Raw genomic sequence first — 68,859 nt, 5'->3', positions numbered from 1 at the left:
AGATTTTTTGGGGGGGAGGGTGGTTGCCAAAAACCAAAATTTTGGGTTTCCAGCAACTGAGAGCTCAACATTTTGGGGGTTTGGGAGTTCCTGTTTTTCAACAAAAGCCCCTGAAAATGTCAAAGAAAGCAAAAAAAAAAAGTTTGTCTACGTTGTTGCCATTTCCTGAGCAGCTCTACAGATTAACCTTTGCTCTGAATGTCCTGGGTTTCTTAATGGGAGGTTTCCTCTCTACCGTTCCTGGAGGTAACATACCCATTGCTGCAGGCCTGCAATCTAACATCACCTGTAGGTACCCCACTGTCATCAGGTGATGGCCTAGTAACCCCCCTTGGACACCCCACTGTCATCACTCAAGTGCGAATTTGGTGAAGGATACACAAGACCCCAGCTCCCCTCCTATGGGCACCTTGGCTCTGTAACAGGCAGTACAACAGGGTTTTAGACGCCTCGCAGCTGTGCCGCGGATCCACGCAGGGCACTGAGCTGTGCAGCATTGACAGACATGTCTCAGAACAAAACTGTACTCAGATCTAATTTTCCATGGGGGTTTCTCTGCTGCTATGGACTGCACAGACCTACAATGCCCAACAGCCATGAAATCCCTGGGGAGCTGGTCTTCCGGCAAAATAGCAATTTGTATCCATTCTGTGTGTTCTGGGGGGCAGCCCCTTGCTCCGGCAGGGCTGGCATGTTACAGAGAGGAGCAGCGGCAGGGAAACCCCGGGCGTCCACAGCTCTTCCCAGCACTGGTGCTGTGAAAGAAAAGAGAGAGGGATTGCAGGGAACCCCCCAGGGAGCGTTCTCACCCAGCGTTATCTGCTTCCCCAGGGGATTCCATTTGCAGACAAGGCTGACGGGGGCAGGCCTTGTCTGCTACAGCCCTGCACACGTTTTCTCATCCCACCTCTGGCTTCTCTTGGGAGCCTGCTGCTCTTGGCAGGTGCCACGTGAGACTGTGACGCTGGCAGAGCAGGTGCCCGCTCATGCCAAGGTCCCTGTCTCCGCTGAACTCTGCCAAATACAGAGCTGGAAACAGGCTTTCTCCCCTGTGTATTAGTGTTGTTAAAATAGGTATTCGAATTATAAGAATGTGTTTAGCGTTTAGACTGCATTAAATGCATGTGAGTTGCTGCAGCTTTAATCTAATGTAAATATCTGCAGCCTATCTGGCAAAGTAGTATTTGGGCAGTTATATTGTAAGCCTCTGTAATTGTATAAATCACCCAACTGAAGAGAGAGATTAACTAGTGTGACGTACGGATCTGCAACGTCCTGCTTAGCAGGACAGGCCCATCCACACCAGATGGACGATTGTGGAACGTTAAAAAGGACAAAAGACTTCGTTGCTCTGCTCCTCCCCCCCAATGAAGATGCGTCCTGCAACTGGATTCCTCACATCCCTTGAGTTTACAGCTCAGCGCACATGAGAGGAGGGGGATAAAACCCCTAACAAGGAGGCACTGATCATCTTTGTGCTGCTTGGAGTCTGGGAGGGGGGCAAGGTTTGTTAGGCATAAGCAAGAGATCCCCAGTTGCTTAGTCTTAACAGACACATAGAGCTTGTTTATTATAGACTTCTGTTACCTTCTGAAACTTAAGATTGTAACTCATTTGTGTGTGTATGTTCACCTGCTTTAACCGTGTCAATACCGCTCTAGTTTCTTTTTGCTGTTAATAAATCCCTATCGAGTTTATTGTAGGATTGTCTACAAACATTGTCTTTGGTGTGAGACTTAAGGTGCCATTGACCTGGGGTAAGTGACTGGTCCTTTGGGACTGGGAGTAACCTGAATCTTGCTGTGATCCTTGGTGTAAGGGACCATCCACCAGAGGGGTAGCTCCCCTGGGTGGTGAGACAGATCGGAGTACCCACGGGGACTGGCTGTGCCTCCGTGGTTAGGCTCTTTTAGTACCTGAGGAGTTTGCACTGGATGATTGGTTGGTGAAATCTAAGTGTAGAACTCACAGCCAGTGTGGGGCTTGTGCCCTGGGGTTGGTACGCACGCTCCTGGGTCCCGGCAGGCAGCGGGACAGAGATTAGCTGTAGGGGTAACAGTTTGCAGAGGTGCCCAGACAGGGTTTTTTAATCTTAGCAGGCATTCCAGGACCACTAGTCAGCCTGGCTTCACAACCCTGAGCTTTTTTTCTTAAAGTTACCCCAGTCTCCCATCCCCGTAGTGTTTGGGCATCCCCCAGTCAGCACCTCGTGAGGCAGGGCTGTTATCCCCACCGGGCAGCTGGGGAGATGAGGCTGAGAGAGACTAAGGCCCAGAAGCTCAAAGGTGTTCAGACTCAGTGGAAGTTAGGTCACACAGGGAGCCTGCGGCAGCGTGGGGCCTGAAGCCAGTCTCCTGTGTCCCAGGCTAGAGAGCTGACGTTCTGGTGTTTGAACCTCAAGGGGTCACACTTCAAAGAATAACGAAAGCCGGGAGTCCCCTGGGATCACAGGAGTCTGGGAGCTGGGGCTTTAAGCAAAAACACCAAAATCATGAGCTGCCCGTGCTGTGACACTGGGTTTGTAATGAATAGACCCTCTGGTGACGTCTGCATAAGGACCACAAAGGCAGCAGGCCCGGAAAGAATTTGTACCACTGGTGTCAGAGGTCATTGCACCTGGGAGGCAGCCGCGCCAGCAGACGCGCTGTATTTACACGTGCAGTCACTAGAGGGCGCTGGCGCCACTGTATTGGTGCCCTGCACCTGTTGCCCAAGCACCTTAGGCTTAGGCTGAGATTCATTTCTCCACTGCCACAGGCTGGGTCCTGCCATCTGGGCTCTGCGCTGCGTCGGGGCTGTGATGATTGTGACGCTGGAAGCAAACCCCTCCCAAGCAGCCTGGCACGCAGCACGGTCCCTGCACCACCCAGCTACCCACCCTGCCCCTCTGCAGACCAGCGGGTACAGCCAGGACCCGGTTCCTTTCCCACGCTGGCTGGGGGCTGTCTGCTTGGTCCACGTGCCTCTAGGCGAACAATCTTCTGCCCTAAGCCATCGTTCCTGGCAGCCTCCTCCTCCCTCTCCCCCCAATCCAGCCCCTAATTAGCAGCCATAAATCAGTCCCCTTTCTAGCAGACAGCTCCACTGGTGCTCCCGGGGGGGTCTGCGGCACACCGAGGGGATCACCTGAGCAGGCGATGCCGTTCTCACTCCTGCTGGCGTCGCTCACGCTGGGAGAGCTCGTGGGGACATTTCTGTAACACACAACAGCCCATCCGTTAGTCCAGTAGCAACCCACGGGAAGCTAACGCTGCCGGGCCGCTCTTCAGCCCCAAAGATTTGAAAGGGACGTCCCAAAGCCTTGAAAACCGCCACTGGGACTGGGTCGCCTTAACCAACCGCTGGCAAAAGGCCAGTGAGAGGAACCGTGGTCAAGATTTACTACAGTGACAAGTGATTTTGAGGGCCCATCTTCAGACACATGCAAGAGGCCTTATTTTCAGTGCTTATTCTCACCCTCTGAAAATCGGGCCTCTTTAAACTGTGTCGAGTTGGGGCCCAAAAATCGAGGGTCCCAAAATCGCTGGGCACTTTTGAAAGTCTTGGCTGCATGTCTGAGCCAGTCGTGCCCAGGGCTCTGGTCCTTGCACTAATGGTGCCACAGCAGCACGTGGCATCGAGGGAACCTCTGAACCGCGGGGAAGTGCCACATTGTGACTTGCTCTCCCTCTCAGACACCAGTGGCAACATTAACCATCCCGAGCGAGTTCACAGTGTTCTATAGGGATGTGTATTGTCCAGCGTCGGGGCCCATCTCTTTCACCTCCCCCAGTGACACAGTGCAGGGGATAAACGGCAGGACGCCACAGCAGCAGCGGGGGCCAAGCTGGGAGTGCTGGGTAGCCCCAGGGAGGACAGAGCGGAAGGAGAGCTGGAGCCATGGGCAGAGAACTGAGATCCCGCCTGAGACAGTGAGCTCCGGCCAGCAGGGAATGCAGGGCGCGCTCTCAGGAGCTGCCCTGTCTCTCGAGGGACATCTACGCCTTGGCAGCTGTACAGCCGCCTTCTGCCAAAGCAGGTGAGCCGGTGAGTGCCAGGGAGAGCCCGGACGGCAGAGGTGGGAGAGGTGAGCGCTGGTGGGGGAGGGAGGTTGCATTGCAATAAACCACCAGAGAATGACGGGCTCACAGACCTGTAGGTAGCAGAGCCAGGGACCGGGGCAGCGAAGGGTCTTCACTTGCGGGGACGGGAGAGTCTGGCTCTCGGGGTGAGTCCGGTGGGTCCTGGCCTCCTGCCTCTGGCAGACGCACCGGAGCTGCCCCTGGTTCCACACGCAGCCTGGCTGGTTGCTGGTCTCCCCGGGGCGGAGAGCTGGCGGGATGCTGGAATCAGAGGCAGATGGGTGACCGTCACTGCCGTGCAGCCCCCAGCAGAGCCCAGGAAAGGCAGCAGTGCCCGGCACTAGGGCAGGAGAGGCCAGTGGGCAGCTAGTGGCCCTGTGCTGGAGGAGCTGAGCTGAGCCGCAGCGTGGCAAACGCCCGATGGCTGGCCGGTGGCGGCAATGCTGCGGAGAGGCAGCGATGGGGCTCTCAGAGTCTGCTGCTCTGCCAGTCAGTCTCTCCAGGGGAGCAGAGCCGTGGATTGGGGACCTGGGTGGCACTTTCTGGCCAACATGGGGTCACTCATACCCCCCACTTCTCCACAGGGGCAGGCACCTCTGTGCATGGGGTTTGCCCCTCACCCGTGCAGCGCTATCTTCCCTCAAACCCCTGTAAAGGGGCGCTGAAGACAGGCTTCTGTGGCCGTGGGGGCGCAGAGCCCAAGGCAGGTGACCCAGTGTCCCACAGGAGCCCATGACCTGCTGGGACTGTCCCATGGAGGTGCTAACCCCGCCCCGACAGAGCAGGGCAGGAGCTGTTCCTCATGGGTGTGGTGCGGGGCTGTCTCCCCTCGGGGAGCGGGGTGATCCGGCCCAGCGCTGCCCACTCCCCATGGCCACGTTTCTAATGGGACCCCTCAGGCGGGCGGCCGGGCACGTGTGTGCCCAGGTCTGCGCACACGCCACCTCCAGGCTGGCCGACAGCAATCGACAGAACAGCCAATGGGCCCCCTAGAAAGGGACGGCTGAGGTTTTTGGCGGTGTTGCCGGCTGCACTGCTGGGCGTGTTCTTCCGGCTCAGCCAGAGCGTCCACGTGCCGCCCGGCTGCCTTCGCCGCAGCCGGCACCGCCCAGTGCGCGCCTGGGAGCCCTGCGGCCCTCCCACACCATTTCAAAGGGCCCAGGGCCATGGGCGGTGGGTATCAACGGCAGAGGGAGGATGAACCTTCCCAAACAGCCTTGCGTGGCCCTGCCCACACTCAGGCCCCTTCCTGCTTCCTGGGCTGTGCTGCTGGGGGCTCTTCCCCCCAGGCTAATGGGGGCCGGCCTGTGCTCCGGGGAGGGGGGTGGGGCGCGTCTCTCACTCACCCTCCCTCCCGGCGCTCCGGGGCTGGCGGCACTCGGGCGGCCTGGGGGTGTGTACGGGGGGCTGGCTGCCACGCCGGGTGGTGGTTAAGGCGGGGCCTCAGGCAGAAGGGGGGTCTGGGCCGAGGGCAGCCTCCCCAAACCCGGTGTTGGTGTCATTAAGCATAACCCTAGGTAACTCAGGAGGGTGGAAAACCACAGTGTTAATGAAGCCTTTCTGTACCAGGCCTGAATGAATCAGGGTTGATGCTAAGCTTGTCCAAACTGTTTCCATGTTGGACTCTGATTGACCTTGCGAGCCAGAATTAAGAATGGAATGTGTAACTGCTCCTTATCAGTGCAACACTGGCACCAGGAGATAATAAAAGGGGACCTATTTGTATCTTGCTTTAGGAGGAGGGGGGGAGGCAAAGTAATAAATTCAAAAGTAAACCAAGGTAACAGCCTTGAAAAGTTACTAACAAGATAAATTGTTTGCTGTCAAGGATGATTTAACCTGTTTAACGTAATCGCAAGCTATACAATATGTCTACTATATAGGAGGGGAGTAAAGGAGGGAGGAGAATAGTGGACGGTAACAAAAATGTCTAACTAAAATCATGTATAAGAAGGAAAACACAGCTTGCATCTGTGTGCAGGATTTGAGATTGCTATGTCTCCCTTGCACCTTATTTGGGCTCAAATAAACTTTTTCTGCATTCTCCACCTTGGTGTGTTTATTGGAAGCAAAGCACACCGGGCAACGAACCACTGTTGCTGCCTCAAGCATTCTGTGCTGGCAACACCGGGGTTCACCGGCCCCCATCCCAGGGGCCCCCGGGCCCTTGGGCAATTCCCCCTTTACCACCCCCTGTTGGTACCACGCTCCCAGGGGTTACAGAGCCCCCCACGGGGGAGGCGGCTCAGGGCCAGCCCAGGATTTAGCTCTTAGGATCCAGCGTCCAGCCAGGAATCTCGCCGGCCCCGATCCCAAGGCCAGTGACGGACTCCCCTTGACTGCAATGGGCCTTGGGCCAGGCCCTCCCAGCACGGCGCCTTCTCCTCCCCGATGCCCAGCAAGGGAAACGGACACAGTCGTCAGCCCTGAGCTCCCGCCAGACAAACCCAGGGCCCAGCACTTCCTTGCGTTCCAGAGGCGCCTTACCCGCCCCTGCGGGCTCCGCGCAGTCCTCACACTCCCACGGGCCCCTGGTGACCCCCAGCGAGGAGCAGTGGCGGTGGGTCCCCTGGGAGCCACACGAGCTGCACAGCAGCAGCTGCCACGGGCTGGGAAAGCAAAGAGGTCGGTGTCGGCGCCTCCCATCTGGAGGGCCGGGAACGGCCGGAGCGAAGGTGGGATGGTGGCCCAGATCCTCTGAGGTTCCCCAGGCTCCTAACTCCCTTGGGTTTCAGTGGCTGTTAGGAGCCTAAATACATCTGAGGATCTGGGCTGCAGCCCCGGCTCCTCCCTGCAATGAGATGGCAAAGACCAGAACAAAGGCACCCGCCTCCCTTCACGCCAGCGGGCCGGCACACCCCATCCGCCAATAGCCGGCCATTGCCGTGCGACGCCTGCTGGGCTATGGCTGAGCTGCCAATGGCCAGCAAGGGGCGGGACCTAGACTGAATCCAACCCCACCCCCTCCCCGGCGCAGCATGGACCATGCGCCCGGGGCAAAGCCCTGGGAGGTTAAGTGCCTACCTGTCGTCTGCGGATTGCTCTCTGCCCCCCACGTACAGGCAGCAGCCGGCATCACAGCGGCTGTGTCTGTGATACTGGTCGCTGAACGCGCCGTCTTCCTCCCAGGCGGCATCCCTGAGGGAGCAATGGGAGGAATTAGCGTTCCTCTAGCAGGCATCCACAGGGTGCTGGCACTTCAAATGCTGGGTACCAGGCTGCAAGCTCCCTGGGGCAAGGACCATGTCTTTCATCTGTGTTTGTACAGCACCTAGCGTAATGGACTCCCAGTCCAGGACTGGGACTCTGATGCTGGAATCAGGGGCGGCTCTAGAAATTCCGCCACCCCAAGCAGGGCGGCACGCCGCAGGGGCGCGCTACCAGTCGCTGGTCCCGCGGCTCCGGGGGACCTCTTGCAGATGAGCCTGCAGAGGGTCCGCTGGTCCCGTGCCTGCGGGAGGTCCACCCGAGCCGTGGGACCAACGGACCCTCCGCAGTCATGCCTGCGGAAGGTCCGCCGGAGCCGCCTGCCACCCTTCAGGCAAAATGCCGCCCCACACGCGCGCTTGGCGCGCTGGGGTCTGGAGCCGGACCTGGCTGGCAGGCCAGGTGCCAGTTCATGCCAGGTCCCCGTGTCCCAGCTGGGCACTGACAGTTACAGAGCTGGAATCTGTCTGGCTCACTTGTGGGTTAAAATTGATAAAATAGGTATAAGAACGGCCAGACTGGGTCAGACCAAAGGTCCATCTAGCCCAGTATCCTGTCTTCTGATAGAGGCCAATGCCAGGTGCCTCAGAGGGAATGAACAGAACAGGGAATCACCAAGTGATCCATCTCCTGTCGCCCATTCCCAGCTTCTGGCAAACAGAGGCTAGGGACACCATCCCTGCCCAGCCTGGCTAATAGCCATTGATGGACCTGTCCTCCAAGAACTTATCTAGTTTGAACGATAAGAAAGTGGTTAGTGTTCGGAGTCTTTCGGATGCTTGTGCGTTGCTGCCTGCATTAATCTGACTTGTGAGATCTGCGTTCCACACTGCAGTGTAACATTTGAGTGGGTGTCGTGTGAGCCTCTGCGAGTGTCTGAATCGCTAGACACAGGGCCGGCTCCAGACCCCAGCGCGCCAAGCACATGCTTGGGGTGGCGTGCTGTGGGAGGGCGGCAGATGGCTCCGGTGGACCTCCCGCAGGCATGACTGCGGAGGGTCCGCTGGTCCCGCGGCTCTCGTGGAGCATCCGCAGGCATGCCTGCGGGAGGTCCACCAGAGCCGCGGGACCAGCGGACCCTCTGCAGGCATGTCTGCAGGAGGTCCACCGGAGCCGCGGGACCGGTGACCGCCAGAGCGCCCCCTGCAGTGTGCCGCCCTGCTTGGGGCGGCGCAATTCCTAGAGCTGCCCCTGGCTAGACAGGAGAGGGACACTAAGTAGACTGGAGAACTGCTCTTGTACAGAAATTGTTACACGTCTCCCAAAAGAAGAGACCCATCCGTCCCACAACACCCCACTGCATCAGTCTCTCATGTTTCAAACTTGTAACTAATAGCCGGGCAAGGCGTGTTAGTCTTATTTTTGTTTTCTCAACTTGTAAATGTTCCTTTTGGCTGAGAGGATTTGACCTCTGTTTGCTGTAACTGTGAACCTAAGGCTAGAGGGGGTTCCTCTGGGCTATTTGAATCTGCTTACCCTGTGTTGGGATTTTGTGGTTCCCAGTGAGTCTGATGCTGGGTAGAATCAAGGGACTTCGATTCCATGTGATTCAATTCAACAAGGCTTTATTCAATATGTGCACAAGGAGAGCCCCTGGTACAAAGAATCAGGCAGAGTCCCTCCAGCCAGGAGCCCCTCCCCTTGCTAGTGTATAGAACATGGCACTTATAGAACAAGTTATAGAACAACTTACAGAACATGAAGCTCTATCCAATCACAGTTAAACAAACCCATGTTTATCACATGCTCACAGTGCTCCATGCCACATGCTGAGCTCACCCCCTCCCCCTGGCTTTCTCTAGAATGTTCCGAGGCTGGTGAGCCACAGCGTGCTTCCCTAGGCACAAGTACCCTGCAAAACACATTTTATCCAGAATGAACACAAGCATCCCCTTCAGCTCCCCCATTTGGTTTTGGGGTAAGAACAATTCTTAGACCCCACTAACACCACTTCCTTGTATTTACTAGGAGCAATAATTAACTTTATCAATAATTAACTATGATTTTGAGAACAGAATGAAATGATACATAATAATATTTACAATCAAAATAATAAGTCCACATACCATTGTGAGAACTCAACCCAAATCCATTCCCCATGGAATTTTTGTTTCCACAATAGCAAACCCTTCTATCCACTGAATCACTGTAATTGCCCTACCACTTTTTTCATAATATTGTTTAAAAGGCTTAACACAATAGGAAGAACGCAATATTTAAGCAAGGCTTGCCTGCCACAGTTAACCACTCACAGCCACACCAGATAATGGAGTCTTCCTCACTGCTGTATCATCCATTGAATTACATTACATGCACCATTAAGTCAGGTCCCAACATTTGAGATAAGGCTTGTCCTGACTTCAGGTTTTCCGTACACAAAACCCATCCTCCAGGATGGAACATTGGTCCCGTGGGAAAGCCATATAGTTATCTCCGGCCCTTATTCTACACAGGTGTCTGTGACAGGCAAATGGAAGTGGGTGCACTGGCTGAGCCTCCAGTTCAGGAATTAACATCCCTCCAAGGATGCAATGACCATCACTACATACCCCAATTATCGATAGGGACCACTCCCCTGCCACCATCCATGGTGAAGACATTCAGTCTTTGAGAACTGCAGCTCTCACCCAACATGGCACCTGTGGCACGAGTGAGTCTCCTATCAGGGCTGCAACTTTCATGTTGAACACCAGGAAGATACCATGCCAGGAAGATAACACAATTTTTCCACATGCCTAGACCAATGCTTGCTTATACATTTGAGTAGTTGTTAATAGATGGCTGAGTACAACAGTGAGGACCTAACCAACTGTTGCTGAGTTAAGGTAACAGCTAACTTGATGAGACGTGAGCCCCACGCTTACCACAATGAACTGTCATTCCTGCTACAGACAAATTTTAACGCAGTCCCTATGATTAGATTTGAGTAATGGCATTTAAAACTGATCCAGTGGCTCCTCCCCAGGTGATTACATCAGTAAAATACTGAAAGCCACTGCAGCATTATTAAAATGAAACTTTCAAAACCACTCAACACAATTAGTAGACAACAAAAATTCCTACATCAATTTTAAACTGGGAATATCAGATGCAAACACTTAACAATATTACGAGCGGCTTTCCAGGAGTCCATAGAGTAAACAGGGATTGTTGTGCCCCATGTTGGGTCTCACCCTTGAATACTTTTACACGTGACAGGTGCACCCGAACTGGAATTCCAGTGACCCGGGCTGCTGAAGGAGTTACTAAGAGAACCGTGTGAGGCCCAGTCCAGGCTGATTCAAAGGTTCATTTTCTATAGGCTTTCACCATCACCTGGTCACCAGGCTGCACCTCACATATCTCCTCTTTGCCAGCCTTTGAGTCTGGTTCAGTTTGGGGGTCCTGTGAGACACACTGCGATAACAATTTGCAATATTCAACAGGCTGGTCACCCATGACATACAATTCCCCCCCTGCAATGCACAGATTTCCTGGCATCCTCATCGCCCGCCCTGCCAGCATTTCAAAAGGAGATAAGGAATGTGGATTAGTAGGAAGCATGGAAGTCCCCGTCGGGGAATTATTTCAGTCATCAATAGTTTAACTACATCAGAGGCAGTGGTCTTGGCCACTTGCAAAGCTTCTACTCACTTAGTAAAGTGATCCATGATCACCAGAACATATTCTTTCCCTCTGCACCTTGGCAGGGGACCAATTCAATCTATTGGTAACTGCGTGAAGGGCTGTGTTGGTCTTAGCTGATTTTGCATTTTCATTTTCACTGTGGGAGCAGAATTATATTGAGCACACGTTACACGCCTTCTCACATAATCATGCACGTTTGCATTAAGCTTAGGATGCCACCAGGTGTTTGACATACGGTGGATCACCCTCCGTGCTCCATCATGTCCCAACATGTGATACACTTGTATCATAGTTCCCATTAGCACATTTGGTAACACTAATGTGTTCCCTGGACCTCTCCAAGTGTTATCATCACACAGATTGCCCCCATTATCCATCCATAACCACTTCTCTGCCCTTGGGGCAGTGTGCTGAATGTCCTGTAATTCAAAAAAGTTTGGGGGTTTATGAGAGGCTGTGTTGCAGCAATCAATTGGGTCTCTTTACCTTCCACTGCTGCTTGTTTAGCTAGTTCATCTGCCCTTCGGTTCCCCTCGCTATGAGAGTCTGTCCCTTTTGTGTGGGCCTTCACTTTTACCACTGCTACGTCAGTAGGTTTCTGCATGGCTGCATGAAGTTTCTGCACTATCCCCCCATTTTGTATTGGGGATCCTGTACTTGTCAGGAATCCCCGATTTACTCACAAGTTAATGTAATTATCTACAACCCCAAACACACATCTAGAATTAGTATCTATGTTTATAGCATGACCTTCCGCGGCTTCACATGCTGCAACTAACACCTTCAGTTCTGTTACTTGTGCTGATGCCCCACGTAAACTGCCAGGTGTCACCAGCTGCCCATCTTGCGTACAAACGGCCCATCCTGTGTGTCGCTTGCCATCCATGTAGAAGGAAGAATCATCCACGTATAGGCAAGGGGCACCAGGTATTTCAGTTTCTTTTACCAATGGAAGGTCCATGGGCTCTTCCTTAAGGCAACACCGATGCGGGTGTCCCTCATCTGGGCTAAGCGTGAGGGTGGCAGGGTTTAACGATGACGCTCGTTGCAGACGTACTGAAGGCATTAGCAAGCTCGTTTCCCATCGAGTCCATCTTGCTACCTGGACTGCCGAAGATTTCTTTCCTGATAAAATAGCAAGGACAGCGTGAGGCACGACAATAATTACATCCTGCACACCAATTAGTGGTGAGGCTTGATTGAGGGCCATAGAAGCTCCTTCCAGCGCCTGGAGGCACGGTGGCATTGCTTGAGTGACAGCGTCTAGTTTAGAAGAGTAGTGTGCTACTGGGCACTGTTTGTCCGCATGTTTTTGCATTAACACTGCTGTCATATGTCCCTCTCTGACATGCGTGTACAATGTAAAAGGCATTAATGGATTAGGAAGTCCCAACCCTGGGGCAGTACTTAGCCTCTGTTTCAGTGTGGTAAATGCCTGTTCACATTCAAATGTCCATTCAATTTCATCATGTGGTCCACCAGCACCTGTCAGGAGATTATTAAGGGGCTGGACAAGCCTTGAATAATTTGGGATTTGAGTTCGGCAGAAATTAAATAGCCCCAACTCTTTCCTAACTCCCCTGACCGTAATTGGTCATGGGCATGCATTAATAGCCTCAGTGCGGTCAACAGTTAAACACTTGTACCCCTTGGATATTAGATACCCCAGATAGGATACTTCCTCCTTTGCGACCTGAGCCTTTCTAGCATTACATTTACCCCACTGTCTGCCAAGTGTTGCAGGATCACTTCTAAGCCTTTCATGTGCATTTGGCCATCTCGTGAGGAGACAAGAAGATCATCAACATACTGTACAACACAAGAAGTCATGTCTGGCAGCTTTGCCAGCACATCAGCTAACACTCTATGAAACAAAGTAGGTGAGTTATAGAAACCCTGGCTGAGGCGAGTGAAGGTATATTGCTTCCCTTTAACAGTGAATGCAAACCAAAATTGACTGTCAGGGTGCCCAGGAATAGACGAAAAGCCATTGTTAATGTCCAAGGCTGAAAACACTATGTGATCATCAAAAGCACATAAGCCTCCCTCTACCATCCTTTTCCCAGAAGGGTAGGTTTGGGTTATTAAGCTGCAAAAATGACAATTCTTTTAACATGCTCCGCAAGTCAGAGGGACTTATAGGAGTGTACTCTAGGCGACTAACAGTAGCAGGTCCCCCTTCCCCTGGGTTAGGATTAGGGACAGTGGGCACTCTCACCGGAGCCATGAAACTAGACTGATATCTCCATGTTACACATGTAGGGTACAAAGGTGCTGAGGGACAAGATTTCTTTCCCTGCAAGTCTGCTTCTTTATACTTTATTGCTTCTGCTTGCAGTTTTCCCACCTCTGCTTCTAACTCTCCCACCCTTCCAGCTAACTTGATTAGACGTGAGCCCCACTCTCACCACAATGAACTGTCATTCCTGCTACAGACAAATTTTAACCCAGTCCCTATGATTAGATTTCAGTAATGGCACTTACAACTGATCCAGTGGCTCCCCCCCAGGGGTTTCTGCCGGAAACCCTGGTTCTGAGGACACAGCGGAGGAAGGGGTCTCTGCCCCTGCTGGCCCCAGGGACCCAAGCCAGCACCCCTCCGTGGCCACATCCACCACCAACCACTCCTCAACCCGCGGCATGGAACCCCTGGCCTTCAACCGCCTGTGTACGCAGCCCCCATGTGAGCCCCCCGGCGCGGGCGTGAAGAGAAAGCGCTCGGCACGTGGCAGAGAGGCCGAGGGGGAGGCAGAAGAAAAGTCCCTTTACTATATGAAGGCCCAGGCCGTGAACAGCGTCTCGGTGGCCTGGGAGAGCAGGGCCGGCTTTGGAGCCTTTAGGAAGCGGCCACGCATCTTTAAGGCCAAGCACAGCGGAGGAGAAAGCTTTGCCGGCTCGGACCTGAGCAGCTCCCACACCAAGTCCGAGCTGGGGGACGTGGACCCAGAGGCAGAGAGCGGCACCGGGTGGGCGGCAGAGGAGGCGCCGCAGCAGCCGACGGGAGCGCCCCCGGAGTGGCCCCCCACCATCGAGCAGGGCCTGCGGTGCCTGGCCTGCTGCCGAGTCTTTCCCAGCCTGGAGGCCCTGACCCAGCATGTTAAGCAGGGGCTGCGCCAAGGCTTCAGCTGCCGCGTGTACTACCGGGTGCTGGGGCAGAGTAGTGGGGCAGAGTGTCCATCCCGCCAGGGCCAGGGCAGCATGGGCTCCGACAGGACGTTCTCTAGGGCTCTGTCCAACCTAGTTTCCAGTGTGCCCAGCGAGGGGCTCTGGCCCTTCCCTGGGGGCAGCGTGTCGGACCCCTGACCGGGCGCTCCCCTGATAGTCGCACTCCGTGAGTCCCCTTCCCCACCCCCTCCCCCTGCCCGCGGGGGGGCCCTTTGGGCCTGGGACACAGGGCTGGGAGCGGGTGGGGCACTCACCGCAGAGGGCGATGGCCACAGGACCTGGGCTTTCATTCTGCTTTCAGAGTCGCAGAGATCAAGGGACTCGCCCCCTCATCAGGGTGTCTCTGCCGGGATCCCTGGTCCTCAGGACACAGCAGAGGAGGGGGTCTCTGCTGGGAGCCCTGGTCCTCAGGACACAGCAGAGGAGGGGGTCTCTGCTGGGAGCCCTGGTCCTCAAGACACAGCGGAGGAGGGGGTCTCTGCCCTTGCTGGCCCCAGGGACCCAAGCCAGCACCCCTCTGCGGCCACATCCGTCACCAGCCTCTCCTCCACCCGTGGCGTGGTACCTCTGGCCTCCAACTGCCTGTGTACGGAGCCGCCACGTGAGCCCCCCGGCGCAGGCGTGAAGAGAAAGCACTCGGCACATGGCAGAGAGGCTGAGGCAGAGGCAGAAGAAAAGGCCCTTTACTACATGAAGGTCCAGGCTGTGAACGGCATCTCGGTGGGCTGGGAGACCGGGGCCGGTTTCGAAGCCATTAGGAAGCGGCCTCGGATCTTTAAGACCAAGCACAGCGGAGGAGAAAGCTTTGCCGGCTCGGACCTGAGCAGCTCCCACACCAAGTCTGAGCTGGGGGACGTGGACTCAGAGGCAGAGGAGGCGCCGCAGCAGCCGACGGGAGCGCCCCCGGAGTGGCTCCTCACCATCGAGCAGGGCGTGCGGTGCCTGGCCTGCTGCCGAGTCTTTCCCAGCCTGGAGGCCCTGACCCAGCATGTGAAGCAGGGGCTGCGCCAAGGCTTCAGCTGCCGTGTCCACTACCGGGTGCTGGGGCAGCTGAGGGCGAGAGGGAGGTCCCAGAGGCAGGGCTGGCTCTAGCTTTTTTGCCACCCCAAGCAAAAAAAAAAAAAAAAACCTGCGTGGGGGCCGGAGCGGCGAAGGGGCGGGGGAGAACAGCCAGCCTGAACAGCAAGGGGAGGGGCAGGTAGCCAACCTGCTGGCTGGCCGGAGCCGCAAAGGGCGAGGGGGGAAGGAAACCTGCCAGCCAGTCGGAGAGACGATGGGGAGGGGGCCGTGAAACTAACCTGCCGGCCGGAGCAGCAAAGGAGCGGGGGGAGGGCTGTGAAACAAACCTGCCGGCCGGAGCAGCAAAGGAGCGGGGGGAGGGCTGTGAAACAAACCTGCCGGCAGGAGCGGCGAAGGGAAGAAAAAACAAAACAAAAAAAGTACCTATGGGGCGGCGGGAGCGCGGGTGCAGGGGGACTCCCAGCCCTGCAGACCCCGGCAGCGGAGTGCACACCCCAGCTGGCAGGGGAGAGAGAGAGAGAAGGAGGGTGGCCAGGGCTTCCTTAAGCGGGACGCTCACCATGCAGCCCCTCCTGCCACGCCGCCTGCCGGGAGGGCTCCGCGCTGCTCCGGGGGGCAGGCAGGGAGGGACGCGGGCTGCTGTGCCGGGCTTGCTGCAGACCTGGCACTGCTCCGAGCAGCTCCCCTCCTCTGTGCCGCCGCCCCCTACAGGGCAGCAGGAGCAGCAAACCAAAAAGAAAAAAACCTGCAAGGGCGGCGCAAGCGTGGAAGCGCAAAAAAAAAAAAGGGTTCGGCGGGATGCCGCCCCTTGGAATCTGCCGCCCCAAGCACCAGCTTGTTCGGCTGGTGCCTGGAGCCGGCCCTGCCCAGAGGGGAAGAGTCCTGTGCCCTTGGGGTAAGGACCCTAAGCCAGGGGCCTTGGAGATGGGCACAGCCCGGTCGCAGGCTGCCAGGGTGACAGATGTCAGGGCTGAGGCAGCCCAATGGGGCAGAGTGTCCATCCCCCCAGGCCAGGGCAGCATGGGCTCCAACAGGACGTTGTCTAGGGCTCTGTCCAGCCTAGTTTCCAGTGTGCCCAGCGAGGGGGCTCTGGCCCTTCCCTGGGGGCAGCGTGTCAGACCCCTGACCGGGCGCTCCCCTGATAGTCGCACTCCGTGAGTCCCCTTCCCCACCCCCTCCCCCTGCCCGCGGGGGGCCCTTTGGGCCTGGGACACAGGGCTGGGAGCGGGTGGGGGACTCACCGCAGGGGGCGATGGCCGCAGGACCTGGGTTTTCATTCTTCTTTCAGAGTCGCAGTGATCAAGGGAGTCGCCCCCTCATCAGGGTGTCTCTGCCGGGAGCCCTGGTCCTCAGGACACAGCAGAGGAGGGGGTCTCTGATGGGAGCCAGGTTCTTGTGGACACAGCAGCGGACGGGGTCTCTGCTGGGAGTCAGGTTCCTCAGGACACAGCGGAGGAGGGGGTCTCTGCACTTGCTGGCCCCAGGGACCCAAGCCAGCACCCCTCTGCGGCCATATCCATCACTAGCCACTCCTCCACCCGCGGCGTGGAACTTGTGGCCTCCAAGCACTTGTGTGCGCAGACGCCATGTGAGGCCCCCGGCGCAGGTGTGAAGAGAAAGCGCTCGGCACGTTGTTGGTGTCACTAGGCATATCTCTGGGTAGTTCGGGGGGGTGGAAGACCCCTGCTCTAGGCCAAAGTGAACCAAAGCTCCTCCATGCTGAACTTTAACCGACCTAAACTGCCAGCAACTGCAGAACAGAATGTGTAACAGTCAGCTATCAACTGCAACACAGCTCAAACGGGGCTAAAGCAGTAGTGATAAGGGGGAGCCTACGTACCGCTAGCTCAAGGACAAAATAACTTGTAGAAGGAAAATTTACTAACAAGCTACAAATTGCAGCAGCCAAGGTTGCTAGGGGAAGGAAGAGGGGAGGGGAGAAAGGGGGAAACTAAGCTGAAGTAAACAACTTGGGTATAAAAAGGGAAAGCTGCTTGTATCAGCGCGCTTGATCTGAGACATGCTGGTCTCCTAGTGCCTTTTCTGAGATCTCGAATAAACTTTTGTCTCTCACCGGCCTTCGCTTCCCGTTTGCCATGTTCCTGTGCAGAACTAATCCTTGGCTGTGAAGCAGCTGTTGGGTGTCACTGCGTTTATCAACTGCTGGCGGCTTCCCAGGGGGAGTCTATAGATGAGGCCAAAGCTGCTGGACCTGCTGAGGGAAACAATGGTGCTGTGGGCTGGAGATCCAGGGTCAAAGTGCGGTGGAAGGCGAGATTCCCTCGCACAGAAGTGCCTGCGCCGGCTCATTGCTGGGAAGGGAGCCCCCGGAGCAGGGGCGGCTCTAGCACCAGCAAAACAAGCACCTGCTTGGGGCAGCCCATTTGCAGGGGCGGCATGGGAGCTGAGAACCAACAGGGGGCTCTGGGAGCTGTAGTTCCTTGGTTAGCTCCCTGCCTATACAGCCAGCCCTGGAGCAGGGAAACAACTACATTTCCCAGCATTCCCTTGGCCACTACCAACTGGAAAGGAAGGAGGGGGACCTCAGGCGGCAGCATGCTGTGAGTGCTGTGGATGGCAGGGAGACCAGATTTGAACTTTCACAAAACAGGACACTCCAGGGGGAGGGAATCCCCACCCTGCCACAATCCACTCCCTCCGACTGCCCCCCCCCAGAAACCCCAGCCCATCCAACCCCCCCTGCTCCCTGTCCCTTGATTGCCCCTCCCCGGAATCCCCTACCCCTTCTCCAACCCCCCCCAGCCCCCTTACCGTGCCACTCAGTCCAGCGTGTCTGGCTCCGTGCAGCTCCAGACCCGCTGCTGCATACATCCTGCCATGCTCCCCCACGGAGCCCACAGCCCCACCCCCACCCCAGCACCTGCCCTCCAGATTTGAACACCTCAAAATTCAGGAGTGCTCAAGCTCAGTTTGGGCAGCTGTTACTTCAGTTCTCCCAAATCAAATACACTGATCCACTGTAAGTTGCTGTAGAAAAAGTAGGATAAAATTGAGCAAGAAATGCTTCCCAGTGGTTATCAGGACTGGAATTGCTATTTTCAACAGCCATTGCTTTTTGTTTGTTTGTTTGTTTGTTTGTTTGTTTGTTTAAAAGGAAGACAGTGATACTGCATTGGCAAATTCCCCCTAGAAAGAAAGAGTGGAACAAAAGAATAATAAAGGCACCTCAACTTTTCCTCATTTATGGAGGAGAGTCTTATAATATGCATCCAGATATCCTCCAATCACACAAGCTGAAAATTGTTCCACTTTGCTGCAGCTCTGTAACCATATGGGAACCAATCCTGTCAGTGTTTTGTGCACATCCAAAATTCCTGCTGAATGACCCACCCTGGGAGCGAGTTACCAGTGACCCAGGGCTGCGGCGCAAGGAGGGTTCGGGGGGGAGTCTGGGAGCTGGAGCTTTAAGCAAAAACACCAAAATCATGAGCTGCCCATGCTGTGACACTGGGTTTGTAACGAATAGACCCTCTGGTGATGTCTCCAGTTGGATTCTCACCTAAGCTTTGCCCCTGCTACGATCCTGCATCTCAGCGATGTTATTACACTATGTCATTGCACGGCTGCCCTGGGGATCTTCGTTAAAGGGTTAAAAAAAACATTGCCACTTTGAGCTGAACTGCCCCAGTCATTGCCTGGCTGCAGGGCTGTGTGCCGCAAACCCTGCCGCTGCCCGACACGCCGCAGCCTTGTCTGCACTATTGCTACCGTAACCCACATTCACACGGTGTCTCTGTCCCCCTCTAGTGGCCAGGCCTTATACAGCAGTTTACGTCCCCTCCAGCGTTTGGGTTAACAGAGCTGGGTTCTTTGACATGAACAGCGGCCGATCCTGCTTTTAGATCCAGAGGTCTCAAGTCACTACCAATGGTGCCCAGTCCAGAGGGATCTCATTACACTGGCACTGCTCGGGATCTACCTCTCTCAGACAGCAGCTGCAGACACTGTTTTAAATGCCCTCTCCGTGATACCTACGTTGAGCAGGGACAGCTAACACGGTGTCTAATAAAAGCCTGCAGCCCACCTACCCTCAAGCTCCCACGGCCACTATGACCCATGGGGCTGGCCCAGTGCTGGTGCTGGGGGGAAGTGTTTGCAAACTTTCCCTGGCTCAGACAGAGTGAAGGAAGTTCAGAAACCAGGATCCCGACACGAACGTCAATCCCGACCCATTGGGACTTAACCACAGTCCTCGCAAAAACGTATTGGTGACCGGGGGAGCGGAACCCCCCTGACAGCTCGTGTCCTCGCAGCTAATGGCTGCTGCGTAAGGACCACAAAGGCAGCAGGCCCGGAAAGAATTTGTACCACTGGTGTCAGAGGTCATTGCACCTGGGAGGCAGCAGTGCCAGCACACGTGCTGTATTTATATGTGCAGTCACTAGAGGGCGCTGGCGCCGCTGTATTGTTGCCTTGAACCTTGCAAGTGGCTCTCTCATTTCCTTTTCCTATTTACTACATCTCCGTATAGTTTATTATACGATTGCTTGCCAGTCTTGGCTTTGCTGTGAGATCTAAGGTGCAACTGACCTGGGGTAAGTGGCTGGTTCTTTGGGACTCAGAGTAACTGAACATTGCTGTGATCCTTGGTGTGAGGGGCCCTCTATCACACAGTGGGAGGCAAAGCAGACTGGAGTACCCGGGGGACCGTCTGGGACTCTGTTCCTGAGGAGTTGGCACTCGCAACCACTTAGGGGTTTGTGCCCTGGTTGGTTACAGCCTGCCCTGGTGTTGGGACTTGTGCTCTTATGCCACCATTGGAAGTGTCACAGGGACCCCTCTTCACACCTAATGAATCACCAGCATAGTAACAATATACTGAGGCGCAGTGACCCCAGGCTCTTCTGGGGCACATTCCCTCGGGTCGGTGTGAATCTCCCTCTTGCCATGGCAAACCTCACGCTGCAGATTCAGCCAGACAAAATGACTCTGAGAACCGTCCTGGAGTTTCCAAGGTCATCGGATGTGCTACCAAAATAGAGGTGGAAATATAACACTGCCCGTCAGCTCCCCAGCCACAGACTCAGCGTGCTTTACAACAGGTGTGTCATAAACAGATATTTAAGGGTTAATGTCTCTTTTCCCTGTAAAGGGTTAAGAAGCTCAGTAAACCTGGCTGACACCTGACCAGAGGACCAATAAGGGGACAAGATACTTTCAAATCTTCGTGGAGGGAAGTCTTTTGTTTGTGCTCTTTGTTTGGGGGTTGTTCGCTCTTGGAACTAAGAGGGACCAGACATCAATCCAGGCTCTCCAAATCTTTCTGCATCAGTCTCTCATGTTTCAAACTTGTAAGTAATAGCCAGGCAAGGCGTGTTAGTCTTATTTTTGTTTTCTCAACTTGTAAATGTTCCTTTTGGCTGAGAGGATTTGACCTCTGTTTGCTGTAACTGTGAACCTAAGGCTAGAGGGGGTTCTCTGGGCTATATGAATCTGATTTCCCTGTAAAGTATTTTCCATCTTGATTTTACAGAGATGATTTTTACCTTTCTTTCTTTAATTAAAAGCTTTCTTTTTAAGAACCTGATTGATTTTTTTCCTTGTATTAAGATCCAAGGGGATTGGATCTGGACTCACCAGGAATTGGTGGGGGAAGGGAGGGGGGATGGTTAAATTCTGTTTGTGTTAAGATCCAAGGGGTTGGATCGGTGTTCACCAGGAACTTGGTGAAAAAGCCTCTCAAGGCTGCCCGGGGAGAGGAAGGTTTTGGGGGGACAGAAGGTGATCCAGACACTGACATTTCTGCATGGTGGCAGTGTTACCAGATCTAAGCTAGTAATTAAGCTTAGAAGTGTCCATGCAGGTCCCCATGTCTGTACCCTAAAGTTCAGAGTGGGGAGAGGGGTTGATGCTGTGAACTAGCCCCAGAGCTGGCTGATGCAGCTGCACAGACGAGGGCTCCTTGCAAATGCTGGGACTTCCTGTAGCCAAACGTCCCTGGCCTTTCCTGCTGCTCCCTGGGACGTCCCAGCCCAGGCCACCTCTGCCCTGCACTCAGATTTAGCCCTGCCCCATGGGAGTGCCAGCTCTCAGCCCCTGAACGAGCACCAACCCAGCTGCCTTTGCTGGGGCAGAGGGAGACATTTGGGCTGCTTAGAATCCAGGTCCTGGATTTCCTGTGAGGTGGCTCACGAGGACACTGGAGTAGCCTGGCTGTGGCTCTTAGAGCAGTGAAAGGCTCATTTCAGCAGGCACTCTGCTCCCAGAGACGGCCGCCATCAGCCGTGGGGAGATGGGTTCCCTCTCCAGCCATTCCTGCAGCTCTGCCGGGCCTGACCCTGCTCTCACGCCCCAGATGTAAATCAGGAGCCGCCCCATTGCAATCAGGGAAGTGGCTCAGGTGTAAAACCCAGTCCCGGGGCCAGGTCACCAATGGCTCGGCCTCGGCGCGCACAGCTGGGGAAGGGTTTTTGGGTGAGCTCAGCAGACAATGTGCGCCCGATGCGCCGAGCTCTTTGGCCAATCTGGCCCCAGCTTTGGGGGCTGGGTGAGCATTTCAAAGTCACATGGAGCAGGGCCCCAACTTCCATTGACTTGGGCACCTTTGAAACCCTCACCTGCGGAACCCTTCTGAAAATTGGTGCCCCCGTCATTCTAACAGTGGTCAGTCTCAACACAGCCCCTCGCTAACCCAGCTCCTCCTGCTCCTGCAGATTCAAGACTCGAATGGGCAAAGAGATCTGTGCCAACCCTGACAAGCCGTGGGTGAAGAAATACCAGGGGTTCTTCCAGCCGAATTCCCTGTCTGTCCCCAGCTAGACGAGCCGGGAGGGGAGAATCCTGGAGACCAGCCCCCAGCTCTGTAATCCACACACGCAGCTGCAAACGTCTCTTGCTAGCTTGACTTTAAACCTTTAGCAGAAACCTGCTTCTTTTGTCCTACCCTGGTGCAGGATCTGAAACTCCAGGGGAGCCGCTCCTGGCTCTCTGACTCAGCCCATCTCAGGGGAGGGCTGTGGGCACAGAAAGTGGCGTCTGATGTTGCTGGCAGCTCTGCTGGGATGCAGCGTCTCCAGCTGGGTTTAGCAGCCCCCCGAGTGCACCTCCTCCAACAAGGTCCCCATGGGGTGTGTGTCTGTACCACGGTGGGGTCACCTCCTGGGGGGGGGGGCCTTGCAAAACCATCTAGGGGAGCAGATGTTCTGTTCTCATGGGAAACAGGGTGCCCAGATCCCTCAGCAGTTTTAAAATTCCCAGCCCTACCCTGCAGGCCCAGATTGTAGCCTGGTTAGACCAGGCCGTCCTCCTCCCCATGGCCCAGCAGGAGAGTTCCTTCCAGGGACCTGGGACAACCTCCCGGTCTCCTCGGTAGCCACCAGCACAGGAAGGGCCCATCCCCACAGGACAGTGATGCAGGCAGGAGTTCAGGAGCCCACAGACACGTGTCTGTTAAGGCTGGCACAAGGGGCAAACTCCCCTGAGCTCCCCCAGAGCCATGTCCTGGCACGCTTGTCCTTCCCCCCGGGGACAAGCCGCCCCCTTGAGGCTCTTTTCCAGAGCTGTGTCCCACCTGGTCTGCAAAGCCCCATAGGCGACCCTGCCCCAGCCCGGTACAAACCCCTGAGCAGTGACACAGACAACAGGTGACGGCATCCAGCCGAGCAGAGGGAACAGGGAGCAGCTGTGTTGCCTCATGCTATGCAGACTCAGTGAAACACGTCCCCGCCAAGCCAGTGAGGGAGACACCCAGCCAGACGCTGTTAGCTAAACAACGCTTCCTGCGCAGATCCCACGTCCCCCTGACTTTTTGGTATCGTTCTGGGGTAAGAAATGTCAAACACAATGCTGCAAGCTTCATATGTACCTGTGTGTAAGCATATGGGTGCGTACGTGGGCATTTGATTCTGGAAAGGCCTCGCAATACTGTTGTTGGCTTCCTCGTCTATGTATCAAAATATACAAATATATAAACCATGAAATCAATGAAGCGTTTGTGCCAGTTTGGGGGATCTGATGAATCCGGTGGGTTTGTAAAATCGCTGTGTCATTGAATGCACCAGTGGCTATTGAGCCAGCCGTCTGTCACCTCCCTCCCAGACCAGGGACAGTGGAGAGTCATTAGCACTGATAGCTCCCATTTAAATGGAAGCGCGGTAGCATGGCTGAAGCCTGGGGGAACCAGTTGGCCCAAGTTTGTCTGCAGGGATGGGGGTTGGTGAAAGGTCCCCAGAAGGGGAACTAGCATGTAAAATCTCCCAGGAGCCCACGATGGGACCGGGAGAGGAACACAGCGACAGGCTCTTGGAGGGAGAGGGAACTGTTTGACTTTGAGAGGAGGCGAGAGGAAGCTGCCTAGAGAGGTCAGTGAGGTTCGGGAGAGAAGCCTGACCTTGAGACGTGGAGTCCCAGGATGGAGCAGGAACCCCCGAAAGGACATGGATTCAAATCCCGAAGAATGCTCTGAGTGATGAGGAATGGGAGGCAGGGATCCACGCGCTGGTGTTTCGTATTTTGCTTGGATCTGCACTGCTACAGACTAGGGACCGAATGTCTGGGCAGCAGTTCTGCAGAAAAGGACCTAGGGGTTACGGTGGACGAAAAGCTGAATATGAGTCAACAGTGTACCCTTGTTGCCAAGAAACAGTGTACCCTTGTTGCCAAAATGGCATTTTGGGTTGTATAAGTAGGGGCATTTCCAGCAGATCGAGGGATGTGATCATTCCCCTCTACTCAGCACTGGTGAGGCCTCATTTGGAGTACTGTGTCCAGTTTTGGGCCCCACACTACAAGAAGGATGTGGATAAATTGGAGAGAGTCCAGCGGAGGGCAACAAAAATGATTAGGGGGCTGGAGCACATGACTTATGAGGAGAGGCTGAGGGAATTCAGATTGTTTAGTCTGCAGAAGAGAAGAATGAGGGGGGATTTGATAGCTGCTTTCAACTACCTGAAAGGGGGTTCCAAAGAGGATGGATCTAGACTGTTCTCAGTGGTAGAAGATGACAGAACAAGGAGTAATGGTCTCAAGTTGCAGAGGGGGAGGTTTAGGTTGGACATTAGGAAAAACTTTTTCACTAGGAGGGTGGTGAAGCACTGGAATGGGTTCCCTAGGGAGGTGGTGGAATCTCCATCCTTAGAGGTTTTTAAGGTCAGGCTTGACAAAGCCCTGGGTGGGATGATTTAGTTGGGTTTGGTCCTGCTTTGAGCAGGGGGTTGGACTAGATACCTCCTGAGGTCCCTTCCAACCCTGAGATTCTATGATTCTATGATCTCTTATGCTGTCTAAAGTGAAGTGTGATTGTGTTAGAAACCGCACGCAAGGTCTCTGCCTGCTTCAACCGTGGTGCGTCCCTGCAGGGGTTAACTGTTTGCCGGGTGCCTGCAGGATGGAGCTCCGGGAGGGGTGTGCCGAGGCTGCTGGGGGAGCTGGCAAGAGTCTCAGGGCTCAGAAGAGGACGCTAGATGGAGGATCAGCACCCTGGGAATGTGTCTCGAGACACAAAGCCAGAGCAGTGTCTGGCCTGGGCTCAGACTCAACATGCCCAAAGCACCTGGGTCCAGCGTTGGGACGCAAACACAGCAGCCTGGCGAGTGTCCAGAGGGGGCGCTTGACCGGGGCTGGGGCAATGGAGAGCTGAACACCCAGCCAGGCGCTCGGTGCAATGGGGCTCTGCTCCGGGTGGGTCTCTAGGTGTCACTGGGTACAAATTATCCTAACCGCCAATGCTCCCCTCCACTGGCCTCTTCCCCACAGGCTTTGTCTGGCTCTGAGGGCCCAGGATCTTCCACCCTCACTGGGCCGGCCCTTCCGCCAGGCGTATCCGCGGAAACAGGGGCCTGCTCACTATGTAAGGTACTGCCCTGTGTGCGGGTGTAGTGTACACACCCCCAAACACACACACTGTGCTGTACACACACAGCCACCAACACACACACTGTGCTGTACACACACACACACCTGCCCCCAAACACACACACTGTGCTGTACAAATGCCACAAACACACACATTGTGCTGTACACACACAGCCACAAACACACACACCGTGCTGTACACACACACACACCCCCAAACTCACACACTGTGCTGTACAAACACAAACTCACACACTATGCTGTACAAACACAGCCACAAACACACACACTCTGCTGTAAACACCCCCACCTACCCCCAAACACACACACACTGTGCTGTACACACCCCCACCTACTCCCAAACACACACACTGTGCTGTACACACACAGCCACAAACACACACACCGTGCTGTACACACACACACCCACCCCCAAACTCACACACTGTGCTGTACAAACACAAACTCAAACACTATGCTGTACAAACACAGCCACAAACACACACACGGTGCTGTACACACCCCCACCTGCCCCCAAACACACACACACTGTGCTGTACACACACACACACACACACAAACACACACACTGTGCTGTACACACCCCACACACTGTGCTGTACACACTGACACCCAAACACAGAAACTGCTGTACACACCAACTCCCAAACACACACACTGTGCTGTACACACACAGCCACAAACACACACACTGTGCTGTACACCCCCCACCAACTCCCAAACACACACACTGTGCTGAACACACCCAGCTACAAACACACGCACTGTGATGTACACACACACACACCCCTACAAACCCTGCTCTCCTCTTGCCAGGTCTCGAGCCTGCATCCACTGTCTATACTGCTGTGTTCGGCCCTGCAGCGTGACCCCGACTCAGCTGACCTGGGCTCTGAGCCTCACTGCAGTGGGTCTTGCTGCTTGGTGGATGTGCCCTGTGGATGCCAGGGCACCCTGGGAGAAGGCAATCCTTGCTGGCAGATGCTAGCCGGGTTCCCTGCTCTGGGTGCCAGCGGATTGTGTCTGAGGGGGAGGCTGCAGCTGTCCCCGTCTAGCTCCCAGCCCAGCCTCACTGCACTGAGAACCCCTGTCCATGGTGCCAGGAGATCTGAGCCGAGCCCTGCTGCGGTGCTGGAAAGCAGCGGGGCCTAGCGGGGATACAGCCGCACCGGGCACAGGGCTAGGGAGGGGTGAGGCAGGGGCTCAGCTTTTCTCCCTGAGCAGGAGCCTGTTATCTCAGGACAGCGCTCGGTTCCTCTGGCGTCTCCACCAGACTCCGGGCAGGGTTTAGAGCCAATATCGCCCTGCCACAGCGTTTCCCTGGGAGCCAGATTTCCTGACAGGGACTGACCTACCTCACACGGAAAGGCGAACATATGCGGTGTCCCGCAGCTAGGGAGGGACCCACACCAAACAGCCCCGAGCTGCGGGAAGGTGGCCCATAGCACAGGCTGGGCCAGAACCATGGATCTGTCTGATCTAGGCAGAGCTGGAAATGCCACCTATTAAGGTTGCCCAACACTTTTTATTCAAAGTCCGTGTTTTCATTTGCTCAGCATTTCCCCAAACTTTAACCATTTGGGCATAAATTTCTCAGGCCAGGTGTCTGCCTCAGGCTGATTTTTTCTGGAGAGTTTCATTGAAAACAATTTCAGCCAGTTCTGACAACGAGGTTGGGAAAACGCAACCGTCTGTCAGTCACTGTCCCATGGCGAAGCAACGGGGCTCAGAGCAGGGGTGTGGCATTCGGCTGAGGGGGTGCCCTGGGGACAGAGAGAGGCGCCTTTTGTGAAAACCTGCCCTCGGTTAGCTCAGTTACAATCCTCTTGAGAACTCACTGGCAGTTGTTGGAATTTTTTCAGCTGGGCAAAACACTCATTTGCTCCAACCTTGTTACTGGAAACGACGGAACCGTTTTTGCAGAGACTTGCCAATCAAATTCAGCCTGGGGCAGACAACCGGCATGGGGAAAATTCAGCCAACATGGTTAACGGCCTGTCTGGTTTCCAAATGCTTTAAAGCGGTGACCACAGCCTTACGATACACGTGCCACACGCATCTGTCTGATGTATACAAGAGTCTCATTCATTGGAGGCCATTTCGATGCCTACCTGCCGGATCTGTGTGTGCAGCTAGGTATTCAGTGGCTGGATTCTGCTTGCTGACACATGGGTGTAAATCTGGAGTCTTTCCATTGGAGTCCATGGCACTTAACTGCATGTACACCATGAAACGACAGCAGGATTTTGCTCCTGGACATCTAAACAGCTTAAACTGAACCCCAAAAATATTGTGAGGGTATCACCCTCCCAAGGGGGTGGAGTTTTCTCCTCCTCCCGCATCCTGGACACATAACAGGGAAATGAAGCTGCTACTTCTGCCACTGCAGCGTTTCAGGCCCAGAAAGCGAGTGGAAGAGGACCCTGGTTCAATCCCCTCTCTCGGTGGGCTATAACAGGGTGTGCTGGCCTAGGACTGTGCTGGGGTCAGTTTCAGGCTCTGCCACAGAGTCCCTATGTAATCTTGGGTAAGTCATTTAATCTACCCCGGCCCTTGGCGTACCATGGGGCTGAGACTTCCCTGCCTCCCAGGGGGCTGAGGATGAAATTGGTTCGTGACTGTGAGGCACTCAGGTTCTATGGCCCTGGGAGTGCATCTGCAGACAGCTCCCCTGCAATGTACCTTCGCACACAAAATGGGCTGGATTATGCATCATTTCTAAGGCACGCTGGCCGGTGTCACTGGCTGTGTTTGAAACAGGCCTGCCCAGGCCTTCAGCAAACACACGGGCAGAGAATCGAACCTCATCCTGTGTGGTTTGCAAGTGACTAAATTTAAACCTAAAACCCTCTGCCTGCCCCTCTCTGTCCTCCCCCGGGAGCATGTGCAGGGCTGGCTCCTTATCTGCAAATCAGCAAGAGACTTTCCAGTGACACTGCTCTTCTGTCTCCCCGGCCACAGGAGCGTGGGGACATAGGTATTAATAGATGATAATGAACGAATGGAATAAGTATTCATCCAACATGGACATTCCAGCACCATCATGGGAATCCCTGCTGAGGGCTATAAAATACCATGGCCGGCGAGGGGGAAGCCAGACCATTCTCGGCCACCCCAACCTGCCAGAATCTGCCTGCTGCTGGCGCCAGAGCCGAGACACCCCGCCTGGAAATGAAGGTCGCCTCCTTAGCCCTTGTAACACTGCTCCTTGCGGCTCTCTGGATGGAAGCCCACTCGTTCAGCTGTAAGTAGCGGGTCAGCCCCTTTCTTTCTCCTCGAGACCCCAGCTTAGACAAGGCGATCGGGAAGGAAAGCTACGCACAGTGCAGAGGAAGGCTGCTCCCAGAGATGAGGGAGTGGGCTGGGCGCTGGGAGATCTGGGTCCGGTCCCACCTCTGCCACGGACTCTGTGCGCCATAGCTGAGTCACTTAGGCCTTCCCATTAAAGGGTGGAAAATCCCCAGGGCAGTTTTGAAAGCCTCAGCCTTCGTCTCGCCGTGGCTCCGTTCCCCATCTGGAAATGGAGCTCACGATTCTCCTTTTGTCTTGTCTGTTTAGATCATGAGAGCGGAGCCCATGGCTCTGTGCAGCACCCAGCACAATGGGTCCCCCCCCCCATCTCTTTTGGGGCCTTTAGGCACAACTGAATCTGAATCCTTCCTGCCTCACCAGACATAGCTCAGGGCAAGAACAAGGCTCCAGGATCCCTGCCTATCCCGGCCTGCTCTGTGCATATCCTCTATTGTTAAGGCCCATAAGTTTTCCCTCACTGAGCTGTGTCTGATGGATGGACTCTTTCAGTGAGGCCCTTTGTGGATTCCTCTGGTTCATTCGTCACCCACACCCCAGATATTGCCATCTTCTTTTCTGGAGCAGTTTGGAGCTTAAAGGGGTGTCAGATTCTCTGAGGAAACTCAGCACACTTTCAACTTTGCGGTAAATTCATGCCATTTAATGTGTAGTGTTTTCCTGAGGCATTTGCTTTCGACGGCATTGAGAGGCCTGTCTGCACCTTCTGATAGATTTTCAGCTTTCACATCAGGCTGTTCAGGGGGAAATAACACCTCCGTGGATGGTTTGGAGATTGCTCTGCAAGTTGTAGATTTTCAATGGCCAAATCCTGTTGAAGCTGGGGAATGCGGCGCCATTTTGTCAAATCGTTACATTAGTTCCTTCCGGTTCTGCCCCTGGCCTCTCTACAGCAGCAGTGCACATCTATGGACAGGAGATTCGGGCTTTGTGCTACCTGGGGGGTGGTGCTCAGCCCTGGGGCTGGCAGCAGAGCCCGTTCCTAGGCGGTTACTTTCAGAAGGGCCTTGCCATGCGTGGAGCTGGAAGAGAATTGCCCATCAAAACCACTGCCTGGCAAATGGTTTTCCTCACAATGGAATTTTTCACAGAGCAAATTCTGTTCTCATCAATATTTTTCAGGTTTTCATTAAAAAAAAAACAGAAAAGGGAACATTTTCATTTTGGCATTTTTCAAAGATGTCTTGATTTTTTTTTTAAACAAAAAATTTTGGGGGTTGTTTTTGGGGGTTGTTCTTAGGGTTGCCAACTTTCTAATAGCACAAAACCGAAACACCCCTGCCCCAGCCCTTCCTGAGGCCCTGCCCATGCCCTGCCCCTTCTCCAAGGCCCCACCCACCGCTCATTCCATCCCCCTCCCTCCCTCGCTTGCTCTTCCCCACCCTCACTCACGTTCAGCGGGCTAGGGGTGGGGATGCAGGGGGTGGGCTCTGGGGTGAGTCTGGAGATGAGAGGTTTGAGGTGCGGGAGGGTGCTCCGGGCTGGGATCAAGGGGTTTGGAGGTAGGATGGGGATCAGTGCAGGGGGTGAGGGTGTCAGGGGTGTAGGCTCCAGATGGCACTTACCTCAAGCAGCTCACGGAAGCAGCAGCATGTTCCCCCTCCAGCTCCTAAGCAGAGGTGCGGCCAGGTGGCTCTGCGCACTGCCCCGTTCACAGGCACCACCTCCGCAGCTCCCATTTGCTGCGGTTCCCAGCCAATTGGAGCTGCAGGGGTGGCACTTGGGGTGGGACAGCATGCGGAGCTCCCTGGCTGCCGCTACACGTAGGAGCCGGAGGGAGGACATGCCGCTGATTCCGGGAGCTGCATGGCGCGGAGGCTAGCAGGGAGCCTGCCAGCCCCACTATGCAGCGCTGCCAACCAGACAGTCAATGGCCCAGTCAGCAGAGCTGACCGGAGCCGCCAGGATCCCTTTTCAACCGGGTGTTCCAGTGGAAAACTGGACACCTGGTCACCCTAGACAAAATAGATCCTTTCTAGGCACAAGACTGGAACCACATGGGACACCCGTACAGTCAGGGAGACCAGAGATCTCCCAGGCTGCCCATAGTTCAGTTCCACTCAGCTACTTCTTTCCCTGCACACCCTGGTTGCTCAAGGCTGCCTGGCCCTGATCTAGTGCCTGCCCAGGGAATGGGCCCAGCAGAGCGTGTGGAGCTCCCAGTCCAGGTGTCCCACTGGAGACGTGTGGACTCACCCCTGCGGCGCCTCCTGCTGGTGACTTCCGGGAATTAGCTCTCCAGCCCCCGGAGCGCCCTCTGCAGGCCGGTGTTCCGCTACCACTTGGCCCCCGCATCCCTCCCAGACCCAGTGCCCGTTATCTGGGGCACAGCCCCCTGGCAGTAACTCCTCAGTCTTAGGGTTTCCCCTCCCTGGGGAACCCCCACCCACTATCCCCACCTTGCCTCAGTATCAGGCTACTGCCAGTCATCGTCTAGCCCCGCGCCCTGGGGCAGACTGCAGTATCAGCCACTCAGCACTGGCAAGGAGGGTTTGGACCTGCTGCCTTGGCCTACCCCTGGGCTGCCCTTTGTAAGCCCCAGTAGCTGTTAGCCCAATGCTAGGCCGCAGCCTGGGGCTTTCAAGGAAGGAGTTCTCCAGCTCCTCAGCCTTTCCCCAGCCCTGCTCCACTCCGGTATCCTGTATCTAGCTCCCTCAGCCAGGCCCTTCTCCCTCTACAGCCAGAGGGAGACTGACTGGGCTCCTGGCTCACTGCCTCTTACAGGGGCCAGCTGGGCCTGATTGGGGCATGGCCCCAGCTGCAGCCACTTCCCCCAATCAGCCCAGCCTAAAAGCTTCTTTCTCCAGTCACACCCCCCTCCCAGGGCTGTTTTTAACCCCTCTGGACCTGAGCGGGGTGACCACCCCGCTACACCCACGCTTTGGGATCCGAACTAACCCAAACGCCAGTGCTGAGAAATCGATCACGTTTCATCCGAGGGCCTGAAAGGCTGTGCTGATGTTTCATGTCCCGCGTGCTGGGTAACATGAGAGGACTCCTTGTTTCTGAAACTAAGCTGGTTCTCTATTAAGAGATCTCTATCACTGAGATCCTGCAACTGCAAGGAGCATTCAAGCCATGTGCACACAGACTGCAGCCTCCTGCAAACTGAGCTCCTCCCTCCAAGCTCCATGCAGGTTGCTCCAATCAACATAAATTAATTAACCCCTGCAAACCACCACCCCCGCCCCCGGCAAGGGTGTTAACATCCTTGTCCCCATGCTACCAGTGGGGAAAGAGAGAAACAGAGAGGCAAACAGCTAAACAATGAGATCGACAGTGATTCAGTGGCAAAGCTGGGAATATTATAATTGCAATATTTCAGTGGCAGTGACAGGCAGAAACCCTCCAGTGCAAAACATCAATGAATCCAATCTCAGGGGTATCAATGGGAGCATCAGATAATTCCCTCCTGACCCCCAGAGACAGGTTTGGCCGCTCCCCAGCACTGCTGAAGTCACTATTACACATGATTAATCCTGTCTCCTCAGTTCTTCGTTATTATCCAGTGTATGAGAACTCACACAACTTCCTTTCTTCTTTCCAGTTGATAGGAAACGCAACACATGCTGTTATGCAAGCAATTTTGTCCGAAAACCGATCTCCCCGCAACTGATCCGGAGTGACAGACCCACAGATCGGAGATGCTCCCGCCAGGCCGTGATGTAAGTTTCACAGGGTGGCAGACACACGGGGCTTGATGCTTTTCTTTTCTCTTGTGTCTGTAACTCCATCTGATCCAGTAAACACGACAGAAAAGTCCTTTCCGGGAGCTGCTCATGTTGTACCTAATCCGCCACCTGATGATTCGCACGCAGAGCGAGCTCTCGAATATACCCCTTTGCAGCAAGGAGTTAATAGTGGTTTCTATGCTGGGATTTCATTACTAAGGCTGGTCTACATGGAAAGTTCCACCCATTTAATTAAAGGTCTGATTAAAAAACCAATTCCGTTAAACAGATGCCAGTGGCCTTGCTTATTTTAGTTACCATCAAAACTTGTTCTTAATCAACCCACAACACGACACTTTCATGAGAGCATCCACAGGTATTTGCACTGGTTTCCCTAAATCATGTCAATTGCTGCAACTTTCTATGTAGCCCAGCCCTAAATACATTGGGGTAAATCATCTGTTACTGCCCAAAGAGTTACTGGAGATCAAAACCGAATGACACATGTAACCATAAAGAAGCACAGTGCACCAGGGCATGTGCTCCCCTTGCTATTTGTATTGTGTGTGTGAACTGCCAGTGTTGTTGCACATTAGCAGATAGCCGTGGGGTCTCACAGTCAGTGTGAACTGATGAGATTCCTCTAGAAAAGGACATTGGAAAGGAGCAATAGAAAAGTGAGAGGAGGGGTAGGTGTCACTGTCAGTGAATGTCTCTGCCTGGCTCAATCAGTTCCGATGCCGTAGTGAGAGACGATCCCAAAGAGCTCTGTGTTTGACCCAGCTCTGGACGCCTGCACATCAGGATCAAGGTGTCTTGGCAGAGAGGTCAGCGGCACTGATCTTAGGACCTGAGTGCACTGAGTCGTGCGCGAGCCCAGAATTGGACTGGCAGGGGATACCCCAGCCTAGGACCGCAGTGCATTGACAAAGCTGGTGGGGGCTGTGCTGGAGTAGCTGGGAGTGCTGCAGGCCAAGATCATGGTGTATTGACCGGTCGGTGTGTGGTGGGGGGGCACAGATTGCAATAGGACAAGATGTGGCAGGTCCGGATTGAGGTGTGTTGTCAAAGCTGAAGGAGGCAAGTGCCACAGCAGCAGCCCCACAGCACCGTGCCTGGGGCCAGGCAGCTCTGTCAGCCTCCTGCACTCAAGAGAACCGATTTCACTGCAGAACCCGACTGTTTCAGGGACAAACGCCTTCGTTCCCAGCGCTCTCACAGTCACTGCCCTGGCCTCATAGCCACGTGAGCCGTGATCAGAGTCCTGGTGCATCTCTGGCCCGTGCCTAAGGGAACCTGCCTCATGGACCTTTCTCTCTCTATTCACAGCGTGGTGCTGCAGAGGGGGAAGGAAGTCTGTGTCGATCCCAGTGCGGAATGGTTCAAGACGTACAAAGAAAACCAGAAAAACTCCTTAAAGAAACTTGGCCTCTGGGTCTGAGACAGCAGCAGCTGGACACGATCTCAGTTTCACATGCTACATTATTTATATGCACTGACGTACCAGTGTACGGTTTTGCTAATTTATTTTTCTAGCCCTGTTAATTTATGTGAAAAAACCCCTTCCATTCCCTTCATCCCTTCTGTGTCCTTCCCCCCCTCCACTGAACATGTGATGGGGCAGCTGGCCAAAACCACTGTCACTCTCTGCAGACACAATAAAATCCGGTGTTTTCTAACATGTCCCAGTGCTGCCGCTGATGTGAGTAGGAAATGTCCCCCCATTTCTGAACAAGGATGGGCCTTGTCGCCGTGGTGTCACTATGGAGATCCAAGGATGGTGCAGGGCAATGTGGTGTCACTATGGAAACACAAGGGTGGTGAAGGACAACCTGGTGTTACTATGGAAAACCAAGGATGCTGTGGGGTTGCAATGGAGGAGGGAATCAGGGAGTGGACTGACCCTTGCTCACAGGAGGGGCGTGGGGAAGAGGGGACAGGGCCACTCTGAGCTTGTGGGCTCGTTCTTCTCCATCCTTCTCCCTCCCCACCTGTGCGAATGGTACAGAATGCTCCCCACCCCACCCCACCCCAAAACCCCTTTGGCTCTTGACAGGCGAGGGGGGCAGGGCAGAGCTCTGGCTGCTTCCTGCAGCAGCCCTGATTGGCTGCTCTTCCCAGGAGGCAGGGCAGTGGCACAAGCAGCCAATCAGAGGGAGCTTTCCCCAGGCAGGGCTGGAGTGCCTGGTCCCATGGCCAGACTGGCTGCAACTCACTGGTGCCAGAAGTGGGATGGCAGTGACCACAGGGCTGACTCTGATCTTGCTCTCACCAGGCACTGGGCAGCTGCCTTCCCCTGGGTGCCAGAGTGAGGGAGACCAGAGTCAGGCTGGTGTCCGAGCTCAGGGGTTCCTTTACTGATTTACCTGCTGTCCCCTCCCCATGGTACCTGGCAGAGGAGAAGTCATGCCAGGGAGTTACATGCAGTAGCCTGAGGCTCTCAGCCTGGGGGGCACCATAACAGAACAAACGCCAGGGCACTGCCCCAGCCTACCCTCCCCGTATTGCTGTGGGGAGCAGGATCTCCGCTAGATGGGAAGGGGCTGCGGTGTGAAGAAGGTGGGGAACCCATTGCACTAACCTTTCCCTTCTGAGAACCAAGGCCCAGATCCCCGCTGGGGTTCAGGAAAGAAGCTGGGCCGCCCCCCAGCTCTGCTTGATCAGTTTGCGCTGAATCCGCCCTGTTCGTCACTCTCCGTTCCAAGCTGTGGATCTCATGGACGTGAAGCTGCTGGGCCCTCCGGCCTGGAGCACCTGGGTTTCCCTGTTTTTGAAGGACTTAGGAGAAGGAAAGTTCTTGGACACTAATTACCCGGGAGCTTGTCCCTGTCCCAGGCTGACAAGACACTGTCGGTAACAGACACATGGCGGGGTGGGAGGCTGTCTAGAATTTTGGGTGCCAGTAGAAACTGCAAATGCGATTGCAGCTACTGGGGTCTTATTGTTTAAGCGCCTGGTCCACCTCCCATTGACGCTGAAGACTCTTTCTGTGGACTCTAGTGAGAACTGGACCTGCCCTCTATGGCTAAGAGTCCATAACTTTTGAAACAGCCTTTGGTTTCCTCATGTAGGAGGCCGGGGGCTTGAGGAGCAGGTACCCCCCCTCCCCCAATGGCAATCACCTCAAAGAGACCCCTTAAACTTCCCACAGGCCTAGGAGAAGCCCATCCTCCATTGATATTTGCTCCCAACCTGCTTTCATTCCGTCTCCAAAACCCTCCTCCACCCCTAGGATCAGCCCCTCGCCATCCCCCCACGGGCCCAATGCGCCCATGTGCTCCCTCTTCTCCTGCCCCACTTTCTGCTCCCCGTCCCCATCCCCGTGACAACACTGACAATGCTGGGGGGCTGGGACATCACAGACCCCTTCCCTTTCCATGGCACCATTAATGCACAAACTGCCCCAGGGAACAAGCGGTTTGGTTTTGGTTCTTCCTAACAATGTTTGGGGCATTTCTGCCTTTTCCCTTTGGCCTCCCCTGGTGCCAGGCAGCAGCTGAGGTACAAACCTGCATCTCCCTGTTATTCCTACATGGTTCCCTAGGGGTCTGACCTAGAGACCCTCACAGAACAGGGAGTAGGCTCAGGGAGCTGCCTCGACCTCCAGGCAGAGAGAGGGGGTGTAAGCAGGATACGTGCAGCTTGAATCCTGACTGCAAGCTTTTATCTCTGCATTGTGCTCTTGCGCCTTGTGCATCTGCACCACGTCTCCTCTGCCTCCTGTGCCAGTAGAGAACAGGCGCTTTTTCTCATGACACAAACCTTCCCATATGGTGGGAGACCCCTTCCACCGACACTTATGGCAGAACCCCCCTGTAAAACGAACTCACGGAACTCCCCTGGTTTGGTGTCGGCCACAACTTTACCCAGGGTTCACCTGGTGGCAATGGGGATTAAGATCAAACTAACATACAGGATTTGTTCATCTTTGTTTATGTTCTTGTTACTAAGGAAAATGAAATTAAACATGAAGTTAATTATTAATTAAAGAATAAGAGACTAATTATGTGATAACCTGAAGGATATTGTAATACTGAATGTCACCTTGTTTTTTTTTCTGTTAGCAATACGGGGAATGATGGCTACTCTGGGACAAGTTTATTTGATGTAATTTACCCCCTTTAGACTAAAGAATTCTGCAGTAACACCTCGCTCCAAAGGTTGGGGTGAGGGACTAGGTGAGACTGAGACTGCAGACCTGCTGTAGACGTCAGTTAATTCTATTGCAGATGGGATTTATTCTGACAACCTTTAAAGTCAATTTTCTGTTAAGAGAGAAACGACTTGAAGAAACACGTTGTGTAATCTTTTACCCGACTAGCCTGTAACAGCCACTGACTGCTAGGGTGCTCCCATTCAACAGGAACCTACGGGCATCAGAGCCTCCGCCACTAAAGGGGTCGCCTGACAGCACCAAACACTGCGCCAGAAGGAGGCCCAGAGTCTGGCTGGGTCCCGGGGGGGCGAGGGAGGAGACCCCCATGGACGCCGGAGAGGAGTGGTAAATCCCAAACCCTGATGGAACTGAACTGACACCCCACAGCCGCCTGCCGCTCCGGGGGCGTTTCCCAGGGTCCTTGTCACTGGCTGACAGACACTCGGGGCAGAAACGGAAGGGGCTGGGGGCAAACGTGAGTCTGTGCCACCTTGATGCCCCCTGACCCTGGGCCCAGTGGGCTCCCCGAGGGTGAGAGAGCAGCCACACGGCTGCTGTAACCTGGGGCCCAGCCATGGCCCCCCAGGATGGATGTGGCAGCTGGCACTGGTGGGGCATGGCTGACCCGTGCTCCCTGGATCCCTCCCCTTTGCAGCCCCTGGCCAGAGACTGCGGGGTGGCCTGGGCCTAGCTATGAACAGCTCTGACGAGTCCCTCTGGCCTGGGGGGTCCCCAGCTGGCCACACCGCCTGGAATCTACTTTGTGCCACCTGAGCAGCACAGAGAAGGGGTGGAGGGGCCATTCCTCTGCCCCCGGCGCTGTCAGGGCTTCTGCTCCGGCCCCAGGCCCCGGCCCTGCTCCGGGCAGGACTGGAGAGTGAACCGGGCACGGGCCAATCCCTGCGCTGAGTTACACGGTGTAAAGCAGGAGTCGCTCCATGGAGCCGCGCTGGCTTTACACGGGTGTCGCTGCAGCGGGATCCGGCCCGTTGGCCGCTGCCTCCCCCTCGGGGAGCAGATCCAGAGAACAGGCTCCTCTGGGGGGGGGCCAGGAGCTCTCAGCTGGGGGTAGGGCCGGCTTCAGACCCCAGCCCGCCAAGCAGGCGCATGGGGCGGCATTGTCCCGGCAGGGCGGCATTTGGCTCCGGTGGACCTTCCGCAGTCATGCCTGCGGGAGGTCCACCAGAGCCCCGGGAGGAGCGGACCTGCCGCAGGCATGACTGCGGAGGGTCCCCTCTTCCCGCGGCTCCGCTTGAGCTCCCGCAGGCATGACTGCGGCGGGTGTGCTGGTCCCGCGGCTCGGACGGAGCTCCCGCAGGCATGCCTGCGGATGCTCCACCGGAGCCGGGACCAGTGCACCCGCCGCAGACACTTCTGCCCCGGCCGCAGGACCGGGGAAGGGCGGCGCAGCACACCACCCTGCTTGGGGCGGTGTAATTTCTAGAGCCGCCCCTGGCTGGGGGGCAGGGTTGGCAACAGCAACCAAACAGACCCCTGCTAACTCAGAAAAGGAGGAAAGGTCACTGACGCCGCCTGCCAATGGGAGCAGGGATCCAGGGGCCGACCCTTATGGCCCAGACTCTGCCGGAGCTGTGCCGGTGAGCTCCATCAAGCCACCCCTTTCCCAGCCTGCTCTCTTGGCAGGTTTGCAAAGAGGGAACCAGTTTAGTCACACGCCTGCTGTGTGGGGAAAGGTGGCTTTGGGGGTGAGAGACTGGCCTAAGACTAGGCCTCAGGAGACCTGTCTTCAGCTACTGCCTCTCTGACACTGACTCTCTGGATGCCCTTAGGCACGTTCTTTAACCTCCCTGTCCCTCAGCCATAAAACTGGGAGAAGAACCCTTCCTTTCTTCTCCCCCTGACCTTTGTCTGCCTTCTCTCTCTCCAGTGTAAACTCCCTGGGGCAGAGTCTGTGACTTAGGGCTTGTCTGTACGGGAAAGTTAGATCAGTTAGACCAGTGTCCTTAAACCACTGGGGTTATCCCAGTACAACGCCTTCCCCCCGCCCCCCCAGGTGGATATTCTTATTCCAATATAGGAGCAGCTTTTGGGGTTTATCTTAACCCCCTTCCAAAGCAACATACAATACACTGGAAAAAGGCCACGTGGACCAGAATAAGTGTCCACACGGGCAGGTTACTCCAGGTTAACTATAGCTGTTTAAATTCCTATACTCCTGTAGCAGTTCAACTCTCCTCTGCAGACAAGTCCTAACTCTGTGTCCATGCAGCATCTGGCGGTCACCAGCTGCACCCCGTCTTCCTTCTCCAGGGGGCCATCAAGGGGGGCCACTGTCCCCTGCACTCTGATGAGGTGCCGCTACCCTCGGGGAAAGGACCTTCTCTACCTGCTTGGCCAGCACCGCCAGCTCCCACCCGTCACCAGCTGAGCTCTGGCTCCAGCCTTCTGATGGCAGAGTGGGGAAAGCCCCATCCCCAGCTGGTGGGGATTCCCTCTTGGGGAAGATATAAATGGGGGTGGGGGAGGGGGAAATCCCTGACACTGAGAAAAGGCCTGAGTGAGGGTTCCCTATGGGAGAGTGTCAGGGCAGTAGCAGGGCACAGCAGTGACTTTTTCACACACACTGGTTAGAAATGCCACACCTCGAACTGCACACACTGCTCGGGCAAGAACCAGGCAGTGGGATCTGAAGGCACCTGGTCCAGAACTGCATAAAGGCTGGAGTTCTGGGCATTACCGTGAGAGATCCTACAGCCAGGGCCAAAATCATATGTGCACCAAGTACCCAAGCGTGATTAAATTTCACATTGGTACCTTCTTTGCGTTTTGTCAAATCTGCAGTGAAAGTGTTCTTAAAACAAACATGCTGGGTCATCATCTGAGACGGCTCTAACATGAACTATATGGCAGAATGCAGGCAAAACACAGAGCAGGAGACGTACAGTTCTCCCTCAAGGAATTTAGTCACAAATTTAATTAACACATTTTTTTTTAACGATTATCATCAGCATGGAAGCATGTCCTCTGGAATGGTGGCCAAAGCATGAAGGGGCATACGAATGTTTAGCATAACTGGCACGTAAATACCTTGCAATGCTGGCTACAAAAGTGGCATGCGAACATCTGTTCTTACTTTCAGGTGACATTGTAAACAAGAAGCGGGCAGCATCATCTCCCGTAAATGTAAATAACTTGTTTGTCTGAGCGACTGGCTGAACAAGAAGTAGGACTGAGTGGACTTTCTAGGCTCTAAAGTTTTACATTGTTTTATGTTTGTGTCCAGTTACGTAGCAAAAAAAAATCGACATTTGTAAGTTGCACTTTCACAGTAAAGAGATTGCACTAGTGTACTTGAATGAGGTGAATTGAAAAATATTATTTCTTTTATCATTTTTACAGTGCCAAGATTTGTAATAAAAATAAGATCAAGTGAGGACTTTACACTTTGTATCCTGTGTTGTAATTGAAATCAATATATTGAAAATGTAGAAAAACATCCAAAATATTGAATACATTTCAATTGGTTTCTATTGTTTAACAATCTGATTAAAACTGATTAAGCATGATTAATTTTTTTAATCACAATTAATTTTTTTTAGTTAATCGTGTGAGTTCACTGCAATTTACTTGACAGCCCCAGTGATTAGTTTTCAAATGATACCTCCTGAGGCGTGTTTTGTATGAAGATGATCACAGTAGCGGGGCAGGTCTGAATACAAGGGTGCATTCGGGCACAAAGAGCCTCCCATGGGAAGTCCCATATCCAATGCAGAGGGCAAAATGTAACCGCTGCCAATCGCGCCAGCAGCAACTAGGGCCGGGTCCTTATTTTAGGGGACTCTCTACAATTTCTTCCTTTTTTGGCTCAAGACCCCACCCCATAATGCGAGAACCTATAAGCCGGGTGCCTTTGCTAGGCAAATCTGTCCCCTCTTGGAAGCACAGAGGTTTAAACAAACAAACTTTATGGAGGGAGAGCGGAGAAAAGGGACAGGCCAGGCTGACCTGAGACAAACAGTTACACTTTAACGCCTCGCACCCCCGGTTACCTCACGGTGCACAAGTCACAGAACCAAACAATTGGACCCTGAGTGGCTGGTGCCGTTTTTGGCCTCCCCCTCTCAGTTCAGGGCCCCCCGATTTCCTCACTCACAGTCTGGGCTCCCAAGAGTCCAGGACAACCAGGGGCCGGTTTGGTAGCCAGCTGGGGCTCCACCCCCTGCCCTGCTATAATGATGTCGGCGACTAGGCCAGGGAGGCCTCACCAGAGTCACTAGGCTGATGTAGCCGGTCGCTGTGAATTCCTCTGCTCCCGCTGGCGGCACCCACCTGCCTCACTCTGATGCACCATCTGCTGGAGGCGGTGGGCCTGTGGCTGAATCCAGCTGCGCTTTGTGCTGCCTTCTGGGGGCTGTGGCTGGGCCTAGGGCTGCCTGGCTCTGCCTGCTGCTCAGGGGAGCAGAACTGCCAGACACCTGGCCCCTCTGGTGAGCTCTGCCCGCATGCAGCAGGGACAGCTCATGGCTCAGATCTCTCCGATAACGGGATCAGTGGCCTGGGGAACCCATCAGGGTCCCTGTCCCCCCAGAGAGGTGTTCCCAGCAACAAGCCTCTCTCCCCCTCCCTATACTTCTCACCCTGTTATTTTATCCCTTCCTTTCCCTTTCCCTCTTCTCCCATCTCTTCCACTCCACTCTCCTTGTCTGAGCCTCTGTGAGCGACAGTTATGGGTGCTCCCGAGATCCCTCAGATCCCCTCCCTTCAGCCAGGGCGGAGGCCCTGTGGCCAAGGTGCTCAGCTGGACGCGAGGAATCTATTTAGCTCCCCGAAGCATGGGTGGCAAGTTTGTAAAAATTTTGGTGGGGCCCAGAACCCGCCCCCAACTCCGCCCCCCCAACTCCGCCCCCACCTGCCTAAGGCTCTGGGAGGGGGCTCGGCGGGGGAGGTCTGGGGTGCAGATCCTGGGCTGGGGATTAGGGTGCAGGAAGGGTGCTGGGTGCAGGCTCTGGGCTGGGGCAGGGGGTGGGTGTGCAGGAGGAGGTGAAGGGTGCAGGCTTTGGGATGGAGTTTGGGGTTGGGAAGGGGTGTGTGGGAAGGGGGAGGGAGTTTGGGGATAGCAGGGAGTGCAGGGTGAGGACTGTGGGGCTGAGGATGAGGGGTACATGATGCAGGAGGGGGCTCAGGGCTAGGGAAGAGGGTTGGGCTGTGGGGTGAGGGCTGTGGATGAGGGGTTCATGATGCGAGGGGGCTCAGGGCTAGGGAAGAGGGTTGGGCTGTGGGTGAGGGCTGTGGATGAGGGCTTCATGATGCAGGAGGGGGCTCAGGGCTAGGGCAGAGGTTTGGAGTGTGGGGTGAGGGCTGTGGATGAGGGGTTCATGATGTGGGGGCGCTCAGGGCTGGGGCAGAGGATTAGGGTGCGGGGGGATGAGGAGTTCATGATGTGGGGGCGCTCAGGGCTGGGGCAGAGGATTAGGGTGCGGGGGGATGAGGGCTCTGGCTGAGGCTGAGGATTAGGGTGCAGGGGGATGAGGGCTCTGGCTGGGGCTGAGGATTAGGGTGCAGGGGGATGAGGGGATCATGATGTGGGGGTGCTCAGGGCTGGGGCTGAGGATTAGGGTGCGGGGGGAATGAGGGCTCTGGCTGGGGCTGAGGATTAGGGTGCAGGGGGATGAGGGCTCTGGCTGGGGCTGAGGATTAGGGTGCAGGGGGATGAGGGGTTCATGATGTGGGGGTGCTCAGGGCTGGGGCTGAGGATTAGGGTGCGGGGGGAATGAGGGCTCTGGCTGGGGCTGAGGGTTTGGGGTTGGAGAGGCTCAGGGTAAGGGCAGCCTGCCTTGCCAGTACTGGCGGTGGGCAGGCACTAGGACCCTGCGGCAGCAGACAGCAAATCTGCTGGGAGCCCTCCGGGCAGCAGGCAGGGGAGAGGCGCGCTGCGTTCTGTCAGGCAGGGACGCAACACAACGCGGCGGAGGGGGGGGAACACGCGGAGGGGGGGTGGCAGGCGGGGGCTGGGACCTGCTCCAGGCAGGGTGGCAGCGTCGGGGGGAGACCTGCGGGGGCCGGGGCCGATCCAGATAGGGCCCGGGGGGAGAGACCCAGCTCCAACTATTGCTGGAGCAGGGCGCCCAGCCCTGAATATTGCTGGGGCCCGGGCCCCACACAAATATATAACCTGCCGCCCATGCCCCGAAGAGAGGGGTTAAGTGGCCACTTGATCTCGGTCTATAAGTACCTACACAGGGAGGAGGTACCTGACTCTACGGGGAGGCTTTTTAGTCTAGCAGACCAAGGCAGAATGAGATCTGATGGCTGAAGGAAGCTAACGTGAGGCAATATTTTAAAAGAGTTAACAGGCTGACCCGGGTAATTATAGGCCTGTCAGTCTGACATCGATCCCAGGCAAGATAACGGAGCTTTTTCACCATGATGCTTGTGGCTGATCTGCACTGGCCAGGCAGACTAAACTGCAACACCTTGCCAGCAGGAACTGCCCTGAAAGCCAGCTCAGTTCACGTGTTTAATTTCTGGTGCGATGGGCCCCGGCATGCCTGGCCTGCTGGGCCTGGGGCCGGCAGAGAGAAGAAGCACAAAGATCTCAGTGGTTCTGCATGGCACAGAAATGAGGTGGGAGAAGGGGGAGCCGGGGGGTGGGGAAGAGCCCCCAGATCAAGACATGACAGCCCTGGGCTCCTGTGTGCATCTCCGGGGGGCTTGGGGCAGGAGGGCGACACAGGCAGGATGTGGTATGTTTCTGATCGCTCAAAGGAACCGCAAGAGAGGAGCCGAGAGCAGAATCGCTCCTCTGATCTTGGAAACCCACAAACAGAAAAGACACCAGAGTGAGACTCCCCCGCCCCCAACCCCTCAGGGTGCGAGAAGGGGGCAGGAGGGAAGGTGCTGGTTGATTCACTCGTTCAGGTGACCTTCGGCAAGTCACACAGGATATGACGACTCTGCACACAAACACTCTCAGCTGGCCCCTGCCAGCTGACTTGGGCTCGTGGGGCTTGGGTGGAATTGTGGGCTCCTAGACCCCCATGTCTACAGTGTAGTTAAACAGCCCCTTAGCCCGAGCCCAAGTCAGCTGTCAGGGGGTGGCCGCAGGTGTCTAACTGCAGAGTAGAGATACCCTCAGCTGCTCCATGCCTCAGTTTCCATCTGTAAGTGGAGATAATGGCACAGCCATGCTTCAGGAAGGGAGAAATTCATTAATGACAGAGAATCGCTACGGTGATGGGGCCCACAGATGGAGCTAGGAGGTTGCACAACTAGTCTATAAGGATATAGGAATGGGGGCTGCTGCTCCCTCCGGAGCTCAGTATCCCAGCACATACAGCCGGTCCCTGCTCCTGCTCAGCGACCCTGCAGTACGGCCAGCTAAGGACGGGGAGTATTGTTACATGTGTGTACGCAGTGCTGTAAATGCGCACAGCCCTCTGCCAGACACAGCCCCTGCCCCAGAGAGCTCAGATTATAAAGCCCCAGGCCAGTTCCCAGGGACGTCAGTGGGCGTCTTGCCATTGACTTGACTGGGGTTATGGGCTCTTCCAGACTATCCAGCCTTGCAGTGTTGGGTTCCCTAATTCCTAGGAAGGCAGGTTTGCCGGATCAGCACAGATCTGCTCTGCGGCTGGTCTGGCATCCCAGCTCCTGCTGTACACAACACTCCACTGGCCATCACCGCCTTCTCTGACAGCACCGCAGGCTCCTGGTCTCACCAGCCCACTATCATCCCTCCTCAGAGCCCAGGGACAGCTGCAGGCCCCAGGAGAGATCAGGGCCCCGTGTGCCTGGTGCTGCACGTACACGAGGAGAGGCAGCCCCTGCTCTGAAGAGCTTCACTCTAAGCGATCAGGCAAGGAGTGAGGGAAAAGGACGTGTTATTAATGCCATTTCACAGCGGGGACCTGAGGCCAGAGAGACTAAGGGACTGGCCCAAGGTCATGGAGGGAGTCGCTGGCAGAGCAGGGAATTCACCCACAGCGCAGGACTCCCCCTCCAGAACTTCCATCTCCAGCTCCTGCTGTACCCAGATAGGCCCATATCCCCCTGCTACCGACCCAGCTGATACTAGCCCAGATGCAGAAGAGATTGATCCTGCTCGTCCGGCATCCACTGATCCAGAAGCGCACAGGGGCCGACAGCCCCAGGAGTGTTCCTTGGGCTGGTGTGTCTGCGATGCTGTTCTCAGCTCGACATGCAGGGGGCTGGGAGAAGAGATGCAGCACAGAGCTCACAGCCCAGGGGACGGGGAGGAGGGGGCTTTACGCCACCTTTGCGCCCTCCCCAGCCTCAGCTGCTCCACAGGCTGGGGCAGCCCTTGCTTTACCAGCCAGCCCTGGGAGCCTGGCTAAGTTACAGCAGCCTCCTGGGGTGCCCTAAGGGTCACAGAACTGCTGAATCTGCCCCATGACACGCCCGTCCCACCCCAACCTTCCCCCAGCACACCCCCTACAAGCATGCAGCGAGCGTCGGCTGCCCCCATGGCTGTGTAGGAGGAATTGGCTCCGGCTGGATGTGGGGCTTCACACCGCTCCAGCCCTCTCGTGCAACGGGAAGGGGCCCCGGGGGGTGGGCAGGGGAGAATCTCCCCCTTGATCCTTTTTTGAGACCTCTCAGGCCCTTTGCCTCAATAATTGCTAGTGGCAGTGAGTTCCACGGTTTGTTCTGTGTTGTGTACCAAGGTGCTTCCTCTTGCCTGCTTTAAATAAGTTGCCTTGTAATGTCCTTGGGACTCCTCTTGTTCTCAAACTGTGGGAAAGGGGAAATTGGCCACCACTGCACCTACCCTTCAGAAATTGTACCCAGCCCTCACCTGACACTTCTCCTTTCCAGACGAAACAGTCCCAGATCTTAACTCTCTTCTCTCAGGGGAGTTCCCCACCCTGACTGTCTGGGGCAATGATTCATTTCCCTCCCTCTTCTCTGACCCACTGACATCCTGGCAGCAGATGCACTTCTCTCCCTTCCAGCCGCTGCCGTGACTCAGAACTCCTTCGCTTGTGGCGGTGGTCAGAGCGGGCGGCGAGATCAGGACGGCCAGCCCCCAGCGGTCCAAACTCAGGAGCCGGCCCCAACATCATGAGATTGCCCTGTAAACACGGAGATCTTTTTAATGTATAAACGTTGATGTGAGGGGGTGTAGAGACGCCACTCTGAGCAGGAAGGGTTTAATGGAAGCCTGTGCCCCTATCAGCCCCCCCCCATTACACCTGTATAAGGTGTCAAGTCTGTAGGGAAGGTTTAAAAGAGGGTAAACCCCGTTCTACTTCCTACAGAGCCTCTGGGCAGTGTCCCCTTACGAGCCCACCTACGATGGAGGCCTGAGAACCCCAGATCCAAGGACTGGAAGCAGGGGCGGCTCTAGCACCAGCAAAGCAAGCACCTGCTTGGGGCAGCCCATTTGCAGGGGCGGCAGGGGAGCTGAGACCCAACAGGGGGCCCTGGGAGCTGTAGTTCCCTGGTTAGCTCCCTGCCTATAGAGCCAGCCCTGGAGCAGGGAAAGAACTACACTTCCCAGCATTCCCTTGGCCACTACCAACTGGAAAGGAAGGAGGGGACCTCATGCGGCAGCGTGCTGCGAGTGCTGTGGATGGCAGGGAGACCAGATTTGAACATTCACAGAACAGGACACTCCAGGGGGAGGGACGCCCCACCCTGCACCATCCACTCCCTCCGACTGGGTGGGGTTGGGTGCGGGTGGCAGTGACACGGCACTGGCTGGGGTGTGTCCCTTTGAACAGACAGCAGCGAACCTTGGCATGAGTTAAGCCTTGAGAGGCCTTGGTTGATTTGGGGTCTCCTTGGGGGGCAGCTAGATCCTGGTGGGGGTCTGAGAGGCCTCCAGGGGGAGGAAGAAAAGCAGCCAGGAGCCACCATTGGACACTCCTGAGCAGGGGACACGTGCCCCCCATCTCCCCCTCCCCACCTGGAGCCTGCAGCGCTAGTTGTGGGGTCAGGGTGGGGTGAACGGCAGCACAGCGAGCAGGCCTGCCTGGGGCCCGTGGGCAGAGGGGAGTGGTGGTTTGGGGAATTCAAACGGGGGCTGGGGGAGGCATCTCAAGGAGCTCTGTGCTGGGGCCGCTGCCGACAGTGTGCTGGGTTCGGACTCGCTGTCTGTCTGTTTCTGTTTGTCCATTTAGACTGGCAGCTCATCGGGAGAGGGACCGTCTCTCACTCTGGCGTGGGCAGCGCCCGGCAATGGCCCTGGTCCTGACTGGGCCTCTTGGCCCCACTGTAACCCAAATCAACACTAATATGAATGGTCCTGCTCTTCGGTCTGTGCCAGCACAAAGCCAGAGGCTGATATGGCTCCACCCTCCCTGATCGGAGCCCGGATGGGCCCTCCTGGGGCTTGTGCAGCATAGACCCAGCTGAGTGGTTTGGCTGGGACGTCATGAACTCGGCCCTCCCTGGATGGGACTCGAGGAGGCTCTGCCGGACCCAAGAGCAGGTGGCCCGGAACTCGGCGTTGTCATCCCAGCTGGCAATGACCTCACCCAGCTCAGAACTTCTGAGCCATTCGGACCCAAACAGCCGGATGCCGTTTGGAGCAGAACATTCCAGGGCTATTTAGACCACAACATTCTGGTGCCCCTTGGATCAAACCGTTGGCTCAGGTCAGTTGTGCTCCTGTCTCTGCTGCCTGCACTGTGAGAGTTGGAGATTTAGCTGGAGAATTGGACCAGAACCGCCATCCCTTCCCCAGCAGAGACCCAGACTTTCTGGCTAGTGCTGGGACAGAGACCCCAGCAGGTTCCGAGGACTGTGACAAGCACCAGCCTTAGCCCGAATCCCCAGAGCCAGGACCATGGTGCACAATCAAGGGCTTCCTGCCGAGGCCCCAGAGACGAATCTTGGAGCTGCCCAGGACGGGTCAGGTGAGCAGGACATTCCCTGGGCCCACAGGACACTCGGGGTCCCTGGTCAAGGAGGAACTCGAACTCTCTCTGCCTGCCCCAGGGAGGTAAGGGGGTGGGAGAACAGAGACCCCCCCACCAGGGCACAGTGGGGGAAACAGACTCCCCAAGTGAGGAGAGACAGAGCCCTCGAAATGGTTCAATGGAAAAGAGGAAGAGGGACACACACACACACACACACACGATCATATCTGGGGGCACGAAATGGCTCTTCCATGTAGAAACGCCAGTGCAAAGAGTCCTGTGCCCTTGGGGTAAGGAGCCTAAGCCAGGGGCCTTGGAGATGGGCACAGCCCGGTCCCAGGCTGCCGGGGTGACAGATGTCAGGGCTGAGGCAGCCCAGTGGGGCAGAGTGTCCATCCCCCCAGGCCAGGGCAGCATGGGCACCGACAGGACGTTGTCTAGGGCTCTGTCCAACCTAGTTTCCACTGTGCCCAGCGAGGGGGCTCTGGCCCTTCCCTGGGGGCAGCGTGTCGGACCCCTGACCGGGCGCTCCCCTGATAGTCGCACTCAGTGAGTCCCCTTCCCCACCCCCTCCCCCTGCCCGTGGGGGGGCCCTTTGGGCCTGGGACACAGGGCTGGGAGCGGGTGGGGCACTCACCGCAGAGGGCGATGGCCACAGGACCTGGGCTTTCATTCTGCTTTCAGAGTCGCAGAGATCAAGGGAGTCGCCCCCTCATCAGGGCGTCTCTGCTGGGAGCCCTGGTGCTGAGAAAACAGCGGAGCAGGGGGTCTCTGCCGCAAGCCCAGTTCATGAGGAAACAGCAGTGGAGGGGGTCTCTGCCGGAAAGCCTGGTCCTGAGAAAACAGCAGAGGAGGGGGGCTCTGCTCCTGCTGGCCCCAGGGACCAAAGCCAGCATCCCTCTGCGGCCACATCTGTCACCAGCCACTCCTCCATCCGCGGCGTGGAACCCGTGGCCTCCAACCTCCCGTGTGCGCAGCCGCCATGTGAGTCTCCCAGCTCAGGCGAGAAGAGAAAGCGCTCGGCACGTGGCAGAGAGGCCGAGGAGGAGGCAGAAGAAAAGGCCCTTTATTATATGAAGGTCCAGGCCGTGAACGGCGTCTCGGTGGCCTGGGAGACCGGGGCCGGCTTCGAAGCCATTAGGAAACGGCCTCGGATCTTTAAGACCAAGTACATCGGAGGAGAAAGCTTTGCCGGCTCGGACCTGAGCAGCTCCCACACCAAGTCCGAGCTGGGGGACGTGGACTCGGAGGCAGAGTGCGGCGTTGAGGGGCCGGCAGAGGAGGTGCCGCAGCAGCCGACGGGAGCGCCCCCGGAGTGGCTCCTCACCATCGAGCAGGGCGTGCGGTGCCTGGCCTGCTGCCGAGTCTTTCCCAGCCTGGAGGCCCTGACCCAGCATGTTAAGCAGGGGCTGCGCGAAGGCTTCAGCTGCCGCGTGTACTACCGGGTGCTGGGGCAGCTGAGGGCGAGAGACAGGTCCCTGCGGAGACGGCAACGCGGGGGCCGGGGACGCCAGCCACGCGTCCGGGAGTGCAGCAAGTGTGGGGGACAGATACGGCGCCCACGCAAGGCTGCCAAATAGGCCTGGCTAGGCCGTGCCGGGGGGTGCCCAGCTGCTGGCTGAGACCGGAAACGACTCTGCCAGAGGACCCCTGAAGCCACAGGGTGGCGAGTGCTGCCAGCAGCAGGTCCGGGGCACACACGCCAGTCGCTGCCCCCGGCTAGGAAGCCCTGCCCGCTCCCGGCTTGCCAGCCAGACCCGATCTCCACCTGAGGCCAGGACAACGAGCTCTGGGACTCGCCGTGATACGCCCGGGTCCCTGCTTGGGAGAGACCAGCGCTATGAGCATCAGGGCTGAGAACTGGCAGCTCCAGCAGCGCCAGGCCAACTGCATCCCAGCCCAGCACTCCAGACCCGCCCCGGGCTCCCCTGTCCCGGGGCCAACAGGCCGAACCGGAGCTGCCGGGCTCCCTCCCCTCCCCCAGCCCGGCCGGAAGAGCAACCCGCAGCTCCCGCAGCAAGGCCCTGCGGATGCCAGCAGAGCCCCAGACAGCAACGCCGGGCCCCACCCCTCCATAGGGCTCTGGCCGACCCGGACCAGCCACCAACGACGGGGAAAGAACTGACGGCATCAGCCAGCCCTCTCCCTGCCAGGCCCCAGCCTAAAGCCTGGGCCGCCGGCCGCCCAGAGGGATGGAGGGTCGGTAGCAGATCCGCGTCCTTAGAGACGCACACGGACTCCAGCCCATCGACGGGAGGATGGTGATGGGAAGACGTCTCTCTGCAGCATCCCCAGAGATGGACGCACAGGGCGGATACAACACACAGCCCCTGAAGGCTGAGCCCTGGCCTCTGCCCCACAGAACAGCGAGCTGGGAGGCGCCCCGCCGGCACAGACATCAGCTAAGTGACTTACTTTGGGGGTTCCCGTCTGGGGGGGGGATGCCCTGGGGTCACGGAGCATCTCAGGGGCTTGTGAGCTAGGGCAGGGAGCTAAATGGTCTGGGCAAGGGGCTGGAGGTCAGGAAGGCGAATGTGGGCCAGGGCTGGGTGAGAGAAAGGGGGGTGTGGGCAGAGGGCTGGAAGGGGGTGTGGGTGGGGTTCAGGGGGCTGGATGGGAGGAAGGGGGGTGTGGGTGGGGGTCAGGGGGCTGGATGGGAGGAAGGGGGGTGTGGGTGGGGGTCAGGGGGCTGGAGGGGAGGAAGGGGGTGTGGGTGGGGTTCAGGGGGCTGGATGGGAGGAAGGGGGGTGTGGGTGGGGGTCAGAGGGTGGATGGGTGGAAGTGGGGATGGGTATGGTTCAGGGGGCTGGATGGGAGGAAGGGGGGATGGGTGGGGTTCAGGGGGCTGGATGAGAGTAAGGGGGGATGGGTGGGGTTCAGGGGGTGGATGGGTGGAAGGGGGTGTGGGTGGGGTTCAGGGGGCTCGATGGGAGGAAGGGGGGTGTGGGTGGGGTTCAGGGGGCTGGATGAGAGGAAGGGGGGATGGGTGGGGTTCAGGGGGCTGGATGAGAGGAAGGGGGGATGGGTGGGGTTCAGGGGGCTGGATGGGAGGAAGGGGGGATGGGTGGGGTTCAGGGGGCTGGATGGGAGGAAGGGGGTGTGGGCAGGGGTCAGGTGGCTGGATGAGAGGAAGTGGGGATGGGTGGGTTTCAGGGGACTGGATGGGAGGAAGGGGGGTGTGGGTGGGGTTCAGGGGGCTGGATGGGAGGAAGGGGGATGGGTGGGGTTCAGGGGGCTGGATGGGAGGAAGGGGGGATGGGTGGGGTTCAGGGGGCTGGATGGGAGGAAGGGGGTGTGGGTGGGGTTCAGGGGGCTGGATGGGAGGAAGGGGGGATGGGTGGGGGACAGGGGGATGGATGGGAGGAAGGGGGGTGGGGGTGGGGCTCAGGAGGCTGGATTGGAGGAAGGGGGTGTGGGTGGGGTTCAGGGGGCTGGATGGGAGGAAGGCGGGTGTGGGTGGGGTTCAGGGGGCTGGATGGGAGGAAGGGGGATGTGGGTGGGGTTCAGGGGGCTGGATGGGAGGAACGGGGGTGGGGGTGGTGTTCGGGGCTGGATGGGAGGAAGGGGCGTGTGGGTGGGGTTCAGGGGGCTGGATGAGAGGAAGGGGGTGTGGGTGGGGTTCAGGGGGCTGGATGGGAGGAAGGGGGGATGGGTGGGGTTCAGGGGACTGGAAGGGAGGAAGGGGGGATGGGTGGGGTTCAGGGGGCTGGATGGGAGGAAGGGGGTGGGGGTGGGGTTCAGGGAGCTGGATGGGAGGAAGGGGGGTTTGGGTGGGGTTCAGGGGGCTGGATGGGAGGAAGGGGGTGTGGGTGGGGGTCAGGGGGCTGGATGAGAGGAAGGGGGGATGGGTGGGTTTCAGGGGACTGGATGGGAGGAAGGGGGAATGGGTGGGGGACAGGGTGCTGGATGGGAGGAAGGGGGGATGGGTGGGGTTCAGGGGGCTGGATGGGAGGAAGGGGGGATGGGTGGGGTTCAGGGGGCTGGATGGGAGGAAGGGGGTGTGGGTGGGGTTCAGGGGGCTGGATGGGAGGAAGGGGGGATGGGTGGGGGACAGGGGGAGGGATGGGAGGAAGGGGGGTGTGGGTGGGGCTCAGGGGGCTGGATTGGAGGAAGGGGGTGTGGGTGGGGTTCAGGGGGCTGGATGGGAGGAAGGCGGGTGTGGGTGGGGTTCAGGGGGCTGGATGGGAGGAAGGGGGATGTGGGTGGGGTTCAGGGGGCTGGATAGGAGGAACGGGGGTGGGGGTGGTGTTCGGGGCTGGATGGGAGGAAGGGCGGGTGGGTGGGGTTCAGGGGGCTGGATGAGAGGAAGGGGGTGTGGGTGGGGTTCAGGGGGCTGGATGGGAGGAAGGGGGGATGGGTGGGGTTCAGGGGACTGGAAGGGAGGAAGGGGGGATGGGTGGGGTTCAGGGGGCTGGATGGGAGGAAGGGGGGATGGGTGGGGTAAAGGGGGCTGGATGGGAGGAAGGGGTGTGGGTGGGGTTCAGGGGGCTGGATGGGAGGAAGGGGGGATGGGTGGGGTTCAGGGGACTGGATGGGAGGAAGGGGGGATGGGTGGAGTTCAGGGGGCTGGATGGGAGGAAGGGGGTGGGGGTGGGGTTCAGGGAGCTGGATGGGAGGAAGGGGGGTTTGGGTGGGGTTCAGGGGGCTGGATGGGAGGAAGGGGGTGTGGGTGGGGGTCAGGGGGCTGGATGAGAGGAAGGGGGGATGGGTGGGTTTCAGGGGACTGGATGGGAGGAAGGGGGAATGGGTGGGGGACAGGGGGCTGGATGGGAGGAAGGGGGGATGGGTGGGGTTCAGGGGCTGGATGGGAGGAAGGGGGGATGGGTGGGGTTCAGGGGGCTGGATGGGAGGAAGGGGGGTGTGGGTGGGGTTCAGGGGGCTGGATGGGAGGAAGGGGGATGGGTGGGGTTCAGGGGGATGGATGGGAGGAAGGGGGGTGGGGGTGGGGCTCAGGGGGCTGGAGTGGAGGAAGGGGGTGTGGGTGGGGTTCAGGGGGCTGGATGGGAGGAAGGCGGGTGTGGGTGGGGTTCAGGGGGCTGGATGGGAGGAAGGGGGATGTGGGTGGGGTTCAGGGGGCTGGATGGGAGCAACGGGGGTGGGGGTGGTGTTCGGGGCTGGATGGGAGGAAGGGCGGGTGGGTGGGGTTCAGGGGGCTGGATGAGAGGAAGGGGGTGTGGGTGGGGTTCAGGGGGCTGGATGGGAGGAAGGGGGGATGGGTTGGGTTACAGGGCGATGAAGGGAGGAAGGGGGGATGGGTGGGGTTCAGGGGGCTGGATGGGAGGAAGGGGGTGGGGGTGGGGTTCAGGGAGCTGGATGGGAGGAAGGGGGGTTTGGGTGGGGTTCAGGGGGCTGGATGGGAGGAAGGGGGAGTGGGTGGTGGACAGGGGGCTGGATGAGAGGAAGGGGGGATGGGTGGGTTTCAGGGGACTGGATGGGAGGAAGGGGGAATGGGTGGGGGACAGGGTGCTGGATGGGAGGAAGGGGGGATGGGTGGGGTTCAGGGGGCTGGATGGGAGGAAGGGGGAATGGGTGGGGGACAGGGGGCTGGATGGGAGGAAGGGGGGTGTGGGTGGGGCTCAGGGGGCTGGATGGGAGGAAGGGGGGTGTCGGTGGGTTTCAGGGGGCTGGATGGGAGGAAGGGGGTGGGGGTGGGGTTCAGGAGGCTGGATGGGAGGAAGGGGGGATGGGTGGGGTTCAGGGGGCTGGATGGGAGGAAGGGGGGTGTGGGTGGGGTTCAGGGGGCTGGAGGGAGGAAGGGGGGATGGGTGGGGGACAGGGGGCTGGATGGCTGGAAGGGCGTGTGGGTGGGGTTCAGGGGGCTGGCTGGGAGGAAGGGGGGATGGGTGGGGGTCAGGGGGCTGGATGGGAGGAAGGGGGATGAGTGGGGTTCAGGGGGTGGATGGGTGGGGTTCAGGGGGCTGGATGGGAGGAAGGGGGGATGGGTGGGGGACAGGGGGCTGGATGGGAGGAAGGGGGGTGTGGGTGGGGCTCAGGGGGCTGGATGGGAGGAAAGGGGTGTGGGTGGGGTTCAGGGGGCTGGATGGGAGGAAGGAGGTTGTGGGTGGGTTTCAGGGGGCTGGATGGGAGGAACGGGGGAATGGGTGGGGTTCAGGGGGCTGGATGGGAGGAAGGGGGTGTGGGTGGGGTTCAGGGGGCTGGATGGGAGGAAGGAGGGTGTGGGTGGGGTTCAGGGGGCTGGATGGGAGGAAGGGGTGTGTGGGTGGGGTTCAGGGGGCTGGATGGGAGGAAGGGGTGTGTGGGTGGGGTTCAGGGGGCTGGATGGGAGGAAGGGGGGATGGGTGGGGGACAGGGGGCTGGATGGGAGGAAGGGGGGTATGGGTGGGGCTCAGGGGGCTGGATGGGAGGAAGTGGGTGTGGGTGGGGTTCAGGGGGCTGGATGAGAGGAAGGGGGGATGGGTGGGGGTCAGGGGGCTGGATGGGAGGACGGGGGATGTGGGGGGTTAAGGGGGTGGATGGGTGGAAGTGGGGAGGGGTGGGGTTCAGGGGGCTGGATGGGAGGAAGGGGGTGTGGGTGGGGGTCAGGGGGCTGGATGAGAGGAAGGGGGGATGGGTGGGTTTCAGGGGACTGGATGGGAGGAAGGGGGGTGTGGGTGGGGTTCAGGGGGCTGGATGGGAGGAAGGGGGATGGGTCGGGGACAGGGTGCTGGATGGGAGGAAGGGGGATGGGTGGGGTTCAGGGGGCTGGATGGGAGGAAGGGGGGATGGGTGGGGGACAGGGGGCTGGATGGGAGGAAGGGGGGTGTGGGTGGGGCTCAGGGGGCTGGATGGGAGGAAGGGGGTGTGGGTGGGGTTCAGGGGGCTGGATGGGAGGAAGGGGGGTGTGGGTGGGTTTCAGGGGGCTGGATGGAGGAAGGGGGGGTGTGGGTGGGTTTCAGGGGGCTGGATGGGAGGAACGGGGGGGGGTGGGGTTCAGGGGGCTGGATGAGAGGAAGGGGGATGGGGGGGGGACAGGGGGCTGGATGGGAGGAAGGGGGATGAGTGGGGTTCAGGGGGTGGATGGGTGGAAGGGGGGATGGGTGGGGTTCAGGGGGCTGGATGGGAGGAAGTGGGTGTGGGTGGGGGTCAGGGGGCTGGATGAGAGGAAGGGGGGATGGGTGGGTTTCAGGGGACTGGATGGGAGGAAGGGGGGTGTGGGTGGGGTTCAGGGGGCTGGATGGGAGGAAGGGGGATGGGTCGGGGACAGGGTGCTGGATGGGAGGAAGGGGGATGGGTGGGGTTCAGGGGGCTGGATGGGAGGAAGGGGGGATGGGTGGGGGACAGGGGGCTGGATGGGAGGAAGGGGGGTGTGGGTGGGGCTCAGGGGGCTGGATGGGAGGAAGGGGGTGTGGGTGGGGTTCAGGGGGCTGGATGGGAGGAAGGGGGGTGTGGGTGGGTTTCAGGGGGCTGGATGGGAGGAAGGGGGGTGTGGGTGGGTTTCAGGGGGCTGGATGGGAGGAACGGGGGTGGGGGTGGGGTTCAGGGGGCTGGATGAGAGGAAGGGGGGATGGGTGGGGGTCAGGGGGCTGGATGGGAGGAAGGGGGATGAGTGGGGTTCAGGGGGTGGATGGGTGGAAGGGGGGATGGGTGGGGTTCAGGGGGCTGGATGGGAGGAAGGGGGTGTGGGTGGGGGTCAGGGGGCTGGATGAGAGGAAGGGGGGATGGGTGGGTTTCAGGGGACTGGATGGGAGGAAGGGGGGTGTGGGTGGGGTTCAGGGGGCTGGATGGGAGGAAGGGGGATGGGTCGGGGACAGGGTGCTGGATGGGAGGAAGGGGGATGGGTGGGGTTCAGGGGGCTGGATGGGAGGAAGGGGGGATGGGTGGGGGACAGGGGGCTGGATGGGAGGAAGGGGGGTGTGGGTGGGGCTCAGGGGGCTGGATGGGAGGAAGGGGGTGTGGGTGGGGTTCAGGGGGCTGGATGGGAGGAAGGGGGGTGTGGGTGGGTTTCAGGGGGCTGGATGGGAGGAACGGGGGTGGGGGTGGGGTTCAGGGGGCTGGATGGGAGGAAGGGGGGTGGGGGTGGGGTTCAGGGGGCTGGATGGGTGGAAGGGGGGTGTGGTTGGCGACTGGATCGACCCAGCCCATCCCCCCCACCCCACAAAATTCCCCTCAGTCCCTCCCCTGCCATAACCCCTCCCTCCCTTCTCCCCACCACACAATCAACGTCCTCAGCCTCCCCCCACAGCCAAACCCCTCGCTCCTCTAGGACCCCATCTGGCTCTCACTACCTGCCCCTCCCCCCAGCCCATCCAGCCCACCTCCTCCCCAGTCCCCAAATCCCCCTCTCCCCGTCACTGTGCCACAGAGTCCAGCTCCTGTCCTGCTCTCACCCCCAAATGCCCTTCCTCCCTCCCCACAACTCCGCTCCTCTTCCCCCACCCGTTTCCTCTGCACCCCACCCGTGTGTTGGATTCACCTGTCCCAGGTCCGGCCTTGGCTTCTGGCCACACCACAACTCCACCAGCCACAATGGAGCTAAAGCTCTGACCTGCATCTTCACTAGGAGCAGGTTTAGCTGAGCCACATTAGATCCACCTGACCTGAACCCCAGCCCGTGTCTTAGTCCAGGCAAAGAGCCCATGTCCTCCTCAGCGCCTGGCCCAGCTCGGTCAGGTGCTCAATTGAGCGAGAGGGACATAAAAATCTGCTAGGCAGCTTTGACATGCTCAGATCCCAGCTGTAGAGCAGGGAAAACATTCCCCACCGTGCACCACATGCCACAGCCGCCCGCCCGCCCTTCAGCTGAGGGGACGAAAGGCTTTCACCAACATTCATTAATGCAGCTTCACGCCCCTTGGCAGGAGAAGTAGCAGGTAGTAATTAACTCGCTAGTATTCATCACCATGCAATTTTGACAGGTTTCCACGCCCCTTTTAGGGCTCATGTCCCGCCTTCCCACCCCGTTTCCGTTGGCGCCAGAGTGTGGCGCCATCAGCCATTTTGAAAAAAATGTGTATGTGTGTGTTTGACTAGGGGAAGTGTTGTGTATGTTTGCTTGGGTACATGGAGAGAAAAAGGTTGAAAGAAGAGTGTGAGAGAGTGTAAAGAGGAAAAAAGAAAGTGAGTGAGGTTTAGAGGAAAAAAGGAAATTTGAAAGAAGAGAGGTAAGTTATTGAAGAAAAGAGGCTGGTTATGAAAGAATAGAAGGATTTTTGTTTTTAAAGGGTTAGTTAGTTTGAAAGAAGAGAGATTTTTAGTGAGTTTGAGTAAGGAGAGATGATGGTAAAGGCTGAGTTTGGAGAATAGAAAATTTGGAGATAAATGTAAAAGGTGTATTAAATGTCAGGGTGGGTTAAGAAAAACAATAAATAATGTTGAAAACTAGGTTTAAAAAGGGAAAGGCAGAGCCTGTTTGGTAAGCACAGGGTAAAAAAGTGAATAAAAAAAGCATTTAAACTATTCAATACCAGTGTAGATTAAGAAAAAAAGAGAGAGGTTAAAAGAAAGAACAGGAGAAGAAAAGAGAGCCCTCTGTGCAAAGAGCAAAGATAGAGCACATGGTGAAATCAGAATGAGAGAGAGAGAAGCAGGCAGAGCCCGTTTGGTGAGCACAGGGTAAGAAAGTAACTAGAAAAGCATTCAGTATCAGGGTAGGTTAAGAAAAAAAGAGAGAGGTTACAAGAGGGCAAGAAAGAGAGCTCCCTCTGCAAAGGGCAAAGCTAGAGAGCATGTGGTGGAATCAGAAAGAGAGCGAGAATTCCCACCTTTTCAGTCTTTCTGTAGAATGAGGCAACTCTTCTGGTTCAGACCCTCTCAGACTCGTTATCACCACCTTTGGATCGGCCCAGTCAGAGGTGGTTTTACAGCAGCGTCATAGAATTCATTTTCCTGAACCAATCCTAGAGTCCCAAGATTTTAAACAAGAGCCAACTCCCTCCTTTCCCCCCTCCCCTTTAACTGTTTTATTCTTATCTAAAGAAACAGACCCCCCCCTCCAGCATTTTCCCACCATGTAGCTCTTTTACAGAGGAGTTTTTATAAAAGTTAAAACCATAAGCTTTTAGAAACACACCGTTTTAAACAGTTATTTTCCTAGGTTTTAGACTAACAGGTGTTATTTTTTAGTAAGCACAATGTGAAGCTGCAGCAAAGCTCCTCTTAGCAAAGCAGCCTCTGTGAGTCAGTGGATCAGAGGTAAGAAGGCTGCTTCTTTCCCAACATTTTTAACAAACACAGGTTAAAGTTACCTTAAGTTTTGCAAAGGGAGAATGACTTGAAAAGACAAACCTAAGACACATCCCTTTTGTAGGTGTTGTAATAAAAAAAGAACAGTAAGAAGCACCCCTGGCTTAAAACCCCAGGTTTTTAGTAAGAGACAGTTTATATTTCCCTTATTTTGTAAACCACTGGATTAGAGAGAAGAAGATTGCTTCTTCCCCCACTTTTTAACAAAGAGAGGTAAAAGTCTTGGAAAGAAATAAACACTTGAAAAGACAAGCCTAAATGAAGACACAGTCCTTTGGAATAGGTGTTTTAATAAAAAAAAGATCAGCCAGGAACAGTCTAGGGTTATAAATGTAATGTATAGTGACAACCCCCCCCCCCCCACCCACCCAGGTTTTAGACTAGCTCTGGTTATTTTTTAGTAAAAACTGTGAAGGTACAGCAAAGCCCTGCTCTGCTCTTATCTAAACAACCAGGACCCTGTAACAACCCCCCCTCTTTTTAACGTATTAAATAAACACATGAAATAACAAAGCTACCTGAAGACAAGTTCCTTTATTTGTAGGGGTGTTTCAATAAAAAAAAAGAGCATGCAGAAGCACCCCAGAGCTAAACCCACAACACCCTTACTAAGAATACGTTTCCCCCCAAGGTTTTTAGTGAGAACCACTTGAAACAGCCCTTTGAAGGTCGAGGATTAGAAAAGAAGACGACCCCTTTGAAAAACAGGCTCCCTGAAGACACTTGTTTTTTATTTAGCCCCCTTGGCATGAGTGTTTCATTGAAATGTAACAGAGCAGCTCAGGTTTGTAGGAACAGACGGTTTATATTCCCCTTCTTTTGTTAACCATTGGATTCGAGAGAAGTTTGTTTCTTTTCCCACTTTTTAACAGAGAGAGGTGAAAGGCTTGGAAAGGAATAAACACTTGAAAAGACCAGCCTACCTGAAGACCCATAACCTTCATTTAGCCCCTTAGGCATAGGTGTTTCAATAACATGAAAGTCCGCAGACACAACCCAGGCTTAAAAACACAGAAAGCCTGTTTATAAACGTTTTTCCCTAGGTTTAGGCTCGCACTGTGGCTTTGGCTATACTTAGCACTTCAAAGCGCTGCAAACTGTAACCCTGAAATCAGAGGGACTATGATTAAGTCCCAGTGCAGAGGGCCTTGGGGTGGAAGATGAAAAGGTACAGCCGAAGCGGAAGATGGTACGATTTAAGAGGGGTTCTGGGGCTGCTTTGCAATGGTGCAGACTACAGGGAGCCTATAACCCTCATGCACAAACACCAGTTAGAGCGTGTTTTGGGAATAAAACAGGCCGTGCTGTAAAATAAAATGTCAGTTGAAAATAACTGTGTAAAGTGTGTTTTTATGGAGTTCCAGGGATGTGGGGTTTGTCAAAAGGGCGGTAGGTTGCCCCCGTAGTATACGCGCAGTTAGCTTACAGTTTGTCAACAACAACAAGAAAAGGTGTCCGAACGGCCTGTTCCTCTAACAAAGGCCCAACCACCTCACCCAGCCCTGGTGTTTGTGCATGAGGGTTATAGACTCCCTATGCACCATTGGAAAGCAGCACCAGAACCCCTCTTAAACCATACCATCTTCCGCTTCGGCTGTACCTTTTCATCTTCCACCCCAAGGCCCTCTGCATTAGGATTTAATCATAGCCCCTCTGATTTCAACAATGTCTCAGGCCTCTCATCCACTGTTTCATATTATTTAATACTGTACATCACCTAGGGTTACAGTTTGCATAAAAGTGTTTTATAAAAACAAAATAAAATACATTCTCCAGGCGCTTAGACAAGGTAATAATCAGCAATATTGTAACTATTCCTTTGCAGTCCTTGCTACAATGTATCTTTTAGCTTGTTTTTGTTAATTTTTCTGATAGGTCATAAGATGGGGGGAGAGAATACCTCATAAAATGGAAAAGTGTTTTCAAATAATAAATGCTTGCCCATGCTAAAGCTTAACAACTTATATGCCAGGCTACCTACAAAACCGTTTCACTAAAAGAGTTAGCAACATGCCCCCTAAAACTCGGGACAGCTTTCTTACCCCCATGGCCTGATCTCTGTGGCTCTGGCTTTTTTTAAAAAAAGTTTGTCCTTGGTTTAGATTTTAAAAAAACATTTTAAAAAAAGAAGAAAAAAAAGAGGGAAGGAAGGGGAGAAAAGCCTTTCACCTCTCGCTGTTAAAAAGTGGGAAAAGAAACAAACTTCTTCTCTCGAATCCAATGGTTAACAAAAGAAGGGGAATATAAACCGTCTGTTCCTACAAACCTGGGGTGCTTCTGCCTGCTCTGTTACATTTCAATGAAACACTCATGCCAAGGGGCCTAAATAAAAAATAAGTGTCTTCAGGGAGCCTGTTTTTCAAAGGGGTCGTCTTCTTTTCTAATCCACGACCTTCAAATGGCTGTTTCAAGTGGTTCTCACTAAAAACCTTGGGGGGGAAACTTATTCTCAGTAAGGGTTTTGTGGGGTTAGCTCTGGGGTGCTTCTGCATGCTCTTTTTTTTTATTGAAACACCCCTACAAATAAAGGAACGTGTCTTCAGGTAGCTTTGTTATTTCATGTGTTTATTTAATACATTAAAAAGAAGCGGGGGGGTTGTTACAGGGTCCTGGTTGTTTAGATAAGAGCAGAGCAGGGCTTTGCTGCACCTTCACAGTGTTTACTCTAAAATAGCCAGAGCTAGTCTAAAACCTGGGTGGGGGGGGGGGGTTGTCACTATTCATTACTTTTATAACCCTAGACTGTTCCTGCCTGCTCTTTTTTTTATTAAAACACCTATACCAAAGGACTGTGTCTTCATTTAGGCTTGTCTTATTTCTTTCCAAGACTTTTACCTCTTTGTTAAAAAGTGGGGGAAGAAGCAATCTTCTTCTCCCTAATCCAGTGGTTTACAAAATAAGGGGTTTATAAACTGTCTCTTACTAAAAACCTGGGGCTTTAAGCCAGGGGTGCTTCTGCCTGCTCTTCTTTTATTACAACACCTACAAGAGGGATGTGTTCTAGGTTTGTCTTTTCAAGTCATTCTCCCTTTGCAAAACTTAATGTAACTTTAACCTGTGTTTGTTAAAAATGTTGGGAAAGAAGCAGCCTTCTTACCTCTGATCCACTGACTCACAGAGGCTGCTTTGCTAACAGGAGCTTTGCTGCAGCTTCACATTGTGCTCACTAAAAAATAACACCTGTTAGTCTAAAACCTAGGAAAAAAACTGTTTAAAACGGTGTGTTACTAAAAGCTTATGGTTTTAACTTCTATAAAAACTCCTCTGTAAAAGGGCTACATGGTGGGAAAATGCTGGGGGGGGTCCGTTTCTTTAGATAAGAATAAAACAGTTAAAGGGGAGGGGGAAAGGAGGGAGTTGGCTCTTGTTTAAAATCTTGGGACTCTAGGATTGGTTCAGGAAAATGAATTCTATGACGCTGCTGTAAAACCACCTCTGACTGGGCCGATCCAAAGGTGGTGATAACGAGTCTGAGAGGGTCTGAACCAGAAGAGTTGCCTCATTCTACAGAAAGACTGAAAGGTGACAATTCTCGCTCTCTTTCTGATTCCACCAGGTGCTCTCTAGCTTTGCCCTTTGCAGAGGGAGCTCTCTTTCTTGCCCTCTTCTTTCTTGTAACCTCTCTCTTTTTTTCTTAACCTACCCTGATACTGAATGCTTTTCTAGTTACTTTCTTACCCTGTGCTCACCAAACGGGCTCTGCCTGCTTCTCTCTCTCTCATTCTGATTTCACCATGTGCTCTATCTTTGCTCTTTGCTCAGAGGGCTCTCTTTTCTTCTCCTGTTCTTTCTTTTAACCTCTCTCTTTCTTTCTTAACCTACACTGGTATTGAATAGTTTAAATGCTTTTTTATTCACTTTTTTACCCTGTGCTTACCAAACAGGCTCTGCCTTTCCCTTTTTAAACCTAGTTTTCAATATTATTTAACTCTTTTCTTAAACTAACCTTTTAAAAACAAATATATCTTTTTTTCTTCAAGTTCTATCTTTCTATTCTTGAATAACTTGCCTTTACCAGCCCCTCTCCTTACTCAATCACATCCAATAACCTTTCTTCCCTTTTTTCTCTAAACCTTACTCAAACTTTCTTTTTTCATCTTTTCACTCACTTCTTTCAACCTTTTTCTCTCCATGTAACCAAGCACAAACACACACAACACATCCCCTATTCAAACACACACCATTTTTTGTCAAAATGGTTGATGGCGCCAAACTTTGGCACCGACGTCATTTTCTCTCTCTCCGTCTTTTTGATCCCACCATGTGCTGTCTATCTTTGCCCTTTGCAAGGGGGCTCTCTTTCCCTTTTCTTGCCCTGTTCTTTCTTTTAACCTGTTTTTTAAAACTTACACTGGTATTGAATAGTTTCAATGCTTTCTTTAGTCACTTTTTTATCCCGTGCTTACCAAACAGGTTTTGCCATAGAAAATTCCCTTTTTAAACCTAGTTTTCAATATTATGTACTTGTTTTCTTAACCCACCCTGACATTTAATACACCTTTTACATTTATCTCCAAATTTTCTCTTCTCCAAACTAAGCCTTTACCATCATCTCTCCTTAATCAAACTCACTAAAAATCTCTCTTCTTTCAAACTAACTAACCCTTTAAAAGCAAAAATCTTTCTATTCTTTCATAACCAGCCTCTTTTCTTCAATAACTTACCTCTCCTCTTTCAAATTTCCTTTTTTTCCTCTAAACCTCACTCACTTTCTTTTTTTCCTCTTCACACTCTCTCACACTCTTCTTTCAACCTTTTTCTCTCCATGTACCCAAGCAGAAACATACACAACACTTCCCCTAGTCAAACACACACACACACACATTTCTTTCAAAATGGCCGACGGCGCCACACTTTGGCACCAACGGAAACGGGGTGGGAAGGCGGGACATGAACCCTAAAAGGGGCGTGGAAACCTGTCAGAATTGCATGGTGATGAATACGAGCGAGTGAATTACTACTGTAGCATCCAGATCCTTGTGTTGCTGACTGGGAAACGGAGGCACAAAGAGGCAGAATGACTCACCCGAGGTCACAGAGTCGCTCTGGAAATCTGACATTTCTTTGTGCCAGACTCAGGCAGATCCCTTCCATGCAAAACAGCAACTGACCTGGGGTGGGAAGCAGCGCGTGTGACCATCAGATCATCCCCCGTTTAGTTTGGCTACTAAGGAGCCCAGCCCTAAAGTCACCCTATAACCCCCTTTGGAGATGTTCAATTCCATGCAGCTATCCATTGTTATCGAGGGCACTATGCCCTGTTGGGGGCAGTGTGACCTAGTGGATACAGCCCTGGGCTAAGCTGCAGGAGACCTGGGTTCCAGTCCTGGCACTAGCCAGCTGCGTGCCTTTGGGCAAGTCACTTCACTGCTGCGTGCCTTAGTTTCCCTGTTTGTACAAAGGGGATTCTGATCTCCAGGATAAAGCGCTTAGCGATCTGTGGCTGAAAAGTGCCATATCACAGCGAGGTTTTAGTATTCATTCACTTTCTCTTCCTCCCAGCCGTGAGCCCCAACTACTGCCATGAAGACCACTGTGTTCCAGAATGAACGTCAACCCAATGCTTCCGAAGTGACCTACTCAGGGTGCCGCTTGCCCGCATCCGGCCAGGAGGTAAATATCAGTGTGACCGACGTAGCAGGTGACCAAAACAATCGCTTGCCCTTATTCCACAAGCCTGATGATTCTCAGACCCAGTTTTTCATCTCCACCAACCCTCCCGCTTGGGAACAGAGTTTCAGTAGCAGAGGCTGTAGTGAGGATTCGCAGGGCTAAGATCATACTAAAAACGCTGTGGAGCATTCATATATCAAGCTAAAGGAGCAGCGTGCATTGCGGGATATGGTGTTCTCACCAGGGCCGGCTCCAGGCACCCTTAGCAAGCAGGTGCTTGGGGCAGCCACTCCGGAGCGGGGCAGCAGGTCCAGCTATTCGGCGGCAATTCAGCGGAGGGTCCCTCACTCCTGATCGGAGCGAAGGACCTCCCGCTGAAATGCTGCAGATCGCAATTGTGGCTTTTGTTGAGGGGGGCTGCTTGGGGCGGCAAAATCCCTGGAGCCGGCCCTGGTTCTCACCTATCTTTATCATGTGTGCAACTTGCTGGGGGATACGGTGACCAGACAGCAAATGTGAAAAACCAGGATGGGGGTGGGGGGGTAATAGGAGCCTATATAAGAAAAAGACCCCACAATCGGGACTGTCCCTATAAAATCGGGACATGTGGTCACCCCACTGGGGGAGGGAGCAGGGGTTGTTTCAGGGCTGCCGTGGGGGGGGGGGGCAAGTGGGGCACTTAGTCCCGGGCCCCACAGGGCCCCCATGGAATACAGTATTCTATAGTATTGCAACTTTTTTTTATGGAAGGGGCCCCTGAAATTGCTTTGCCCCAGGCCCGCTGAGTCCTCTGGGCAGCCCTGGGTTGTTTGCAAATGAGCAAATAATCAAACAATCGTCGCTCCCCGAATGAAGGAGGTTTGGCCGGACAGTTACTAAGGCGCAGCTGGCACAAGGGGGCGCTGTTGGCTAATGGCAATATCTGTTTCTGCCCATCCACAGCGCTGGGCGAGCAGGGACTGGGCCCTGCAGGCAGGTGCTTTGGCAGAGCTGGGGCAGGGAGCAGAACCGGACTGGCAGGGGATACTCCAGCCTAGGGCAGCAGTGCATTGGCAGAGCGGGTGGTTGCTGTGCTGGGGTAGCTGGGAGCACGGCAGGCCAAGATCGTGGTGTATTGACCGGGCTGCATGGGGAGGCCACAGATTGCAATAGCACAGGATGTTGCAGGTCCGGATCGAGGTGTGTGTCAAAGCTGGGGGAGGCAAGTGCCCACAGCAGCAGCCCCACAGCACCGTGCCTGGGCCCGGGCAGCTCTGTCAGCCTCCTGCGTTGAAGAGAACCGGTTTCACTCCAAAGAGGAGGCATTTTCGGGACAAGCACCTTCAGTCACAGTAACTGCCCTGGCCGCATGGCTTCCTGCCGCGATCAGCGGCTGTGTGTGACGTTGCATTTCTCAAGGGAACCTGGCTCACAGCTCTCTCTGTTCACAGGGGAGGTCGTTGGTACGGTTTGCGTCCAGATTGCGTCCGGACTGCGGGGCAGACCCAGCAGTAGCTGACCACATCCCCGTTCCTACAGCATCGCTGGGTCCTTTGTTAAGGGCAGACGGCAGCAGCTGAAAAGGAGCTTTACATCTTGTGCCACAAGAATCTCATTCAAGCAGGAAGACCACGGAAGGCAGAAGGCAAACGTTGAGCCCCCTCTGAATTCTCCCTGGCGCTCTGAAGCAAAGCAGTCACGCTGAAGGCAACTATTCTCCAGTCTTCGCTGGGGGCCCAATCCTGGGACGTGCTGAGGTCACTTAACGGCACTCAGGACCCTTCCAGGATCAGGCCCCATAATTCCATATGCCAGGCTATTATTATCACGTCGCATTTATACTGCACTGGTGCCTAAACGCCAGCCAGGCCTGGGGCCAGCTGTGCTGGGGGCTCCAGCAGACAGAGCTCGTGTCTTCCTGTATGCAAACCACACATGCTGAAATCAGAGCACGGGGAAAAGCTAACCTTAGCGTGGTATCAAAGCACCATGCCAGCTGTCAGAGACACGGTGTCTGGTGCCCCTTTGTGACACGCTGCAGGCACAGAAGGGTCTGTGGGACTGTGAAGAACAGAGGAGACATGGGGATTTTTTTCAGGAATTGTCTCTCTGATTGTAGCCCCAGGCTACAAAGGGTTAACTCAGTCCTCGGTGGCTTTGTTCTGCGGGAACTGGTGTCAGGGCTCTAGACAGCCTCAGCCCCAGTGCATAACACACAGGACAGGGGCCAGGACCTGGGACGTGTGGTCTCCATCCAAACTGGACACCACATGCTGGTGGCTTGGGGCAAGAAGTGGGGCAGTGGGTGGATGCAGACCAAAGGGCCTGGCTGGTTTTAGAGATGCTCCCTGCAGCTCCCAGAGAAGCAGGGTCTGCAGAGAAAGAGCCTGTCAGCTGCCCCAGAAGAGCAGGGGGACCAGGGTGAAGTTGGGCCTAGCTAATTCTGGAGAGAAATTCTAAACGTAGATCAGACAGTGTGTGTGCTGGGAGTGGGGGAGGGGGAGACCTTTTGCTACTTGAACCCCTTTGCCATGGGTGGCAAGTTCATAGAAATTTTGGTGGTGCCCAGAACCCGCCCTCCCAACTCTGACCCCCCCCCCAAACCCCACCCCCACCTGCCTAAGTCTGTGGGAGGGAGGTTGGGGGGCAGGTCTGGGGTGCAGGAGGGGGTGAGGGGTGCAGGCTTTGGGACGGAGTTTGGGTGCAGGCTCTCGGCTGGGGGTGGGGGTGTAGGAGTGGGTGAGGGGTGCAGGCTCTGGGAGGGAGTTTGGGGGTGGGAAGGGGTGTGTCGGAAGGGGAGGGGGTGCATGCTCTGGGAGGGGGCGGGATAGGAGGGAGTGCAGGGGTGAGGGCTGTGGGGCTGAGGATGAGGGATTCATGATGCAGGAGGGGGCTCAGGGGCAGAGGATTAGGGTGCGGGGGGATGAGGGGTTTGTGATGCAGGAGGGGGCTGAGGGCTAGAGCAGAGGATTAGGGTGCGGAGGGATGAGGGTTGGGGCTGAGGATGAGGGGTTCATGATGCGGGGGGGGGGCTGAGGGCTGGAGCAGAGGATTAGGGTGCGAAGGGATGAGGGTTGGGGCTGAGGATGAGGGGTTCATGATGCAGGAGGGGGCTCAGGGCTGGAGCAGAGGATTAGGGTGCAGGGGGATGAGGGCTCTGGCTGGGGCTGAGGGGTTTGGGGCGTTGGAGAGGCTCAGGGCTAGGGCGGAAGGGCAGGGTAAGGGCAGCCTGCCTCGCCATTAGGGGACGGGGGACGCTAGGATCCTGGGGCAGCAGACAGCGGTTCTGCCTGGAGCCGCTCCGCATAGGAATGTGCTACACCGGCAGCACAAGCAGGCCCGGGAGAGGCAGGTGCCGCTTTCTTTCAGGCAGGGAATTGGCGGGGCGGGGGGAGACCCGCGGGGGCCGGGGCCCGATCCAGGCAGAGCCGAGGAACAGACCCAGCTCCAAATATTGCTGGAGCAGGGCCCCCGGCCCTGAATATTCCTGGTGCTCGGGCACCTCGAACCCATATGCTTCCATTTGCCATGTTCCTGTGCAGAACTAATCCTTGGCTGTGAAGCAGCTGTTGGGTGTCGCTGTGTTTATCAGCTGCTGGCAGCTTCCCAGGGGGAGTCTATAGATGGGGCCAAACCCTGCTGGAGCTGCTGAGGGGAACAATGGTGCTGTGGGCTGAAGATCCAGGGTCACAGTGGGGTGGAAGGCGAGATTCCCTCGGACAGAAGTGCCGGCGCCGGCTCATTGCTGGAAAGGGAGCCCCGGAGAGACGGAAGTTTTGTCTCCCTGGTACATTCGTGCGCAGCAAGTTCGCATGCGACAGCTTCACCCCCTGGCTTGCTATGCACTAACTCGCCCTGTGGACAAGCCCTGAGAGAGGTGCAGCTCAGCCCTGACCTGCGACAGGAACAGAGTTTGGTTACAGAAACTATCAACTTCCACCCTTTCAGGTTACGAACGCTGCTCCAACATTTTCCAGTGCAAGATTTGGGGGGGGGCGGGGGGGGGAGGGTGGTTGCCAAAAACCAAAATTTTTGGTTTCCAGCAACTGAGAGCTCAAAATTTTGGGGGTTTGGGAGTTCCTGTTTTTCAACAAAAGCCCCTGAAAATGTCAAAGAAAGCAAAAAAAAAAAGTTTGTCTATGTTGTTGCCATTTCCTGAGCAGCTCTACAGATTAACCTTTGCTCTGAATGTCCTGGGTTTCTTAATGGGAGGTTTCCTCTCTACCGTTCCTGGAGGTAACATACCCATTGCTGCAGGCCTGCAATCTAACATCACCTGTAGGTACCCCACTGTCATCAGGTGATGGCCTAGTAACCCCCCTTGGACACCCCTCTGTCATCACTTAAGTGCGAATTTGGTGAAGGATACACAAGACCCCAGCTCCCCTCCTATGGGCACCTGGGCTCTGTAACAGGCAGTACAACAGGGTTTTAGACGCCTCGCAGCTGTGCCGCGGATCCACGCAGGGCACTGAGCTGTGCAGCATTGACAGACACGTCTCAGAACAAAACTGTACTCGGATCTAATTTTCCATGGGGGTTTCTCTGCTGCTATGGACTGCACAGACCTACAATGCCCAACAGCCATGAAATCCCTGGGGAGCTGGTCTTCCGGCAAAATAGCGATTTGTATCCATTCTGTGTGTTCTGGGGGGCAGCCCCTTGCTCCGGCAGGGCTGGGATGTTACGGAGAGGAGCAGCGGCAGGGAAACCCCGGGGGTCCACAGCTCTTCCCAGCACTGGTGCTGTGAAAGAAAAGAGAGAGGGAATGCAGGGAACCCCCCAGGGAGCGTTCTCACCCAGTGTTATCTGCTTCCCCAGGGGATTCCATTTGCAGACAAGGCTGAGGGGGGCAGGCCATGTCTGCTACAGCCCTGCACACGTTTTCTCATCCCACCTCTGGCTTCTCTTGGGAGCCTGCTGCTCTCGGGAGGTGCCGCATGAGACTGTGACGCTGGCAGAGCAGGTGCCCGCTCATGCCAAGGTCCCTGTCTCCGCTGAACACTGCCAAATACAGAGCTGGAAACAGGCTTGCTCCCCTGTGTATTAGTGTTGTTAAAATAGGTATTTGAATTATAAGAATGTGTTTAGCGTTTAGACTGCATTAAATGCATGTGAGTTGCTGCAGCTTTAATCTAATGTAAATCTCTGTAGCCTATCTGGCAAAGTAGTATTTGGGCAGTTATATTGTAAGCCTCTGTAATTGTATAAATCACCTGACTGGAGAGACAGATTAACTAGTGTGACGTACGGATCTGCAACGTCCTGCTTAGCAGGACAGGCCCATCGACACCAGATGGACTATTGTGGAACGTTAAAAAGGACAAAAGACTTGGTTGCTCTGCTCCCCGCCCCCCCCCCAATGAAGATGCGTCCTGCAACTGGATTTCTCACATCCCTTGAGTTTGCAGCTCAGCGCATGTGAGAGGAGGGGGATAAAACCCCTAACAAGGAGGCACTGATTATCTTTGTGCTGCTTGGAGTCTGGGAGGGGGAGGGGGGCAAGGTTTGTTAGGCATAAGCAAGAGATCCCCAGTTGCTTAGTCTTAAAAGACACATCGAGCTTGTTTATTATAGACTTCTGTTACCTTCTGAAACTTAAGATTGTAACTCATTTGTGAGTGTATGTTCACCTGCTTTAACCGTGTCAATACCGCTCTAGTTTCTTTTTGCTGTTAATAAATCCCTATCGAGTTTATTGTAGGATTGTCTACAAACATTGTCTTTGGTGTGAGATTTAAGGTGCCATTGACCTGGGGTAAGTGACTGGTCCTTTGGGACTGGGAGTAACCTGAATATTGCTGTGATCCTTGGTGTAAGGGACCATCCACCAGAGGGGTAGCTCCCCTGGGTGGCGAGACAGATCGGAGTACCCACGGGGACTGGCTGTGCCTCCGTGGTTAGGCTCTTTTAGTACCTGAGGAGTTTGCACTGGATGATTGGTTGGTGAAATCTAAGTGTAGAACTCACAGCCAGTGTGGGGTTTGTGCCCTGGGGTTGGTACGCACGCTCCTGGGTCCCGGCAGGCAGCGGGACAGAGATTAGCTGTAGGGGTAACAGTTTGCAGAGGTGCCCAGACAGGGTTTTTTAACCTTAGCAGTAGATGGGGCTGTGGCCACAGCATTGCTCAGCCCAGGCATTCCAGGACCACTAGTCAGCCTGGCTTCACAACCCTGAGCTTTTTTTCTTAA

At 55.6% G+C, this 68,859-nt stretch overlaps 2 protein-coding genes and 2 long non-coding RNA genes across 5 annotated transcripts; 3 read left to right on the top strand and 1 right to left on the bottom strand.

Annotated features, from left to right (window-relative positions):
* Nucleotides 1-699: 699 nt before the first annotated feature.
* LOC123353152 lies at nucleotides 700-6,775 on the bottom strand. Its single transcript, XR_006574407.1, has 4 exons — nucleotides 6,549-6,775; nucleotides 4,133-4,322; nucleotides 3,127-3,194; nucleotides 700-755 (listed from the first exon to the last, which is right to left on the bottom strand). It is a non-coding gene; the product is annotated as an uncharacterized LOC123353152 (long non-coding RNA).
* A 20,914-nt stretch (nucleotides 6,776-27,689) lies between these two features.
* LOC123353267 (C-C motif chemokine 5-like) lies at nucleotides 27,690-33,723 on the top strand. Its single transcript, XM_044994237.1, has 3 exons — nucleotides 27,690-28,158; nucleotides 31,771-31,888; nucleotides 33,224-33,723. The coding sequence occupies exons 1-3, from the start codon at nucleotides 27,990-27,992 to the stop codon at nucleotides 33,333-33,335; spliced, it is 399 nt and encodes a 132-aa protein (XP_044850172.1). The 5' UTR covers nucleotides 27,690-27,989; the 3' UTR covers nucleotides 33,336-33,723.
* An 11,869-nt stretch (nucleotides 33,724-45,592) lies between these two features.
* On the top strand, nucleotides 45,593-49,429 carry LOC123352852 (protein FAM170B-like). Of its 2 annotated transcripts, none has more exons than XM_044993296.1 (3): nucleotides 45,593-45,776; nucleotides 46,154-46,891; nucleotides 47,579-49,429. In XM_044993296.1, the coding sequence occupies exons 2-3, from the start codon at nucleotides 46,822-46,824 to the stop codon at nucleotides 48,472-48,474; spliced, it is 966 nt and encodes a 321-aa protein (XP_044849231.1). In that variant the 5' UTR covers nucleotides 45,593-45,776; nucleotides 46,154-46,821; the 3' UTR covers nucleotides 48,475-49,429. The 2 variants fall into 2 exon arrangements, with proteins under 2 accessions (XP_044849231.1, XP_044849232.1); XM_044993297.1 differs by having other exon boundaries at nucleotides 45,619-45,694.
* Nucleotides 49,430-54,926: 5,497 nt separating this feature from the next.
* On the top strand, nucleotides 54,927-65,262 carry LOC123352853. The gene is made up of 3 exons (XR_006574298.1): nucleotides 54,927-55,995; nucleotides 62,579-62,689; nucleotides 64,120-65,262. It is a non-coding gene; the product is annotated as an uncharacterized LOC123352853 (long non-coding RNA).
* The last annotated feature ends 3,597 nt before the right edge of the window (nucleotides 65,263-68,859 follow it).

Source organism: Mauremys mutica, chromosome 19, assembly GCF_020497125.1.
Source record: "Mauremys mutica isolate MM-2020 ecotype Southern chromosome 19, ASM2049712v1, whole genome shotgun sequence".
Lineage (NCBI taxonomy): Eukaryota > Metazoa > Chordata > Testudines > Geoemydidae > Mauremys > Mauremys mutica.
The sequence above is the reverse complement of the archived record's forward strand: the minus strand, read 5'-3'. Positions and strand labels throughout refer to the sequence as shown.

What these genes read in the sequence shown, in the direction of transcription:
- LOC123353267 (XM_044994237.1), top strand. Translation starts at nt 27,990, where the DNA reads ATGGCCGGCGAGGGGGAAGCCAGACCATTCTCGGCCACCCCAACCTGC. An exon ending in GGAAGCCCACTCGTTCAGCT is followed by an intron (nt 28,159 to 31,770) that starts GTAAGTAGCGGG and finishes TCTTCTTTCCAG; the next exon opens with TTGATAGGAAACGCAACACA. An exon ending in TGCTCCCGCCAGGCCGTGAT is followed by an intron (nt 31,889 to 33,223) that starts GTAAGTTTCACA and finishes CTCTATTCACAG; the next exon opens with CGTGGTGCTGCAGAGGGGGA.
- LOC123352852 (XM_044993296.1), top strand. Translation starts at nt 46,822, where the DNA reads ATGGTGCACAATCAAGGGCTTCCTGCCGAGGCCCCAGAGACGAATCTT. An exon ending in AGCTGCCCAGGACGGGTCAG is followed by an intron (nt 46,892 to 47,578) that starts GTGAGCAGGACA and finishes TTCTGCTTTCAG; the next exon opens with AGTCGCAGAGATCAAGGGAG.